Raw genomic sequence first — 72,089 nt, 5'->3', positions numbered from 1 at the left:
TTTAGAATCCATGTGTATCCCTTCTACACTAATGATGTGACCCAAATACAACAACTTTGTCATACCCAAATCATATTTTGGCTCCTTTACATACAAGAAATCTCTACCAAATATATCCAACACCATGTCAAGGTGAACCAAGTGCTCCTCCCAAGATCTACTATACACCAAGATATTATTGAAGAAGACAAGTACAAATTTCCTCAACTGAGGATGGAAAACCCTATTCATTGTTGTCTAAAAAGTAGCAGGTGCATTAGTTAGCCCAAATGGCATAACTACAAATTCAAAATGACCATAATGACATCTAAAGGTTTTCTTCTTGATGTCCTACTCTCTAACTTTGATCTAGTGATAACCTAATCTCAATTCTATTTTTGAGAAGAACAAAGCTCCATAAAGCTAATCTATCAACTCCTCGATCCTGGGAATGGGGTACCCATTTATAATTGTCTTCCTATTAAGCATCTTGTAATCAATGCACATCCTCAATGTCCCATCCTTCTTCTTCACCAACACCACTAAAGAAGTGAAAGGTGACTTATTTGGTCTAATGTGACCCATACCAAGTAACTCCTTTATGGTTTTTTCAATTTCATCCTTCAACCTCTTCGGATGCCTCTAAGGTGTAATCATGATGGGCTTAGCCTCCTCCTCTAACTCAATGATGTGATCAATACCCCTATTTAGTGGTCTACCTGGTGGAATGTCACCGAACACCTTAGAGTGTTTAACTCTAAGCTCCTGAATATCAATCTTCTGTTGTCCCTCCTGTGATGGCATTAAAATGCACTCTATTGCCCACTCTACCTCACTATCCCTAGTTGCCTTAAGAATTTGTGTCTTCCCATTCACTTTAAACCTCATCTCTATCTCCTTGAGATTAAGAGTGAACTCGCCAATATCATCCAACCAACTCATCCCAAGGAATATAATTGTATCTCCCATAGGCACAACATAGAAATCTACCTTAAAGATATAATATTTAACTTCCAATGGGATTCTAGTGATCTTACAATCACAATTGAGGACATAGCCATCAGCTACCCTCACTCTAATTCCCCCAAACTCCTCTATTTGTATGCCACGCTTCTCCACCAACCTACCATCAATGAAATTATGAGTGGCACCGATATCAACCAAATTTATAACTCACTATCCAGCAAGTACTCCTCTCATTTGAAATGATCTTTCCTACTTAATACTAGTGAAATGAGATTCCCTAAGTTGCCCATCACCTTCCTCATTCTTGGACTCCATTTTAGACAAGTTTTCAGCCTTGTCTTCCTTTTTTTCACCATCTATTTCCTCTATATTAGACTGTTGGTTTGAATTATCTAATTTTGATAACTCATAGTATGCCCACATAACTCTATTAGCTTTGCCCTTTGGTCTAAGAAAATAGTCATGGTTTGCATCATAGGGTTCCTTACAGTAGAAACATAATTTTTCTTCCTTAAATCATTTAATGTTTCCTTGTCAAAAGGTGGTGGAATTTTATCTTTAGAATCATTTTTAAAATTAGTCCTCTCTAGTTTTTTATAAAATGGTTTTTTATCCTTACTAGAAGATGCTCCTTTGGACTGAAATTCATTTGTTGAGACTGCATGTTCCATACTTCTTGCCTTTTTCATAGCTTCCTATAAAGAAATGGGATCAAATGCTTTTATCCAACCTCTTAGTGGTTCAGATAGGCCCTCAATGAAAAGAACTATCAATCTACACTTTGACATGTTTGGCACCATGATTGCCAACCTCTAAAATTTACCAGTGAAATACTCCAAGTTACCTATTTGTTTTAGTTGTGCTAATTCTTGGAAGTAAATCTCTAGATATTTTTTGTCAAATCTTTCAACAAACCTATCCATGAAGTCTTGGTACTCTCTCACCTAATTATGTTGAAGTGTTACCATACCATGGTACCACCAATCATGTACTACTCCCTCCAAATGCAAAGTGGTGTATTTGATAGCTCCAATCTTTGTCATTGGGCTCAATGCCAAGAATGTGTCAAGCTTATGAATCCAAGCTTGAGCTGTCATCTTACCACTTCCATCAAATGTAGGCATAGTAAGCTTTCTTGTAGCCCTCTTCAGCTCACTATTTTGACCCCTAGACCTCTTATCTTGTCTGAGTGACCTATAATGTTCTCTCCTCTAATTTACAAAGTGTTCAAAGGTCATCATCTCCCCTATGGTGCCAATAATTCCCATTCATCATTTGCAGCCATAATGATATCTACAAATGTTTCGTCCTCAACTTCCTCTATTGGTTCCTATACTACTTCCTCTCTAACAAAGGTAGGGCATGTGGGCCAATCTACTATTCTAGAAAGAGTTCTATGAGATTTAGGTGATCCCACTGCACTCTTTTTATCCCTTTCTTCTTGATTATGTCTATCTTGTGGGTTCATGTACTCAATCATGGTGGTGAGTGTCTACAAAGCCTAAGCCATCTGCTCTTGTCCTATAACCATTACTTTGTAAAATTCCCTTATTTTTTTATCCTCATTCCTATTGTCTCTTGGTGGGCTATGCTCTTGCTTGTCACCCATGGTGTCTGGTTGTCTATCAAAATCTTGTTCCATATCAAACAAAGCTCACCTAATAGTGAAAAATCTATGAGAGCCAACCCCAGGTGGCTTGTGATTGCTAAACCCTCAAGATGGAAGGATTTAGCTCTAATGCCAATGTAATATCCCTTGCCCAAATTGACTGATTTTAGCTCAAGGAATATTGTCAAACAGTTGTATGTTTCCTTTTAATGCTAAGAAACTTAGAATGTTCACAAATGATATTACAATAGCTCTTACAATGAACTAATATGCAAGTGTAGTTCTTTTGGTATTTTCAATGTATATACATGGAAACTAGATATGGAATGCATACCTACAACGAACTAACATTTTGACAAGCAATTGATATACAACTATTATGTTGATCATATATGCTATTAGATGGACATTTTTTCAAACAAATGGTATACAACATGTGTCTCTTTTATTGAATTATGTTGCTATGAGTTCACCAAGACAAATTGGCTTACAATAATGACTACAATAATGTCAAAATCTAATTCTGAATTATCACAACAAAATCATATGCCTAAAAATTACAATGCTAACTACTAACAATTGCAAGAGGAACCTAATAATAGTGATGTCCAAGAATGGAGATGAAACAAACATAAATACTGTAGCGCAGCATCGTGCATGTGTACTATAGCAGCCAAAATGTATTCTCCAATTTAAGCACAAATAGAACTCTAGAATGAAGCTCTCCTGAATACCAAATTTAGTGAATATTTCACCACCTCAAATGGTTGCAACATTGAAGAGTTGACATTCTCCAGTGGCTGACTGAAATTAGAAACCTTAGTTTCTTCTCCCAAGTTCTTGTCAAATACAATTCACAATAATCGGATGATTAATAATGAAGATCTCACCTCTATTTATTCTTCTCCTTCACCCTTCTAGAAGGAAATAAAATATTATTAAATTATATTCTCTAGAAGCTTCCCCCCTTCCAATACAATAATTAGTTTTATTTCTAGAAAATAGACTCTCTAGAAGCTTCTCCAATACAATTATTAATTGTGCTTCTAGAAAATTAAATTAATTAAATATAAAGTCACCTTTTAATTTTAATTTATTTAATAATTTTATAAGAAATTAATTTAATCAATTTCTCCTTATTTCTCCACTTAGCCTTTTGAGAATGTAAAGGCTAAGAACTCCACTAAAATACTAAAAAGATGGGGGCATTACACCCACACATACCTTATGATTACTTAGTTGGGGGTGATGCGATCACCTGATCCATTGGATGAAGTGACCTCATATTAACTTGGTATGTTGTAATCTTCCTTCTTCTTCCATGATTTTTTCATCTGCACTTTGACCTTTTCAACATTGACCTTCTCTTTGCCTTTATTGTTACCATTACTTAGTGCTGGTGATCTAACTGGACAATTTCTATTGATATGACCAGTTTTCAAACAACTATAGCATGTAGTATCTGATAAGACCAAATATTACCCTTATTTCATAATAGTTTTAAGATTCTTTGTTGATACTCTATTTTATCTTTGTCAAAACATTTGTGGATCAATGTTTACTGAACCTATGATAAACCTATGTGTAGAAACTATGCCACCTTTTGCTAGTATTATATATAGTATGTAGTATTTCATATAATTATCAAAATGTGTATTCTTATATTTGAATTTAATTTGATAAATGTTTATTTGCAAACATGTCTCTATGTTGTAACTAACCTATTAATGAAGATTGAAAGATGACTGGAGGAATTCAAAAGTTAAGTGCCAACAACATTCAAGGAGAAGAGAATGCTAAGGAGCAACCACGGTGGAGGAAAGTTGTAATGGTTCCAGAAGATGCGGCAATGAGTAAGGAGGAGCTATGAAGACTTATTACCTTCTCTACATTTATTCCATGGCGAGTGGATGTTCAGACTCTTATTGTTCCCACCTTGAGCTATTATTTTCTTATTCCCACCTTTGAGTTGTTATTTCCTTCTTTCTCTCCTGCAGATTTAAAGCTAGGGCATTAACTTTTCTATTATGGAATAAATGTTGATCTCCTATATATATATATATATATATATATATATATATATATATATATGAATTGACCTAAGTGTATTAGTTTTTAGCCAGTTAGAAGAAATGGTTTATGAGAACAGACTAGTGACTTTTACAATTGTGTTTTTACAGTTTTGTGTTATGTAATGAATTTATGAGATCTAATGAAATAGTTTTTGGCTTCTATTTTGTGTTAGTAGTTTAGTGAAGCTGACCAAGGGGGCCCACTTAGAAGGTGGATTAGATTAGGATAGAATAGATTTATTTCCAAGCATTCTTAGTATTGTAAGTAGAAGTTGTAAGTTCCTTCCTATAGAATCGCACTTCATGAATGTTCTTGCAGCATATGTGAGAACAGTTATAGTGGATGAACCAAGTTGGAATATTTTTTATCCTTTCATTGTATTTCTAGTGTTCATAGAGTTAAGTGTGTTAGTTTCCTGTAGCAATAGTGTAAGTTCTTTTCCTTGCATTTTACTTTCCTGCAGCATAAGCTTAGTGACTCATTAAGAGACCTAGTGCACATACCATGCCGACCATTTCAAGTATATGGACCTGGGTTGACAAGATTAAATGCATCTCATAGTGGGAAAAATAGTCCTTAGTTTGAATACATTATTCCTAACCATAGCCTAGAGCATGACTATGATACACCTATTGTGAGGCAGACTAGTATCACTCAACCATCTATTTTAATTTCCTTTGAAATGTGTTCTAATGTAATTCTTAGGAACATATCCATACACTTGACAATGTAATCCTAATTGTAGGACTTTCCATTGTGTTGTACCTTTGTCTACTTGTTTGATGTCCACTTAGCATTAGATCTTCATTCATATGATTTATTTCCATACTTCTGACAATTGGGGCAATATCCTTCAAATCTTTCTATTCCTAAGGCCTTGGTCCTACATTCATATCGCTAATGTCTTTTCTTGTTGTGGTTATGATAGTAACCCTTGAATTTTTGCTTAGGGTTTTGATTTGCATTATTGCTCCTACAAACATTTCTTGTATGACCTAACTTTCCACAATTATGACAAGTGGGTTTGTAGTTCTTACCTTTGTTATTTCTTTGTTCACCACTTTTAGATGATTCTCCTTCCTTAGTGTTGATGTATCCTAATCTAGTAGTATCATTGTTGGATCTAGGAGATCTCATCAATCTCTTAAATTATTTGATGGATTCACTGGGTTTGTTGAAACTTTCAGCAAATTCCTTTTCTTTTCATAGTTAATTCCTCAATTATTTATTCTATAACTTTAGGTTTGTAATCTCAATATCCTTCATTCAATTCATGATTGGGAATCGTCACTTGATTCATTATTTCACATTGCACATGAGCAATCCTATTTACCTATGATATCTTCTCTTCCAATTTGTTGGTCAGTGTTCTTTTGTCATCTTCAATCATGACTTTGTCTTCCTCAGATTTCTTTTTCTACTTGGTCACCTCACATAGCAATACTGATTGGACTTCTTGTTTTATCTTAAGATATTTGACCTCTTCAGTTAGGGCACCATCTTTTTCCATTAGATCTACAACTACTGCATCAAACTTACTTGAGTTTACATTCTCAAACAATCTAGTAGTGTCTTCCTCTTAGTAATGAGTGTCATTTTTCTCAATAGCTATATCTTTTCTTCTCTTCAATGAACATTGTAGTTCATCTCTTTCTTCCATGAGTTGGTATAGGGAAAGCTGAATTTCAATCTTCTAGTTCTCAATAGTCTTTCCCAACTTGTAGAGTTCCATCTTCAATATCTTTCCTCAAAGTTGTAAAGCTTTCCTTTCTAGAGAACAAGGCTCTGATACCAATTATTAGAATTAATAATGGGAGAGAAAACTTTGAGGGGGGGTGAATCAGTACTTCAAAGCTTTATCCATAAAATATTCACCACACATTCATCTCACAATTTAGCATGTAAACTAAAATAGTTAACTACACATGTTCATCCATAGCATGAAACAAATAACACATAACACAATAAGTTTGTTACCCAGAAACCCTCCAACAAGAAAGTAAAATTGGGGTGGGGACGACACCCACAAATCTTCACTGCTACACTTGTAAGGTGTATCCAATTAAGGTTACAATTGTTTGATCATAAACTATGATCTACCCTATGAAATGTCTACCCTATTAAAGGCTTACAAAACTATTAAATCTTACCATGTTAAAGGATTTCAAAACCCTGCTAAAAGTGTGCCTTATTAGAGGACTTAAACTTGCAATAACATAAGCATTCATTTAAGAGATTTACAAAAATATGTTAGAACTTGAAACCTATTAAGGCTAGTATATTAACAAATGTTTCACTGATTTACCTGTTAGAATGTTTTAGCATTGATCCTTTAGTTAGCACATCTCTACTTGATATCAAATCTCCTCTTTCCTAATGTGTACTTGATTCTCCTGATCAGATGTGTCTCTTTTGTCCTCTTTGATCTATTATGTTCTCCTTTAACCAATTCTACAATTCATTTCTCTCTCACAACCTCCTTAGTCACCATGAATTTTCTCTTTCAACACTTAGAATTCATTCTTCACCTCTCATCCGCACATACAAACTCTTTAGGGCTTTCCCTCCTTGGGAAGACTTAGGTGAGCTAGGGTTAGGTAGGAATCAATGATTGTGATTCATCCATTTTGTTTCTTAATACATCCCTTATTCTGATTGGTTGCAGGTACTACATAGGGATTCTCAGTATACCTATGTATATATCTTCTAGAATCATAAAAAAATCCTTAAGTCAGCCCAAAAAATGGCTTACATAGGAGTTTGTGCCATTACAAACAACAATGCCAAAAAATATTTACTTGACACTTGAAAGCTCTGATGCTTGGCATTCACTATATCCTTAATGTTGTAACTCATCTCTTGAATGACTCAACATCCACTATTTTACTCAGCATCTGAATCACTCGACATGTGTGACTTGCTCAACACTTGAGTGACTCAGCACATACCATCTGCTTGGCACATACTAGTGCTCAACACTGACTATGTATATTGCTCGACATACACTAGTTACTTGGCACATACTAAGTTATGTTAAGTAATGAGTTAAGTGTTTTGTCACTGCCTTGTCAAAACCAAAATGAGATCAACAGAACCTAGATTGTCATGGGTAATACATCTTGGATATGAAGTGTCTATTAATGAACTTAAATCAATAATTGAGCAATTGTTGGTTGTTTAGAACATGTGAGGAGAACTACATGAAAATCATCATGGAAGAGAAGAAATCCAAAGGAGAAGGAAGTAGTAGAAAGAATTCTACTAATGTATCGTCTACATACTCAAAGATAAAGAACTAGAAAGAGGTTATTGGACACAAGAAAAGAAGATAGACAAGATTTGTAACAACCAAAGCATCAAGGAGAATGGGAAGTCAAACATTAGGGATGACACAACCAATTGTATAAAGGAAGAAGGAAGAGAGAAGAATCACAACTAGTCATGCAACAATAGAGAAAGAAAGTTGAAAGAACTATAGAAGAAATGGAAAAGGAAATCAACGAATATGGAAGTACTGGAACCATATTAGACTATAAATTTGGAAAATGAAGTGAAAAAGAGAAATCAATTATAGAGAAAGAAGTGATATATATACAATGCATAAGTTTTTGTATTTCCCAAGCAAGGTAAATGATAGAATTCCTACACAAATGTATGACAAAATCTTAGTCAAGTGCAACAATGTAGATCAGCTTGAGAAAGAAAGTAGAGAAAGAAACTTACATATGGTACAACCAGACATAACACTTACCAAGATAGATAGACTGCTAGAGGAGCATGAAAATAAATTCTCTATCAATTATAGGAAAGCTAAGATTATTGCTTGAATGATTGAAGATGTCAAAAAAGATTGCCTAAGAATGTGGAACATAATCTTTCATATTAAGGACACCACAATAGATGAATCATTATAGATAAGAGTGATCTATTATCTAAATGAATAATTAGGAAGAAGTGAGCATATTGATCTAACATGTGATGAAAGCCCCAAGGAAATAGGGAGTGAATATGACATTATAAAAGACACAATACATAATTTGAAGAAGAAACTAGAAGTTAAGAGACAAGAAAGAGAAGTGAAGAACAAGAGAATGACACATTAGAAGAGAAGAATGAGGAACAAATAAATGAATCAGATAGGAAGTAATCTAAGACTAGTAACTATTGTTGATAAGCCTATTGTTATTGGATAATTAAGGAGTACAAGTGTTGAGAAGAAGCAAGAAGCCATAATGAAGATTGTGGAAGACAGAAGAAAATCTTTGGAAGTGTAGGTTGTGAGAACATTGCAATAAATGACACAGGTAGGAGAAACCATAGAAAAGAGGAAAAGAGAAGATGATAGTGAAGAAGAGGAGATTAATAATAGAGTTGAATTTGAAATATTAAAAAGGCCTTATGTGAAATGGAATCATGAAGATAGGAAGTTATATGCAAAAATATTGCAAGAAAAAACAAGCTTATTGAGTAAGTTGGAAGATAATCAAGAACAAGGACTGTGAAAAGAATATTGAAAATATTATTTAGTTTTCTACTCGAAGTATAGATTGATGAAGAAGAACATAGTGGAATACAGTTACAAATATTTCTAGATTCAATAAATAATGATCAAAATATTCAGTAAGAATTAAGTGCAAAGTTGCAACACAGAACCGACAAAGATAGGTTAGTTAAAGTTATAATAGCTCTATCAAAGAAAAGAAACAATTTGAAGAGCACATTAAAAGAAGGGTTGAAAGATATGCAGACAATTCTACTAATGATAGATGCTATAGATGTCGATCCTTACCAATTATCAATATACATGAATCTCATGCAACATCAAATGGAAATGAAAAATATTTTCTTAGGAACACTATTTAAAGGAATGAATGAAAATACGATTAGAAAAATTATATAGGTAAAAGGCCACATTTCAAGTATTTCAAGTGTGCAAGAACATTGCAGTAACATTATGATGGGCATAGCAAGCAAGATGAAATATTTATAGATACAACTAAGTAAAATTTGGGACAAATTTTTTGCCTTTGGCATTGTTGTCGAAGGGGGAAAGATTGAGATTATTTAAATTAGAGAGAGGTTGAGATTTTGTATAAATACAAGAAGATGAAGATTAGCAAAGTGATTAACATAACAATGCAATATCAAAGGGGGGGTTTAATATTGAGCCAACATAATTTTGCATAGAGTTTTTTTATCAATGCCAAAGGAGGAGATTGTCACCTTGACAAAATCCTATACCATGTCAGCATGATATGTATAATTTTGTTATTGCTAGCAAAAGATATGTTATAAAGACTAAAGGAAAATTTATATGTTATAATATTGGGTTGCTATGTTTAAGTATAGACTACTGTCAGAGGTCAACAAGTTATAAGAACCCTATTGGGCTTAGCTTATAAAAGATGTTAAGGTCTATCAATCTCATAAGGAAGAAAAGGTCAAAGAAAGTTTATGGAAGAATCTAGAATCCCTAATTAGGTCAATCAATGAAACAAGTACATAAGAAAATGAAAAAGAGAAATAAGACAATGAAAGTGTAGCTATCAAAAGGAATAGTGAAATAAGCAACTGAAGCAAGAACAAGCTATCAGTGTAGAGACAATAACAAGCTATTGAAAGAAGGTCAAATAGTAAAAAGATCCACAGATCTATCAAGAAGAGAAAGGAAAAGTACATCTCAATTTCTTGTTGATTTTACCTAACAATTTCATTAATGAGATTGTAAAATCCTTTTAAAAGGTGATCTTTAATTGGACTTAAAAGTTCTTATTTTGAACTTATTTGTAAATCCCTTAATCAGGTAAACAATGTAATAGTGGGGGTAAATCTCTAGATACAGTAGTCTTTAATAGGATTGTTGATACTCTTAATTAGTAGGGTTTTAGACACTTGTTAACAAAACGTAGTCATTCATGAGATGACCCTATTATAATATTTTAACCAAGAACCTTATTATTATAGTGAAGAATTGTGGGTATGATCCCCATCATAGTTTTACCCTCTAACCGAGGGTTTTTGCAATACCAAAATTAGTATGTTATGTGTTATAAGTTTATGGTTTAGATGTTTACTTTTATTTTTTAGGTTGAGATAAATTAACTTTCAGTATCATTAGAGGTTACAAGAGAAACTATCAATTAAGTGTTTTATGCTAACTATCAGTTAGTGTAAAGGAAGTATTTAAAAAGGTGAATTATCAAGATATTGATTCACTCCGCCCCCCCAGTATCATATCCTACTTGTAGCTACCAATGTACACACACACACATTTGTGTTTGTGTGTGTGTACATATGTATATATGTATAGATAATAAAATTCTTAACATACAATTTTATTAGAGATTGAAGGCACAATTCAAAAGTTCTATTTAGAATAATTATTTATATAAGAATGAGGTGCAAATTAATTTTTCAAAAAGAATATTTCAACCACTTTCCTTGTTTTCTTAACAGAACCAAGTCAATACATAATAAATTTTATAAATTTGTACTTCTTAGAATTACGACAAAAGTAAAAATTCTACATGTACTTTTTACTAGAACAATTTTACCCCATAAAAGATTTCCTATAAAATAATATCCTATCCCTCCAAGCCCCTCTATGAAATGACTCTTTTGATACACTAAGTTTAAGAAAAATATAGTAACTGATAATATTTATAACATTAATACAAATTAACATAATACATTTAATTTTGTGATTTTGTTTGAGCGCATCTATACATTTCATATGTGCTAATGACTTTAAAATTGTAGCTAGTACAAGGTAGTGTTAACTCTCTGAGAAATTATTAGGTTGAGTTAGTAGAGATGATCAAGTATGAAAAAGGGGGTAAATTAGTATTGCAATTCATATTTGAGTCCAAACAATGTAAATCTAGAGTCTCAATAATGTAAACTTAGAGATAGTAAGGTGTTATAAAAAAAATGTTTTCAATAACAATCAAAACCTTGGGGAAAATTTAGTCTTTAAGTTTAAGGTATTAATAAGAAGGATTTCTAATAAGGTACTATAAGAAAGAAAAAGAAGACTAAAAATGGAAGAAATCATAAAGCCTAATGCATATTCAAAATGGATACTATAACACAATTATACTAAGGTAAATTAGAAAGATCAAAAAGGAACTTGAATCTAATAGGGAAAAAATAAAAACTTAGATGGAGAACTTGAAGAACTAGGGATTTTAAGAAAGCACACTTTAGAAGGAAAGATAAAAGATGGTTTATAATATAATATAAAACATAGAGTGTAATTAAATCTAGTTATTTATTAGAAATTTGAGATAAAGAATATAGTAGGAAGTGAAACATGTAATTTTCAAGTTTAAAAAGGGATTAAATTAAAGTTGATGACACCCCTTGTAGTTGTATTTTGTCTTCATATAATATATAGGTCAACATATGTCTTTATTAGCAAATTTTAATATGTGTACAATATAATATGGTGAGAAATAGGAGGATGTAAGTCACACAGCAACTTTAAAAATACAAATCCATCCATAAACAAATCTGATTAGTACAACCCAAAAAATGGATAAAGGGGTGCTAATGCAAGAGGTATGTAAAAGGGGGCCTGGTTAATCCTTAATGATAAAGTGTGATTATGGGATGTGATTAATATGTAAATAATGAAAGCAATGTATATATGGTGTATAAAATTAAGTGTAAGGGAGAAAATAGTGAAAAGACTCATCTTGGAGAAAGAAAAGGTAAGTAGACCTTCTGATATGATTATCACTATTGTGGAGATGTCATTATTGGGTAAAACTCTATATTTAGGATTTTGATGCCTATAACTATCTTTTGTGAAAATTTTAGCCTCGAACAAGAAGTTTGGTATGGACAACCTAGTCCAAGATGATGTTCCAAAAAAATTCTCTAGTTCTTTGGCCTCCAAATTTGACAAACATTCAGAGGGCCTATGATTGTTCCTGAGATTTCTAAATTTAGACTTGCAAATTCTATAACTATTCCAACACACATAAAATAAGGGGAACATTTTGTGGAAACAGGTTTTCCTTGAGTAAACCCTTGTTTAGGAATCAACCTTGAAATTGAATTTAAATTGTATAAGGTAAGATGAAATAAAATATAGATCTAAAACATAAATCACCTTATACCTCAATGATGTAATTCCTCTTAGGAGATTATCACAAATTTTGATTCAATAGCTTGATCTCCACAAAAGCCCAATAGTAAATCATGGAACCAAATGATTGAATGATGAATGTTCTAGTTTTCTACAATTTTGGATTGAGTGAGAAAGAGAAGAAGAAGACTTGATAGATGAATGCAAATATCCTTCCTTGATTGAGAACTATTTTGTTTGAACTTCAATCGTGGAAAGAATCTAGATATATGGAAGTAAATTTCTTCAATGCATGATTAAATGAATATTTGGAATTCTTAATATATTTTTTGTTGGATTCCTTTCACTTTAATTCTTAGTGATCTTGAATGCTTGCTTATGAATGCCTTCGCTAATGGAATTTTTCCTGTACTTCATTCTCTTGAATGCACATTGAATAAATGATAGATTTTATGTAGGTTTCTCTTGATCATAAATTTTAGGTGTGAAAATGAGAGGATTTGATTCCTTTTTATAGTTATTATTGGATCCAATATTTCCAAGGCCAACTTCAATTAAAGATATAGGAGAAACACCCCCGCATTGGGTCCAAAGCCCAATTAAGCCAAATGTAGTGTATTCATGATTAGAGAGACCTCAAAGAGATTGATCTAATCATGCAATAGAAAGATTAAAATAATAGAAACAATAAGGAGTAATCGAGAGATATGCAAGATCAACCTCCTTATTTTTAGAACTTCAATTACAATAGGTTTGCATCATGTTCATACATAACAGACAATCAAACATTCTTACAAAGATAATTCTTAATGCTAACCTTCGCTCTGAGACCTTACTTCATTCTAATACTACATTAATAGATTTATTACAAGCCTTATAAAGACTTCATGACATGTAGGTTTACCTACAAGAAATTGCATTCTACAAGAATCAAGAAAACATGTTACAATATAACATACGACCTAAATTACATAGATCTCATCACATAATCTATGAAATTCATCATGATCTAAGATACAAGTCCACACATAATTTAAGAACATTTAGATATGTACCAACACATTTTACTAATCAGAATTACCCTCACAAGATTGAAAAATGTGAATTGGTTCATAAACTTGCAAGAACATTAGTAACCTAAGAAGAGTCCGACTTAACTCAAACAAGATATGACCAAATGAGATGTGATTCTAGGAAATTATCCACAACAATATCTAAAACATGATCTCAATATCACAATAGCTAACTTGAAGAACTAAAGGATCATTGCAGCTGTATAGAGAGGAAATTAAAGAACAAATATTTTTTGGTTGATGCAATATTTACAAGAAACTAATATGCTCTTTCATCAGACACTTGGGGTTATTGAAATTTAAGTTTCTCACTTTTGTGCTAGAGAAAAATTAAAATTATCTCACTTTTGTGCTAGAGAAAAATCAAAATTATTCACCTCGTCCTAAGAAGTCCATGGAGAATCTTTAATTGGTCTATCTTTCCACTTTACCAAATACCATTGATTTTGTTTACCTCTTGTAATCCTACCAAGAATTATATATAAAATCTCTTCTATCCCATCCAATTTATTCTTAATAAGGATGTTTCTATACAACATTTGATTCATCCTCTAAACCCAAATCGGCTTCTTGATAATCACATAAATATAGAACATCAAATATGGGTGATCTATCCATATCATCTAGTAACTCAATTTCATAAGTATTCCTTGAATCAAACTTTCTCAAGATCTTACAAGGTCCAAACTTCCTTATCCTAAATTTTTTATAAGTGCCAACAAGAAATATTCCCTTCTTCAAATAAACTATTACTCCATCCCCCACTTGATATTCATTATTTTCCAATTCTGATATGTCATCTCCTTATACTTCTAATTCAACCTCTCCAAATGATGTCTTACTTCTTCATGTAATGACTTCATAAGTTTTGCAAAATCTTTTTCTTATGTACTTTTTTTAACCTTGTGAATAAGATCCCTTAATTTTTCTACTCACCCAAGATTCACCCATGTGACTATAACAAATGGTGTCTTCCATGTACTTATAGTCGTTGAATTATTATATGCAAGTTCTACTTGATCTAGAACCAAATCCCAATTACCATGCTTGTGTTATAATTCTTTAGAATAACTGAGAAGGGGGGTGGGGGGAGGGTGAATCAGTTATTCAAGGTCCAAATGCCATAATAAAACTTTTTCCTTTTCTCTAGAAATCCTTAATGGTGCATAACTAAACTTTTCATGTATGCAATTTAAATATTGAGACAACTAAGAAAATTAAACATGCATCACACCATAACACTAAGAATTTGATAACCCAAAAACCCTCCAGGAATAAGAAGGTAAAACTGGGGTGGGGATGATACCCACAAAATAACTGCGCAATTGATTTTAACCACTTCTGATGGTCTGCCCTGTGAGAAGCTTGCCCTGTTAAAGGCTACAACACATTGTTAAATGTGACCTTGTTAGAGGATTTCATCAAACTGTTAGGAATGGGCCTGGTTAAAGGACTTTGTAACATTCACTTGGAATGTCACCCTGTTAAAAGAATTACAATATGGATATTAAACCAACCTAAGTCCATAGGATTTATGTTAACTGTTACAATTGCTAGAAAGTAACAACAATGACTTTGATCTGATACAAATTACAACATAACTTGCAAATTACATATCACACTTCAGTTCAATCCTTTGCTTGGCTTTTAATCACTTCAGTTCTGTTAGCTTGTCTTCCTCTCAAGCTTTGTTTCCTTGAGTCTTCTTTACTCATCATACCAATGCAATCATATATGTGGTCATCCAACGAAACAGAGTATTCTTTTGCTCTCTTTCTCCTTAGCACTTTCCTTTAGCAGCTCATGCTTCCATACTTTCTCACCACCACCACACTGCTACTTTGTGACCTTATGACTTCTTAAATAGAAATTTGAAATATCTTTCACACTCAATTCTCCCTTTCTAATTTTAGGGTTTCAATGGATTAGGTAGGATACAATGTATCTACCCCATATTTCTTCTTTATCTATAAACCTTGTCTAGCATCCAATTGTATTCGCTAAAAAACCTTTTTACATGGTGTTCTGTGCCACCAGCTCATCACTCTTATCTTATATCTAGTTTACAAACTTCTAGGTAACAACCTTGTCGGCTCAGATGTAGCAAATCTTCAATTTCAAAATAATGTAGCAACTCGGCATTATTGGTTTATTGATACTCGGCTTGTTCTGTGTTACTCAGCACTTGTTTCTTGCTCGGCATCTATATCTTTACTCAGCACCTGTTTCTTACTCGACACTTGATATTTACTTGGCACTTGTTTTCTGCTCGGCACTTGATATTTACTCGGCACACTCTAAAAGTGAACTTGCTCGGCTTCAACTAAGAATCTGTTCGGCACTAACTAGCTTGCTCGGCATTCTCTAATGAACTTAGTTAGGCTGTCACAAATAACATAGCTAAACCCTTACATCTTTGATATGTTTTAATGTGTCTATTATATGTGTCTTAGAATATGTCAACAATACATTATTTCATCAATGGCTTAGCTGATCCTTGTACTTCATTACAACATCATAACTTCAACCTTTCTCTAGGTATTCTAGTTACATCTTATTGATTGCCGCCTCCTTGTCAATCAACCAATTGATAGTATTTGGATCACTAAAACAATTGTCATTCCTGCAAGTAGCAAGTTTGACATCAATGACAAAACAATGATTGAAAACATTCTTTGCCAATTCCATCATTCTTATTCAATCATTTTCGACAGCTTGTCTCCAACCAAACACTTCAATAAGATCCCTAAACTCTTAGTCACAACCTCAGTTTTTTCATCACTTTATGGATGACATGTAGACCTAAACTTCATATTTGTCGACATCTTTCTCCAAAATGCCCTCCTAAAGTAGTTGAGAAATTTACTATCTATGTCTAGAATAATGCTCCTTGGTAAACCATGCAATCTCAAAACCTCTCTAAAAAATAAATCTTCTATATGTATTGCATTTGTAACCTTCTTACAAGGTATGAAATGTGACATCTTGGAATACCTATCCACTACCACAAGTATAGAATCATTACATCTTTGTGTTCAAGGAGACCCCGAGATGAAATCCATGCTAATGTCGTCCCATGGTCTACTAGGTACATGTAAAACTGTATGCAATCCCAAATTCTAACTCCTTCCCTTAGCAATTTAGAAAAATCTAAAACTATAAATAAACTTCATGACATCCTTATAAATTTGAGGCCAATAATACATTTCACTTACCTGACTCATTATCTTGTCAATACCAAAGTGTCAAGGTAATCCTCTACAATGATTTTTTTTAATCAAATTATCCCTCATTTTACTTCTTAGTATGCATTATGAAACTCCATTGAATAACATATCATCTTGAATGAGATACTATAGCAATCTACCTCAGTGAGCTACAAAACGCTCTTTGCAAGCTTTCCATGGTTCTAGAAAATCAATGTCACTCTCATACAAAGTCTTCAATTCATCAAATCTAAGAACCTACACTCTCATGTATGTGTTCACATAAATGTGTAATTTTACAAGAATTCAACCCATCTTATATGTTGCTAATTCAAATTTCCTTGACTATTCAAATATTGTAATTCAATTCTTCAGAGCTTGAACTTTGGCATAAAACTCCTAATCATAAATTGAATTTCTTTTATTTGCATCATTCAAATTCTCACTTAAAAAAGAAACATATCTACCTTCTTGACTCAATACTTCTCCAATAACATTTGCACTTGCATCACTGTTCACTTGAAATACTTTCTAAAATTAGGTAGGGTTGTTTAATTTATTTGAAATTTAAGTTAATTAAACTTTAAATTAATACACACACACACACACACACACACACACACATATCAATTTAGTTTGTAGTTTTGTTTAAAGTTAAAAATAAAGGGTTTTCAATTAAATATTATAATCTATTAATATTAATATTGATCCATTAAGATTATTAATAATAATATTTGACATTTAATTTTATTTAATCATTAATATAGTGTTACTGAAGCATATTTTCTAGCAAATTACTTTCTCTTCTTCTTTTTTTGCTTCAACACTTCAAAACTCCTTTGTGCTCCATTTTTCCACTTGAATTCTTTCTTATCATCCCTCATGGTTTATGTCATAGAATAAAAAATATAAGTTTATAATAAACTTCCTATAGAAACTATCCAATCCATGAAATAACCTTACCTATCCAACATTATCTAGTGTAGGCCACTCAAAAATTACTTTTATCTTCTCTAGATCCATCTTCAACTGAAATCATAAATCCTAAGTACATCATCTCCTCATTCATAAAAGAGTAGTTCTTGATATTGCTCAACAAATTCTCTTCCCACAATATTTGTAACACTTAACTCTACTACAAAAAATGATCCTCTCTTACCTCTAAAAATCAAAATGTCATATAGGTTCACAATCACAAGCTTGCTTAAGAACTTATTTAATACCTCATTCATTAACATTATGAAAGTACTAGGTGCATTGGTCAAACTAAAAGTCATTACTAACCACTCATACAAACCTTTATTTTTCATGAATGCATTTTTTCATTTATCACCTTCTCTAATTATGATATGATTATAAATATTCTTTAAATGAATCTTGGTAAAATAATTAGCTCCACTCAAATAGTCCATAATATCATCAATCCTAGGTAAAGATGATCTTGTTGATTCCTCTAGAATCAATACACATTCTCCATTCTGACCTCTTTTTAGGATCTAAGACTATATGACTACACAAGGACTCAAACTTTCTCTAATTAGACCCTTCTCTAACAAATTTTGCACTTGTCTATTCAATTCTTCATTCTTTGTAGGTGTCATATGGTGTGCTACTTTTTTTGGTAAACTTTTTGTACGAATTAAATCCATCCAATGACTAATAATAAGTACAAGTGGTAATACATTATGCACATTATTAAAAATTGTGTCTTTGTGCTCTTTCACTAATACCCTTACTTAGTTAGGTTCTTCTTCTTCTACTAATCCTTATTTAGGCTTTCTAGAAATCAAAGCATGACATATACTTTCTCTTTTCAAACCATCCAAGAATTTCCTATCTTCAACCAAGAATCCTCTAATAGTAGTACAATTCACATTCTTAGTACTTTCTACCAAACGTAACAATACTTATCTCATCTCATTCAAATCAATTTGATAGACCTATTCCATTATGCCATCATGTGATGTTTTCCTATCATATTGTCATGGTCTTCCCAACAAGATATGGCATACATCCATTGGCATAATATCACAAAGAGATTAATCATGATAAATTATAATCTTTAAATCTATAATACATTATTCACTTTGTTAGCATGAGTGTTGATGATATTTCTATGGGGGAGTATATTAGCATTATTCGAGACATGATTTAGATCTTATTTGTTGCATTCATGAGAGATTTTGTCATTGATGTCAACATACTAGTTATTCTATGAAGATTGGCATAATAGCAAAGAGATTGGATTCACACGGCTCAAGGATTGAAGATAAGACTATGCACACTTGGGATTATGTTCTAGATGCTACAGTTAAGAACGTGCACATAAATATGAAGACTGGATAGAGTTATGTAGATTTTAGTGAAGACAACTTTTAGACATTATTTCTAGAAAGAAGGTATTGTTGTTTGGATTTTATCTCCTAACAGAGATGAAATCTAGTTGAGAGAGCTAAGACACAGGTTAAAGACATAATGAAGATGGCTTCGTTAAACACACATGATCAAATGTTCATCACATCGAAAGTTATGAAGACTAAGCTAATAGATTACTTGTAATTGTGAAAATATGTAATATTATTACAAGACATGTATTCTAATATCTTAAGTTGGTCCTATATTATTATTGTAAATTGGGAAAGCTTCAAGGCCAACTGAATAATTTGTTTTAGGACTTGGATTAAAGGAAAGATGTTTTCCTAAGTTGTAATCATCAGTGAGATCATTTTTATATGGTTTGTGGTCATATCTTTTCAATATCTATTGTGTAAATTTGTCATGCAAAGTTGTGAAGATCATAGCAACATTTGGTGCAGGAGAGGCATGGTGAGATTAAAAGAAATTGTATTTGGAAAGAAAAGTTTTTGGTTGGATAGTTGTTGTTCTACATTGTATTATTCAGTGAGGATAATACAGAAGTTGTTTGGATAGTGGGTTAGTTGACTTCCTTTCAACTCCTAACATGGTTGGCACAACTCCTAACAGGGTTGGAATTTCCTAATAGGGACTCATATGCACTAATTGTATTTTATTGACTCCTAAAAGGGTCCATCCTCTTACAAGGAAATTTTATATTAGTATATCATTTTGTGGGTACCATCCCCACTGGGGTTTTCCCTTTGATCAAGGGTTTTTCTAGTTAACAAATCTAGTGTTATTGTGCATGTGCATGGTTATCTTTCTATGGTTGTTGCATCTACTAGTTACATTTTTTTAGAATTAATAAGGATATTGAGAGTTGTTTTAATTGCATAACTGATTCAAACACCCCCCCACCCTCTCAATTATCTTGGTGGGCATTAATTTCTAATAATTGGTATTAGAGCATTAGATCCTTGAAAGAAAAGATTAACCGCTTAAGGAGATCTATGGCGCATTTCAAGAAAGATAGTCTAAAGTTTGATGGAGTTAACTATGACAGCTGGAAAGAATATATGAAGACACACTTGCTATGCACAGGTCCATTAAAAATATCAACTAGAATGCAATTTTAAAATAAAAATAGGTGTGCCTAAAGTAAAATCTAGAAAAATAACCAACATATAGAAAGATCACAAAATGACCTTTCCAACGATATAAATAATTCCCAAATCAGAGATTGGATGCTCAAGATGTCTCCTAAAGTGCAAAATAAAACTCATGACTTTGTCAACTAAAAAATAAATCAAAAAAAATTGAAACTAAAAATACCTATACCATCACAATGAGCTCAAAACTAGTTGTCTGACAATATCTTATTTGTGGAAAATAGAGATTGTATGCTCAAGATATGAGAAAAAAATAGAAGGTAGGTCCAAATAGAACCAAGAGAGCTAACACATGTGATGATGTAGGCACTGACGTCAACAAATGACGAGCCCAAATTTGATGATCTAATAGTCATCAAAGAAAAAAATAGATGAAAAAGTCTTCTTCACTAGAAAAAAATCAATATGCTAGAAATTCTTTGTCACTAAGAAAAAAATCTAACCACCAAAAAAAAACTAATCGCACCAGAAAAAGTGGGAGCCGGTACCCAAAAAAAATTCATGTGGCTAAAAATTAGCATGTGGGAAAAAATATTTTTCCAAAAAATATGACTTGAATGCCAAATAAATATGTGGTCAGGAGAAAAACCATCCATGATCCCAAAAAACCACCAAAGGTGAGCAAAAACCATCGATCAATTTGCCAAATCACCAATGTACCCTAAAAACTGCTCGTGCACCCAAAAACTTCCAGAGAAAGTAGTGGCTAGTAGGATCCTATGGGGACAAAAAGTGTAAACCACTAGAGGCTTTTGTGGGTAGGTCTTTATACCTACGTGGGAGGCAAGGGCCCATGTGACATCAGCCTGGGTGGCCCATTAGATAAGGTACGAGTAAAGGTATTAAATTCTTTCTTCTTCGTCCCATAAAAAATCATGAAAAAAAATGCTTTTCTCCCAAAATTATGACATCCAAACAAACATGGGAAATCATCAAAGATGAGGGTTGCAATCTATGGGAAAAGGCCCTATCAAAGGTGAATAGTGGGCCTGATGAGATGGGCAGGCAACTCCAAAAAGTACTTTGCTTCCCAAATATTAGGTGTGCATGTGGACCTCCAAAGAAAAACAAGCCTCGCATAAATAAATAAATGTGTTGATCTTCATGCACAAGTACTACTGACCTTGTGTACTCACATGATGTAGGCATTGAGAGGAGGCCATGTGGAGGTGGGTGGCAAGCCCACAACAAACAAGGGCTATAACTCTATGTGGAGGTTGAGGTGGGCACCGTCTACGGTGCAGCTTATATGCACATGTTTTCAATGAAAATATAAGTCCTTAAGACTATTTAACACTTGATACGGGTGCATATAAGTTGCCCCATATCCACTGGCTACTGATAACAATAAGCAAATCATTCCCCATCTTAGTAGCCAGTGGATACAAGGCAACTTATATGTACTCGTATCAAGTGTTAAATAGTCTTAAGGACTTATATTTTCATTGAAAATGGGTGCATATAAGTTGCACCATAGATAGTGCTGAGGAGGTGAGGTCGACGACATATTCAGGGACTTGCAGTTTCATAAATTGCCAAAATTTGTACTTGGTGAACAAAGGCCCGCATGCTTTCAAAGACATTGACCCACCAAAAATGGCACGTGGGCAAGGCTGAGATGGCAACTCACTTGGCCACAAAAATAGTGGCATAGATTCCACAAAATAGAGGCACGACTTCCAAGAAAGGGCTCATTCCTGAAACACATGTCCTCTTCAATTAAAAAAGCTTCTTGCTTGTGTAAAAAAAACACATAAATATTTTGTTGCCCAAGCACTTTTTAATAAAGCATTGAATTTTTATTTTTTTTAAATAAAAAATTTAAATAAGCATTGCCTTGTGATGCATGCCCAAGCCATACACCCTAGATGCAAAAAAATTGCCTCTGAAGTTAACGTTATCCAAAATGGATGAATTATATATGGAAATGCAGATTTCTTAACGTTATACGCTCAACAATGATGTCCATTTGGGCTCAAAGTGTCCAAGAATAAAAGTCCCCCTTGATCTAATAAAAAAATCTCTATAGAATTAAAATAAAAAACTAATGCAAAAATTCTCATGAAGAGAAAATGGGCATGAAAGTCTGAAGCTCTGATATCATGTTGAAGTTGAGGAAAGCTCAACCTACAACTCCCAAGAATCCCTTGCACGCAAACACCTATTGCAAAAAGAGAGAAGCAAAGCTATGGAGGCTTGAATTCATAGATCCAAAATAAAGGAGACATTCTTGATGTGAAAAAGATAAATTGTCATTCAATCAAAAAGTGTTAACTACAAAGAGAGATCCACCTTATAAAGATCAACACCCTAACAATAAACTAACCTAGATTGCATGATAACAAATAATAAAAGAATTAATTATTATATGCCTAAAGTTTAGCTTAAGCAAACTAGAGATAATAAGACTATATATATTCCAAAAATGATACTTTATTCTACTACAATTCAATGCCAATGTATTGAATTGGGGTTTTTTTCGAACATAAAGGCCATGGCTAATCTACACCAAGACAACATTAACAACCAAGTAATTCCATATACACATCAACCAACTCTACACCCAACATCCCTTAAAGATTAATTTCAATTTTTAATTTGATGGGCTTAATCATTTTGCTTTCTCTAGTTGTCATATAGGGTGTCTTTTCCCTATGGATTGGGTTATCAATGTCTTTATTTATTGACATTAGGTGGTGTGAGTTAAAATGGAGGGTATTTACTTTGGATCAAATGCTTCAAACTATAGCTAAAAGTAGAATTTTTTAATACATGTTGTTAGCAAACCTTACATGCCCTTTCTCAATGATTGGCTGGTCAACATTAGCAAGCAAAAAACTCAAAATGAAGTTCTCATAATTGCTCAGGATTATGAGAGAACAAAAATCACATTTCATTGTGGTTTATATATATATATATATATATAGTCAATGGGCCCTTGGTCTAGTGGTGAAATTGAATGGCTCATAAAGAGCCCCACCATGGATCAAGTCGTGTTGAGTGCAAGGCTCCAACATCATAAGGGATGAGGTCAAGATCCTGCCTCGGATGATTTTGACAGCGTGGATGTCCCTCAATCCTTGGCTCTAAAAGTCGAAGTGGTTTCAGGGACGAGTGGCCCTGTATCAGGGCACTAAAAAGTCTATGTTGTGGCCTTCGCTGGTTGGTGACTTGCAGACTTCGTGCCTCACTAGGTTGCCTCGCAGGTCTGAACCCTCCATCAAATATTTATATATAATTTTATTTTTTTTTAAAACTTATTCAATTAATATTCCAATTCTAAATTATGAAACCATACAATGTATCCTCTTAACCATTTTCTAGATTTAAAAGAATTCTACCAAACAAGGGACAGCTCAAGAATAAGAAATTGAAAAGTCTTAAAGCTTTTCAAAAGAAACTTGTTGCAGAAATTTTAGAGGCATGCAGTGTAGGAAAAAAATTGTGTTTGATAGGGCAGAGAAGAAGAAAATAATGGTATTTGTGTCCCATTAAATGAATTCATTACTATAGGGAAAAGCCTACAACACAATGGTCACTTGCAAGCCTCTCCTGTGGGAGGTTTTGGGTTTGAATCTACCTCCACTTAACATAATAATAATTAATTCTAACAAATAATAATAATTAATCTAGACGTCGCCGACCAAAAAAAAAAAATTGAACTTATTGCTATTGTTACCTTACTGTAAATGTTGGTATTGCATGGGAATAGTTATGTGGATTTGCCGTTTTGCTCTTCTTTCTAGTGTAACTTCACCATATGTTACATGTTATGTTGGTAATTTGCTTCCTGGATTGTCTATCATTATTATTTCCAGTAGGTTATTAAATTCAGCATCTCCTTCTAATTCCTATTGTTGGTTTTTCTTCTAGCATACTACACACAAAGGCAGAGAACCACGATTGCAGGTTTCTATATACCTTTTCGTCCCGTCTGTGTCAATGATTAAAATTCTAACAATGCAGGTACTTGCAAAGTTGTGATTCTGATGAATCTTTTTCTAGGGTTAGTTTTTCTACGCCATAATAATCTCTGATAAATTTACCATTTTTCTCCAATAAATTTAACCTGGAGCATAAGTATGATGCAAATAGATAACTATAAATTGGGGCAAAGAAAGCCATTCCTTACAATGACTCGAAGCTCACAAGTCAGTATTTAGTGAGGGGACTCACAATTTAAACGATCTAATGTCCTCCTCCAAAGATCCTCTCTCGATTCATTTTATTGATATGATGAATGCAGAGTAATCATAGTCACATTTTGATATCAGGATAATGGTGTCTTCCGAAGTTTTCCCTTCCATTTGTAAATTGGGCGTATCAGCCATCGACTGCCCTTATACCTACAGTTCATAACACAACTTGAGAACCTAACCATGCAATCATTTACCTTTCTTCGTATAGTAAAGCTGCATAAGCATCAACCACAAACCGAATTTAAAATAGGCATACTTCTTCAACAGTAAAATGGATTATAAGGCGAAACTTACATACACAAATGTGGTGATGGGTAAAGCCAGTAGCAAAATTTTACAGTTTTCAAAAATTATAATCGATTCAGAATGTCTAAATCTAATATTTTTTTCTAATTTGACTACAAAATTATAAATCAGTATAAGAAATCCTAAGGTTTATACTTTAACTGCTCTGTTTCTGACTACAACTATATTAGTTAATTAATTACACGAACCTTTGTCTCATGGGAGATACTTCTTCTAGGGTTCTAGTTTGGAAAGATAGAAATTGCACACGTGTTTTATATAGATTTTCAGTAGCTTCCTTTAGGTAATAGAATTATCAACTGCAATGTTAGAAACAAAATCAGAGCGCACAGAGAGATAATTAGAAGTGATAAATCTACAGTACTTGACTCCTGGGTACATGTTCATGGTAATGAGCATGACCAAACTCCAGTTACCCAACATGTGATCTTTGGATTAGGACTTAGCATTATTCCACTGGGAGAATGAGAAGCAAGACAAAAAAGGATACAGTAAGTTCCTTATTTTAATCCTTTAAGGCCATGCCAGTGGATGTAAAAAGGAGATAAAGCCTCAACCGTGTGAACAACTAAGAGCTAGTGTGGTCTAGAACTGTTTGTTCTTCTTTCTCTTTCTTCCCTGCTCAAGATCCTCTTGTTTGTGGGCTAAATTTAATAATTACAAGTGTGGGAGTAAAGAAAGTGTAAATCCAATCTTCATATAGTGTTAAACTCTACAAATATTGCCTAGGGCTAAATGAATTAAGAACAAAAGATAAGGAGCTTAATTTTGACACTGTCTAGAATTGGGAAATATAAATTGTTGAAAACATATTATAATGTAATTTGAAGAGTGCAAAATATCCAAATAGGGATGATCCTGCACTGTGGTCATTTTCTTAAAAAGTATAATTACAACTGTAAATTGGAAATAAATATGTGATTTATCTACATAGCCAGTCTTAAAATGCAGCATTACCAAAAGCAATAATTTTTAAGCGGACCTGAAGATGTTGCTGGCTATATATGAATTGACAAAAGCCATCTCAACGAGGAAGAAGCTTAGTGAAGTTGTTCTTAATCAATTGGGATTTCAATAACCTCATAGATTCGGGTTCCATATTCTTTATGTCTATTGCAAACCCAAGCAATCTGACCATCATCTGTGTACCGGACTCTCCATAATCCAAACTTCTCTGCAATAGCTTTTCCACTGATGCATTTTTGGGTTTTCAAAAAGTCAACCAACCACTGTTGGGCTGTTCTGAATTGATTGAGATCTAAAGGCCTATAATTGATATCTCGAGATCTATCATTGATGCCTCTACTCCTGGTTTGTTCAATTTGATGAGCTACACCCATTCCTCTTCCAAACATAAATGAGGAGTCTGCCAATTTGGCCACTTCCCTGCTTAGGTCGGGGACCATTTCCCCCATCCCTGCCACAACATGAGCACCTACCTTGAGGGCAAAGGTGAGCATTTTCATTAACCCATTCACATATGGGACAAGGCTTTGTACGGTTCTATTATCAACTTTCATTAGGTTGATCCCAGGTTGGCCATCCACTACATGCATTTCACGTCGGTATTCACATAACATATGCAGTTGAAGTGCAGTCATGCCTGAAACAATGTCTGTGACCAACCTTTTGGTGACATTCCCATCATCTCTCACAAAATAGAACATGTGCGGCACTTTTCTCTCTTCAAGCTGAACTGAAAAATTAACCAAATTGTTCATCTTTCTATGAAGCTCCATTAGAAGGCTGTGCTCATAGTATCTCAATCCTTGAATTTCTTGCTTGATATCTTTGAGGTCTTGCTCAATGATTTTAAGTCTTTGCAATACCTTTTCAACTCCTTTTGCAATTCCAGAAACTGTTGGTGACACAGAACCATCTTCTTCTTCATCTTCTAAGCTCTGTTGTGAACTAGAAATTTCATTTGTAGAAGGCACATCCAGCTCAACAGCAAGCCTGTAAAGATCATGATATCGCCTCTGCAATACATCCCTGAAATCATCCTCTGAAAGAAGATCCCTAGCATAATCAAATCCAGATCCTAGGATTACTGACCTTCCATCTACAATTGCATTCCATGTATGTTGGTAGTTATACATACTTTCAGCTGGAACTGAAAGTAGCTCTTGCTTTAGATACTCAACGAAAATAAATTGGTTCCTCCGATATCTTGGTGGTATGAGCTGTTCTGCACATTGTGGTCTTAAAATACCCTCAATGAGTATTACTCCTTGACAGCCTGCAGATGAAGCACAGAGTCTTTGAATGCTCTGAATAACAAGATGGTGCATAACTTTTAGTGTTTCATTATAGTCTTGTGACGAACAAGCAAGGACATCTATATAGTAGCCCATTTTCCCCCCAAGCTCAACTCGGATTTCAATACCATTGATAATTATTGAGATAAGGTGTTTTTCAAGCTTGTACGTGGCACTCTGTCTGTTGCCTGCTCCCAAAATTCTGTTGTGAAGATGCACCTGTGACAAAGATAAAAACTGATGTTAGAGCCAAGAATGCAAAACCTGCTAGAAAATGTTGAAATAAAAATGTATCTATTGCCTGCATTCTCCAATTTAGAAGATAATGATCATTGAAATGTCATCATTTGGATAATCTTTATGCATTTTGTGACACCATATTACATTTTTAGTTACAGTTATTATCTAGTTGCTTAGTCCATGTTCTTCTCAGCAAAGGTGCTTCAGCAGCAGCATATTGCAGCTAGCCTACTTAAAATGACTTTTCTGATTTGCAACTCTCAACACCTAGTAATGTGAGATAGGGAACATGCATGCACATCTAAGTTTAGCTTTTTATTTTTCACTAGCCTTTTATTTTAGATTTAGAAGTCTCAGCCTGCATCCATACCCTCAGCACACAAGCTTTTTCAGATTTACAAGTCTACACTTAGATTTTGTTTTTCACTTCTATACTTCATCTATAAAAGAAAAGCAGGGGTTAATTTATTAGTATTGAGCTGGTGCAGCGTTATTTTTGAGATTTAATGAGAAGACAGTTAAAGGTTTCAGAGTTGAATACTAGGTATTCGCTGTTTTCTTTTCAGTGAGATGTACTTTCAGATTCTTGTATTCAGAATCAGAATTTTTCATTTTTTAGGAGTTATCATGTTCAACATTCCTGGTGTTATAGGTTTTAACATTTTTAGTGTAGAATCTGCTTACCATGGTCGGGAAATTTAACATGGTATCCAAGTATGTAAAGGGATGCTGTTTGTGAGAGGGAGTTGTTGGAATGTTTCAGCAGTTGCGATGCCCAAGATTTAGTTATTGAAGACAATATATGCTTGTAAGAGACATTAGGTCCCATGATACGTTATTGAGCATGATGCTTAAGAACTAGTTATTGGAGGATTGATTTTTACCTAGATAGGTGGCTGATTCTTTTCAGGGTGTGTTATGCTCAAGATTCTTCAGTATTTGAAGATTTCCATACGGGTGAGAAGTTATAGGGCTGGATGCCCAAAGTACTTTAGTTATTGGAGTGTTTCTGCACTTGTAATAGGTTGCTAATCTGTGTTATAGCTGACCAATCTGTTTGGTTTTAGCATGTTCTAAGAATTGCAGGTGTGACTACTCTTAGACTCAGAGAGCATGCTTGTGTAGAGGGTGCTTCCAACTTTACTCCTTGGAAATGCAATCTGCAGATGCTATTGGGGGAGGGCTGGAGGTTAATTTTTGAGTTTTGTGGAGACAAGGTGGCGACTCAAGTCTCATACTGACCTTCTTTAATTGGCTGTACAATAACAAAGGTCAACCAAAGCTGAAGAGAATCACCTCAGATTTGGTGAATAATCATTTGATACCGCACATTTTAGAGATGAAGACAACAAAGAAGATATATGATGCCTTGATCACTCTATATTAGGATGTGAAAGTTTCTTGCAAGATGCTACTAAAGTGCAAGCTCAATGCCATACACCAGCAATATATGCACAGTGGCCAGTTATCTTATGAATATCAATGATCTTTGAAATCAACTTGCTGCTATTAAGATGAAGGTGGAAAATGATAAGTTGGTGCTTATAGCTATAAATGGGTTCTCTCCATCTTGAGACCCATAGGTTCAGGGTATTTGCACTTGTGAGAAGATCTGAAATGATTTCATCTGGGATTGGAGATTGTTTCTTTTAAAGTGAAGAGTCAAAACCAAGCTCTCATTCATAGAATGAGTAAAGGTGTGAGTTAGCATCCAAACTTGAAGCAACTTTCTCCAAGGTGTCATGCCTTTCCACTTATAGTGTTCTAGTGTAGGGTGGTGTGATGTCTCATCTTTCAAATATGAAACTATCAATCAAATTATGAAACTGCACGGTAGATGTAAGATGAAAATAAAATATAAAATGGGGAGGATAGCATGGGGCAGAGTGCAAGAAATATGTTTAGAAGGGATCAATTCTCGGCCCATACACATGCTAGGTAGATTGAGATACAATGCATTCCATTGGTACAACGTGGAGCCCGGATCCATCAACAGGCAAACAGATATTAAAACATATAAAAAAAGGTGACACTTGATTGGTCAACCCAATTAAACAATGACAGTTTCATTCATAGTGGACATACAGAATTGGTTGGCAAATAAATCACATTGGGTATGGAATGTCATCAACCCAATGACTTGACCCATGCACAAGCGAAAGACAATTAAACACATATTATTAAGTGTTATAATCACATAAGGTCATCAAAGATGGAAGAGAATAGTGACATCAATCAAGACAAAAGGAATATAAAAAGCACAGTCAAGGAACAGCCAATTCCATTCTATGCTCAGGCAGAATCCACAACATTCAAAGGGAATCTGTTGTGGTGCATATCGGCAAGTCTGCAGTTAGCAGGCTTAAGCAAATGTCCAAACCAAAAAGTATCTTCATCTAGTATAACCAGATGAACATAAGAGCACAAATATACATAACATATGCTCCATTCACAATTTTGACATGGATATTTTAAGGTAAGTGCCCCACACACACCCTCTAACATCAATCATAATTTGATGGATAACTTCATACTCATATAGATTCTGAATTCGAAGAATTAGGATATAGTGTAGGACTGTTTAATCCAACTGAAAGGACATTCCGAGATGGATAAGGATCAGCGTCCCTGTAAGATGTGTTGAGGATTAACCAAGATGGGATCAAGTTGCCTTAAGGTTACTCCAAGACGGGATTAAGGGCTTGGATCTTCATAAACCTTGAGGAAGGCTGTTAATGTTGATTTCACACAATCCACTATATCTTGCCATTCCTCTTAATTCAGTAACATAATTGAAATAGCTTAAGTTCTCTCATTTTCCAATAGATAATTCTAGATTATCTCTCATTAAGTTATTTACTCATAGACGATTCAGTAAGGGACATTACAGGTGGTATGTAGATAGTGAAGCATCCAAACACATGACCTTCAATAAGAAGGCATTTAAACTTAAAGAATGTGAAGATGGCATTCAAGTGGAGTTGGGCAATGACGCCACTTATCCATTACAGGATTGGGCTCTATCTCTTTCTTCTTTCCTTTTGTTCACGTAATTAGGTAATTGTCTTAGTAATTAATTAATCGATCAATCATTGCTTAGGTCCCCCTTTACTTTATTCACTTCAACTAAACTTAGGAATGTTTTTCTATGTTTAGATTAAGCTAATTATAGGTTATGTTGTCCTGTAGCATAGGATAAGCATGATCTAACTTAATAATCCTCACCTAGGATATCATGTAAGCTTTTGTCTTTTTTCTCTTTTAAGCATTCATTGTAATCTCTGCAGTTGAGTCCCCATTTATTCCATCAGACAATAGAAGCATATCAATCATGCTTTTTGGATCATATTCTCTCCACACAGATGTAACATGCATTTTGGTTGCAGGTGATTTCTAGGAGCTATGGGGTTCACTATCAATTCCAACACCTTCGACTAATATTTTTGAACTAGATGGTATCTATTCTTGGTATGACGAAGAGACTTATTTTAATTTCTTGCCTAACAAATATACAATTTATTGTTGGTTTGATGCTTAAATAGCAATTATTAGAAAACATAGCCTTCAAGAACTTGGTCGAGTTTTTGCTAGAGTTCACAATAGTGGCTTATTTGGGATTAGTGACCTATGTAGGCTACTTGCTAATCCAGTCAAGCATGGAAGGATATCATGGAGTGTCCTTTTACCTTTGTAGAGAGAATTTCTAAACATATTGTGGAATTAGCAATTGATTCAATGTCTACATTTGACAAGAGTACTGAAGAGGACGAGGAAAAATTTATTGCTTAAGAATTTTCCTAGAAGATGGAGTTGACCTTGATGAGATGATTATCTAGTTGCTTCAGCATTCTCTCAAAAAGAGGGAATTGATCTTGTTGAGGCTTTTTCGTGTTACTTGAGGTTTTTAGGTGCATGCACAACACACCCATGAATTCAGATTGAAGAAGGATCTGCATGGGCTGATTCATGCCCACAAGTTCGAAATTACTCTATAAAGATCAGTGAGCTTTTTCTCAAGTTGGGTTTTCCCTAGTCCAGTACAAATTCTATTTCTTCATTTGGTAGATCTGATCCACTTATCTAGGCCATTTATAATAATGAGCTTATTATTGTAGGAAGTCCTAAATAATTTGATGTGAGAAGAATTTGAAAAGAAGTTGACATGAAGGATGAAGGAGGTGGCCAAGTTACTGATGAAGTTTTTCTTGTACTAGATATTTACATCTCAAAATTTTTGAAGAGATTTGAGAATACATAAGGGAAGAAGTGACCCAAGGTTATAGTTTTTAAATTCACAGGCAGTCAACATGACGATGATGGTCCTAGCAGAGGGGAGGTTCAAGTTGCTATAATATTATCTTGGCTTGGTGGCACCTTCCTAACTAAGATGAAATGTTGAAGGTTTTATGTAGTTGCTCCATCCATGTTCTTCTCAGCAGAGCTGCAGTTGTGGAGTGGGATACCGTAGGGGGTGGCTGTTGTGGCACCCTCGTGCTCATTATTTCTCTCTTCATGTATATATTCCTTATTGTATTGTCATTGTATACACACAAAAAATGTTGTTTCCATTTCTAACATATCAAAAAATTCTCATCATAGTCTTAACTATCTTTGGTTTCACCAAACATTATTCTTATACCAATTGAACCTATGTTTTTTTTGCAGCAAAGAAATCTTATATCAATATTATGATGTTCTGACCTTTTCAGCATAAGTTTATCAACCATTTTTTGGACACTACATACTGCCCTTATCAATGACAGCCTTACAACATTTACTTCTAGACTTGTATATTGTTTTGGATAAAGTTTTCCTATGTATTGGCTCTTCTTCCTCATCATGTTTTTGAAAGATTATTCTCACAATGTATGAGTCACCTTTCGTTGGTTCATCTTCATAACATGTTCCCTTAATGTCAATAATATATGCAACTCTCACTCTCTTCATGTCATTTGTTATTACTTTCTTGGTCTTGCAAATATTAAGATGATTGATGTCCTTCATCTCCATGCTCAAAACATGTTCTTTTGAAAGGTCTTCTACCACTTCCATTGGATATCTTCGTCTACCCCTTTTTCTATTAGTTTTTCATTCTAGTATGAATTATTGTTATATCTTTCTTTATACTAAAAACCATTTCACTCTTAGGTTCTTCCGCATATGGCATTCTCCTGCTGCATTGAGATCTCTCTTTAGAACCTTCCTCCTCTTCCTCTTTGTTAGTTTTATCTAATCCTCCAAGATTTGTGTAAGTTTCTTTATAGTATTAGGGCCAATTTATATGTTTGATCTATTGCTTGGACATTCAACAATTTGTTTTTTTTAACTGGTACTCTTAAAACACCAATATGCCTTACTACATTTTCTTGGCCTTCATTATGTTAATCACTATAACCTTTAGTTTAAAGTGTCCTACAATATTATCATTCATTCATTCATAGAGAGATAATAATTATAAATGATAACTCATTTGAATTTAGAGTTTAAATCTTTCACCATATCATCCCACTTTTTAATGCTAGTTTTTCTATTTCTTAAGTGCCTACAAGAAGTTGAGTCCACATTTTTTTCAAAAAGTGGAAGTGTTTTCCCTTTTTTTTTGTAAGTTCATTACAATTGACCTAAAAAATTAGAGTACTTAAAAGATTGAAATATAGAAAAATTTGGCACTACAAAATATAATAAATGAAGTCTACTTTTTAAATATGTAATTTATTTCTATGTCATATGATACAAATTGATTTTCAATAGGCATATTTGAAAACCTTGTTTAAAAGTTGCTTTCTCGGGACTATACCATGCTAGTGTATAGCAAGCATAATTTGACCTAAATGAAAGTGTTTTTATGAATCCTTTAGGGAAACAATTTGTAACACATTCAAGATTGATGATGATATTCCTTTGTATCGGAAAAAGAGGGGTAAAAATTTATTAAGACAAAAAGGATTACAACAAGGAGCTCTATCCTAGGCAACAAGTTCATCAAATTCTTGCACCATCTCAAAGGGAAGTTGCCTCCTATCAATAATATTCCACAGCATATAAAATGGCCTAAGCCTCCATCAGATTGTTAGTGTAATCACCTTATGCACTAAGAAAAAGAATTTAACATCACCAAAACTGCAACGAGCCACTCCCCCAATACCAACAGGACCTGGATTCCCCCGGGAAGAACCATCAATGTTAATTTTCAGAACTCCATGGGGAGGAGGAGTCCAATGTCCATCCTGATTCACCGGACCTTTCCTCTGTTGTTGAGGCTGCCTAGTCACTCTTTGATACCTTTGAGCTGCAAGCTCATCCTAAAGATGAAAATGGAGGCGATTGCATATAGCAAGATCAACCGGATCCATACCCCCATCTAGAGCACACTTAACTTGAATAGTTTCTTGAAGATAATGTGAGATCTTCCACCAAAGATGCATAACACCAATCCAAACATCTTGGAAGATTCAATGATTCCTCTCCAGCCAGATTTGCCAGAGAATGAATAATGGGCCAGCAATCCAAGCAGCATGGAGAGGACAAGACTTGATATTCCTTTGTAAAAAATATTGATTTTTTTTTTTTTTAAATTATTGGGTGTAATTGTTATTTTTAAAACCTCTCATGTACAACAAGCATAATTGACCTAAGCTTATCATTTTGTCAAAATAATTCAAAGTGATTTTGTTTTTGCAATTTTTTGTCATATAATTTTTTTTAATATTAAAACAATAAGAAAACCTATCATTTCAAGTGTATGAACTTGTTTCATTAAAAGTTATTTGAAAAAAAAGGTGAAAAACATATTCAATTTATAAAATAAATTATATAATGAGTTTTAATTTTGCTAAACTTTCTTACCAAAAAACATTGTCTAATATATGTCTAAATTCACAATTAATCCCTATTTGTATAAACGTTGATATGACCTTCAATTTGTAAGTCAAAGCAAGTACAAAGCTATAGTTCCACTACCTAAGCCTCTTTTCAAACCATAACCCAACTCCAAATGTATGCTTTAAATTTAAATTTTTGATAACAAGATCTTGTTTGCCTTATATATATATAATGACTCATTGAAAGGTTTTCAAAAATTAATTATTTTTTTCAAAACAGGATCCCATTTCATTCTAAACGTGATGTAGTTCCATTCTAAATGTGATATTGCTTCTAAATTTTAGGCTTGGGGTCCTGAAGAAAAATGGGACCCTCTTCATTCTAAGCAGGATTATGTTTCAGTGAGCACAACATTGCAAATTTGACTGAGTATGACACTTCCACCAAAAGTGGACTTTGTTAGCCCCTCTGAGTTGCTCCATTTTCAATGTTTAAATTTTTTAAAATCTTGTCAGCAACGACCTTATTGTCATATTTTATAGGGTGGGAAATTATGTTAGAGACCCTAGGAAATAAATGAACAGGTTATACCCTATTATATTTTTTTTGAACCTTTTTGGGCTTTTCTTTGATAAAGGATAATCTTTTAAAAATGGATTATATCTTAATTTTTTCATGTTTTATTGTCCCCATGGTCATGAGTTATTTTTGCCAAGCTTTTCATTTTAATTCCTCATTATTTCTTACCTTTGGTGGGCCTTGGAATGAGTTGTTTTACAACCATTAGATCTATTTTGGATCTACGACTCTCGCTTTGTTGTTATTCAAAGTAGTGAGGTTTTTAATTTTGTGACAAAGAGAGCAAGTGACGCATGTCTAATGCAACCATATAATACAAGTAGTTGAACGACTCATGGGAGCCCTTAGATGCCAAACAAATCAATGACCATCATATTAGTGCTATAGGAAGATGTGTTGAGTTTAACCAGTGTGATATAGCGAGAAGAGGACATGTGGATAGAGTGAGGTCAAAAGGCTTGTGAGTTTCAAAAGGAATGACATCATCAGGTTAACAGGTGTCACATTGTGATTTGTTTATAGCTTAGGTTAAGCAGGCTTTGAGTTTCATCCCCACCATTGATCAAGTTGAAAATCAACGGACATGGCATAGTTGCTATGTAGAGATGCTCAATCTATAAGAAACACGACAAAGCAATATTAGGACACGTGTCCTTGTGGGCCTTAGCTCAAAGTAAAGGTAATATTTTACATTTTGTTGATCTTGCCAAGATTGACGATTGTCGCATTGTCACAATGAAAAGGTGCTTGTGGTTTAACAAATGTGAGGAAGCGACTGATTGCCACGGGTCTTTGTGGGCCATACAAAGAAAGGAAAGTGGATTCTTCATAGTCGTCAAATCATAAGCTAATCCATGGTTATCGTATTGTCACTATCACAAGTTGCAAATACTTTAGCCAATGTAACAACGCAACTAAGTAACACATGTCCCCTTTGGGCCCAACTACATGGAATACTAACAAAAGATCTCATCCATGTGATGCTTAATAGATCGATAGATGTTGCAATCTTGCAAAGGAAACAAGGTTTTTAACCAAAGCGACAAAGCTAGAGTGTGGCACATGTCCAAGGTGTAATAATCAGTACAACAAGGACACAGAAAGGTGATGTGTCTTTTAGATGGAAAAACACAATTGATTTAGCAACCACATCAGCAGATTGAATAATGACTCAACAATGAAGTTCAATTGATGTTGTCAAATATGCTACTAATCAACGATCTATTTCCAATTTTGTCTATAATGCATGCATACCTACTCGTTGCAGGACAATAATGGCAGAGTGAATTCTCATGTGGATGAAGCTAGAAATATAAAGTACAATTTCTCTCATGTTCAGTAAATGCATGATTGATTAGCAGAGAGGAAAGAGCGCAGAATTCAGTGCAAGGAGATTGTGAATTCTTATGATTAGAGTGAATTTGTTGCGACTAGGAATTTGCAGAGATATATTAGTAAGTCTTTAACCTATTTTTGGTGAAAAGCTTTCTATGTTGAAATTGTCAGAATTTGTAAAAATGCCTCCTCGAAGCTGACTATTTCGGGAAAATGGATTACCAGCTTAGGAATGTCCACAATGATTTCTTGGAATAGTTGAGTGCCTCAACCAATGAAACAACAAGAGGCAGAGAGTTGATTCCTAAGATCCCTAAATTAAAGGTCGATGGGGGTCTCTATGACAAGGGAAATTTGCCGAGAGATGCGCAAACATCCATGAGTGGCCTTGAGTTATTCAAAAGGTGGTTCTCTCAAAGAAACTAGGACACACCTCATAATAATGTTTGTGAATTCGATGTAGGGAAGCTTGTTGTATGTGGGGTGTTCATGGATGCAAACTTCCTGACCATGATGGCAAGAAGATATGACCCCGTGTTGCAGTTGATACAAAATCATTATGAGGATGGCCTGTTCAAGGTGACAATGGAGGTAATCATGGAGCTTTTCATGCTAAACCCTAACACTATCATGCATGAAGAGATAAATTTTGGAAAGTTGCAGGCCAATTATGATGCACAAGGTGTGTATCTCAGAAGTGGGCCCCTGCAAGAGCATTTTGGTTTGGGAATTTGACACTGGTCACATCATCTACCCCAAGGCCTCTCTTAAAGAAGTACTTCAATCCTAGAGCATAGGTGTTGTATGTCTCTCTTTGTAAAAAATCTGGTATAGATGAATTGTAATACATCTCAGTGCCTCTAGTGTATATGATAGCTTAGATTCTTCAATATGGAATGAGTTCTATTTTTCATTTTGCTTCCTTTTGGCTAAAGAGATTCATAATGGATTAATTGGCATAAGCAAGGTGAAAGTGGATAAGCCTTTTGGCTAGTACTCTATGCTAATGTATATATGTTTGTTTAAAGGTGTTTTTGTGTTTGAAAAGGAATTTTTTTTGGAAAAGGAAAGAGAGGGTGAGAAGTTGCTTGTGCAATTATGGAGTATTGATATGACCTGAGAGGTCATAGATGCTAGTTTTGTCAAATTTGACAGATATTTTGCTTCAAAAATGAGGGAACTTTTAGTTGAAGACAACCCTCAAATTCCTAAACCTTTGTTGGAACTAATCAGGCCAAAAGAGCTTACCACAGGGTTGAAGGTGAGCCACAATTGGGGAGATATTATCCCTTACTCTATCTCTGTTGTTTTTAGAGTTTATGGCTTTCAGGGAAAACCTCATGTTTTACCCTACCAAGTCCCTCTCAAGGCAGGTGTTGCTAAGTTCTTATGGCAAGTTGGAGGGCTTGAGGAAAGAGAATTGATGGGAAGATCAAGAGGAACCTTTTTCCCTAGCTTTACAGTAGCCCACCAATTTGTAATAACAAAAGGTGGTTGGAAGCACCTTGGCAAATTTTGGACAAGCATCAAATGGCACTTTCCCACCCTAGGTTTGCAGATCCCAAGAGATTTTATGAGATGTTTAAAGAAAGAACCAAGGCTAGGAGTTATAATCATGTTTTCTATTATCCTAAAGATATCATAAGGAATTAATTCTCTTTGCAAGAACAAGAAGTTAAAAAAGAGAAATGGTGAGTCTTTAGCAAAGTTCTTGAATTCATTAATTCTCTAGATAACAGGTATGATCTATTGAAGGATATAAAGTTTTGTTGTGACAAGATAAATAGATTGATGTTACATTTTGTGGCAATCATGCAAACCTTGAATGAGAAAAAGGAGATTTTAATAAAAACATATCTAGATCAAGCAAAGGAGGTGGAGAAGAAACTAGCACGCAAATCTATCATAAATCCAGGACAGTACACCCTCCAATGAAGAGTTGGATATACTGTGGCCATAAATAGAGATGCACACCATGTGCCAGTATACCAGAGGCAATATTCTAAAAGCCCTCCTTCAGATCCATCTACAAAGAGACATAAGTTAGAGGCAGGGACATCATCAAGGGTTGAAGAGTGTTCACCTTCCTAGACTCCTATGCATTTTGATAGTGAAATGCACTAATGGAGCAGCTAAGACGAATGAGAGGTCAAGATGATGTTTTAATAACAACATCAAATTTAGAACAAGGAATGCCCCAAGAGCCCCCAATTCCAGTTTTGGACCTCGCAGTTGAGGATTTCAAGGGGAGGGAAATATATCATGTTATTGAATGGGCTTCTAAAAAATTCATTTATGATGATGATTTTGTTAAGTCTAGGACATTCATTCAATTTTTGTGGAGAACAAATATTTCAAATTTTGAGGCCAAATGCAAGAAACTGAAAGCAAAGCAACCTAATAGAGAGGACTCTTCCATTGAAGAGGAAGTCAACAATGAGTTGATGAAAAAAAATTATCAAGTAACTCTAGAGGTTGGAAAGCAATTGTTAAAAGATGTCGGTGTTATGGTACTCCCTGAGTGGGACATTGCTAATGCCATGGTTTTTTATGTCATCGAGAAGGCAAAGGAAACCAAGGTCAAAACAAAGGAGGAAGTTAAAGAAGCCCATAAAGGAGTGAAATATAGTGGAGACCACCAATCATTTGTGATGTGGTCAATTCAAAAGAGGAGTGAGTCCAGACTCCAGGAAATTTTAGATTCAAAGGATATAGGGAACCTGATCGTATATAGAGTGTCAGAAACTAATAGTGAACAATCAACCCTGATGAGTAAGGAAGTGGTTGATTTCAGTGTGGATGTAGCTAGAAAAGACAAGCAAAAATTCATTGATTTAAATAATAGGTTTGAAAAGGTTTTGGAGGTCTGTGGTGAAAGAGGAAGGAAAATCAATGAAATGGAAAGAATTATTGCCAATTTGGGAAAGCAACAAGGGAAGAGGAAGGTGGTGGAAGAACCATCCTAGGCAATGATTGTAGCCTCCCCTGCTCCACCTCCTCCTACTGGACCTATCATTGATATCCCAGACACTCCTCACCATCAAGACTATTATACCAAAGAAGAGTTAGAAGAAGAAAAGGCCAAATTTAGGGCTACTCAAGTGGAAGCATCACAGAATTATAAAGATAAAATCAGGGATGCTATTATGTTTTTAGTTGACCATGTTAACTAGCCCATGTTCCACTTTGAAATGTCTAAACTAGTAGACATGTGGGTTGAGTTTAAAAAGAATGAAATAGTTTTGAGATTGATTCTGGATAGGTGGGTCAATAGGGAACAAGATATGATTGATTAGTGTGTCAATATCATTGATAAAACTAACAAAGATACTTTGATTGAAAAAAAATATGATCATACCACTGACCTACTGAATTTTGATACAAAAAAGGATATTTTTCAAAGAAAGCTAAAGGTATGTTTTTCCAGGTATGTGAGTAAGAGTTTTGATCTCTTTCCCCATGTTTTAAGTAGTCCAATTAATTTCAAATCGAAAGAAGCATGGGGAAATTAATTGAAAGAAATTATGAGTTCAAGAATGAATGATATTATAAATAAGGATGATAATATCCAGTTTGCTAAAATAGCGGAGGAGATAGTAAATGTCCAAATATTCTTTGATTATTTTTGGATTGAATTTGAAGAACTAAAGAAGATAGGCAAGAGTGTCTTGGCCAAAGAGAAAGAAATACTCAATTTTGATTGACCTAATGACTCATTTTATAATGAATAGGTGACAAGATATACCTCAATAGCATAATCTTCACAAGTGGCATCAGAAGATGAATTACAGGACAAGCAAACAACCAATGAGGAACAAAGATTAGTTGACAAAGGCATTCAAGTAATAGTTGAGGAAATAGGAGTGACCCCACAATCTGCACAAGAAGCTAAAGATAAAGTACCAGAGGTTGTTGCATTGCATAAAGAAGACAAAACTAAAGAAGCCCTTGCCCCACCCTACAGCACAAACACCTAGGGTGCATAACAAATGATCATTGTCAAAAAAGGAAAAGTAGTTATCATAACAAGATACCTTACTTTTGTGGTTAATTTTCTATGGGTATACTTGCTTAACAAATCATGAAACTACTTTCGTAATCAAATGAAAGGTACCACATATGTCTAATTTTGTTATCTCGTGGTTTGAAGATAGTGACATTTTGTCCTTCTTGTAACTATGTTTTGTTGAAGGATAGTTGTCTTTTTCCCTCGATACCTAGAGCTTATTGCAACTCATCCTATATAAATGAGTTCCCAAGGCTAGAGGATGGCCCAAATTTTCATTAGTGAATGAACATAAACTTTCATATTTGAGTTAGTCCAGAGCTGTGTAAATTTTTTTCTAGAAATGTGATTAATGCAAATACAAAGTTAGATGGTTGAGTCTATTTTTGTGTTTTTCTCATTGTAATTGACAGTAAGTTTTATACTTTCAAAGAAGATAGTACAAAAGTATTTACAGTCTGGTTACCCAATCTAGATCTTATCTCCTTGTGTTGCTTTTGATTTTCTAGAATTTGATGATAAAGTCTATTGAATTTCAGTTATAATTTACTTAAAATTGTATCTCAGATCATGTTTTGCTAATAATCTAATGGATTATGTAAATGCTTGATATGAATTAGAGAGAATTGAAAGTTGTCTGAAGAAAATCATTATAAGAATGAGAGTTTAGATTGAGTGATGTTTTGCTTTTCACAAAGTGATAGGATAGATCTGGGTCTATGTGTCAAAATTATGTGAGTGTCATCCCAATGGACAAGGAACTGATCATATGTTGAAATTGGTAAAGTCTGGATAAATTATATAGCATAAAATTGATCAATCAAAATCTTTTTGAATTTGTCATTGTTAGCCTGAAAATATAGCCTGCACTTTTTTAAGGAGCATTGGGGGTTTTAGGAGTTAGCCATCTTGCATCCCTTTTTTCATCCCTTAAAATAGAAGAATTACAAGAATTCATCTGTTATTTCAAAATTCATTGTAGAAAATGATAAATATGTTGAAGGTTCATGAATTTCTAGGTATACATGCCTAAGTCTTGTAGAGTTCAAAGGGAAGAAGACTAAAGCAGTCTTAATAATTGGCCCTATTGATTTTCTTTAGGAATACCCATTATGGTTTTTGGTTTTCTCCTAGGTATCCTTTGCATATAAAATAGGTAGCTAAAATCTTGTCAAATCAAGAGCCCACAGACTCAACTACTTGTACTTACCCTCTTGTAACTACATTTGTTTCTACCAATTGACATTATGAACTATCAACTTTTTCTTTGCAAATGTTGACTTGTTTAGATCATTGATCTTCATACTCAAAAAATTCTTCTAAATTAGTTGTCTAATATATATCAATACTTTATGGAAGGAAAGAAATGGACAAATATTTCAAAATTTAGAGCTTAGTAAGACAACCTTTTTCAATAAAGTCAAGGCAACCATCATAGAAGTCATGAATTGCCATCGCAGGAACACACCCAAAGTGGAAGGTACATTCTCAGAATGGGATGAGAATATGAGGAAAAATTGGTTACATTTGATTAATCCTCTGTTAGTTTATGAAGGATTTGATCAAAACAAATCCACAAAGCCTTCGAATCCCTGCATGCAAAAACCTGTCATAGAAGAAAAAGACGAGAGGAGGCAAGGGTTTTGCTCTAAAAAATATGCTAATGTATTTTCAAAAATGGAAGAGATAAAAAATATTACAAAAGATCAATCCTTATAAAAGGAGATCAAAACCCAAAAGGGTAACCTAAAAAGAAAAGCTAGGTTGCACATTATAATTAATATAAAATATTAATTATATGCACCTAAGAGATAGCTTAAGAAAACTAGAGTAATAGGCAACTTATTTAATTAAATCAAAGTGATTTAATTAATAAGTGTAAACAAATAATTACTCTAACACCCCCCCTTAAGTGAAGCTCAAGAGGTAAGCTAACCTAGCACAACTATGAAAGTAGGAAAATGGGTCCAAGTAACAAGGCCTCATCAAGTACCCAAGACAAGGAAATCTCTATAAATCGGAGACAAAGGAGAAAATCCAATGGGAAAAACTCCTCTCCAAAAAGAGATGAAAAAACAAAACAAAAATGGCTCAAGAGACTCTCTCTCAAAACCATAAGTACAACTAACCCCCCCATGAGAGAGGAAAGAGACACCAAAGTCCCCCCAGAATGACTAAGCCCCTATAAAAAAACATTGAACCAATGGAACTCCAATGAGGAAGAAACAAGGGCACAGAACATGGAAACTCCTGAATGACTAGAAGGCCTAGATGATGCTCAAAGGAGAAAACATGAGGATCAAGAAAGGGAATCCCCAATGCAGGTGTGCTGACACTGTCATGAAGGAGGAGATGAATGTCTTCTGTAGAATCCTCAACAAGTGCACCTGGAGGCTCGATGAAAGGAATTGGAGGTTCAGGAAGAGCTGAAGAAGAATCATGATGAAGAGAAAAGACCTCAACTAGATGTAGTGTGGTAGTCAGAATAGGAATTTCGAGAATAATACACTTGTCTTGGGTACCTAATCAAGCCTGGTTGTTGGGACCCATTTTCCTGCTTTCATAGTTGTGTTAGGTTAGCTTACCTCCTGAGCTTCACTTAAGGGGGAGTGTTAGATAATTATTTGTTTACACTTATTAATTACTCTAACAATTTATTCTAAAAAGGATAATATAGCTAGAAAAGAATGTAAATGGGTTGCACCTCCGATAGGATGGAAGAAATTAAATTTTGATGGAGCATCTAGAGAGAATCTTGGGAAAGTAGGATTGGGTTGTATACTTAGATTAGAAAATGGAGATTGGATATTAAAATGAGCTAAACCATTAGGTAATGTAACTAATAATATAGCTAAATTGGAAGCATTAAAAGAAGGCTTAAAATTAAGCATAAAGAAGAATATTACAAAGTAAATTATCGACGATGATTCACAAATAATCCTAAATGCAATTAGAAACAAACAAACATCGAATTGGATCTTAAATGCTAAACTAGAAAGCGTACTTAACCTTATAGATCAAATTGAGGAGATTAGAATTCAACATATTTATCGTGAAGGTAATTCAAAAGCTGATAAATTGGCAAATGAAGGAGTGGAGGGAGAAAACTTTATTTTAAGGCATGGCATTCTAAATGTTTTTACAGCTCTTCTTTCTTAACAACCCCTATAGTTTTTTTGTTAGCATGGAGTCTTCAATTTCCCTCTTTCATGCTCTAGAAGTGAGGACAATAGTGTTTAGAGGCTTTGTCAAACAAGAGATGTGGAATAGGATCCTTAATCCAGTAGATGATGTTTCTAGGTTTGCAATCTCCTGGGCAATTGGGGAGAGGTTTTTTAATTATGATTATACCTAGTGTACCAATAGTTCTGTAATAGGTTCTTTTATAGGATGTCTAGCTAGGGCTAGAGTCAAGAAAGGAGAAATTGTCAAGCTTTGCTATAACATCTTTGACATCATCTGGCTTTTGGGTTTGGAAAGTGTTGTCATGAGCATGGATGAGAAACTACAAATTTCGCTCCTTGAGGTTTATATGGCATATGAACCAAAGGAGCTTTAGCTTGTCAATGTTGTTAGGAGGTCGTCTATGTTTATTAGAGATAACATAAAATTCTTCAATGCATGGCCGAAGATGGAGGCCAATATTAATTTCCTATTGAGGTGGAGAGGAGTTCGTGAAGACCCTAACAAGGATTGGCTAATCAACTTTCTTCAAGTGTTTATAGCCTATGTCGAACTAGATATCAATTTTGATGATCTGGGCAGATTGGAATTTATATTGTTGAATTATATTAAGTCCAACAAAGAGCTTACAATGTATGTGTTTCCACCAAGATCAACAGCTAATGATGAGGACAAAGCCAAGGACATTGTAATGGTGTGTTGGAAGAAAGAGGAGGAGGCTCGGCATTAAAAGTCATATGGTGGCTCTAGGTTAATGACTGCTCATTTAGGCTTAGGGTTAAATTTCTCAGATTAATAGTATAGAATGGCCCTAGGAGTGGCCCTTTTTGGTTTTTCCTCTATCTTCTCGCATGGGAACTACCTCTATTGTATCTAGGCTCCTTATAGAATAGTTGTTATAGTATAAAGATTAATGGTTAGTATATAGGTATTGTGAATCTGGGTTGGAAGTTTTTATATATTCTAGCATTTTGAGAATGAGCTAGGGTTCTGTTAGTATGAAGAATACAAATGGTATATTAATAGACAAATGGTTTTATTAATATATAAATGGTTTAGTTATTATGGAAGAACTTTGATCTGTGTTCTATGGTTTTATCTTGCAAATAAACATAAAGGAGGCCAAGATATAGTAACATAAAGTTAGGTTCCTTAATGTATAGCTGAAATCTTATATGGATTTTATGATTACTTTAGATGTTACCTTACCCTGGCTTGGGTGGAATCCTCTTATGTTCCTTTTTTATTTCTTATCTCTAGCCTTTTGGGACTGAGCTAGATCTTTGTTATTGTAGATGATACTCATTAATGAGCAAATGCTATTGGTTTTTAGCTACTATTGATGATTTATGATCTACTATTTGTTTGGTTTTATTTTCCTAGCAATAATTAATGGAGGCTTAGCTAAAGTATCAAGTCGCTTTGTATTTGTGAGGAATTTAAATAAACTTTTGGGTATGTTTGCCTGGTTTTGTATGCAGCCCGATGACCAGTGTTCTACTCCTTTCCCTTCAACTTACTGGTTTAAGTTTGCACTTCATTATGCATTAAGTAGAGCAAGTTGCTTATAAATCCCCCTATTACAAATTATTTTATAACCTTAGATAGGCAATATGAATGACTTCAAGTTGGCTATTGGTTCTTTTGGCAATTTGGGACTTCTCCTCTCAAATTCATGATCATATGATAATAATTAGATGGATTAATGAATATCTTAAATTATTGAATTTATTTAATAAAATCATGATTGTTTTATATATTCGAGCTAGCTAGGGTCTCCAAATATCTAATCCACTCTAAGTATAAACTGTAAATTGAAAATGTTGCAGGATGAGATTCTAGATAAGGATACATTTAAAGCATAATATAAAACTCTTCTAATAAACTCCATCGGTACAGTTTAGGATACTTATTGTTTTTCAATGTCTAGTATACTTCTGATAAATGCCTAACATTAGATAGGTTGAATTTATGTATTCTAACAGATAATAATAACTTGTTTAAACTTTGAATTTGGAGTTTTGAGGTGTGGTAAACTCAAACTAGGAATGAAATGGAATCACTTCTTAAGAGCTTTGTTATGAATAGCGTCTCAGTCTGTTGATTGGTTTTTTTACTCCTCCCATCTTTTTTCTTATCACATTGATTTTGGTACTAATCCCCAATTGGAAGATAGTTGTATTTTGTCATGCAAATGGTTGGTAGATCACTACTTCATGGCAGGATCCTTGATGCATTAAGTTTGAAACCTTGTCTCTCTATAGCTCTCTATTCCCTTTTTTCAAAGGAAGTATATTTGTAATTAATTGTTTCATCAAATTATGTATAAACCTGTGTGAAGCTTCATATATACTAGGGTATGCCCCTTTTAAATCTGTATAATATAGGACTTCAATCCTAGGCAAGACTAGAGGTTTTCTTTCTCTGTTCTTTCCTACCAGTGCCCATTTGAATAGAGAACTCTGTAATTTCTTATTTATTCATCTAAAATAAAACAAGGCTTCGGTTGTTTACCAATAAAAAAAACCATATATATATATATATATATATATGTATGTATATATATATATATATATATATGTATGTATATATATATATATATATGTATGTATGTATATATATATATATATATGTATGTATGTATATATATATATATATATATGTATGTATGTATGTATATATATATATATATATGTATGTATGTATATATATATATATATATGTATGTATGTATATATATATATATATATGTATGTATGTATATATATATATATATATGTATGTATGTATATATATATATATATATATGTATGTATATATATATATATATATATGTATGTATATATATATATATATATATGTATGTATATATATATATATATATATGTATGTATATATATATATATATATGTATATATATATATATATATATATATATATATATATATGTATATATATATATATATATATATATATATATATATATATATATATATCAATTCTTCAAAATTTAACTATTAGAATAATGAGAAATATCTACTCAAGTATTCTGACCTATACTTGATATAGTTATGACCAACCTTTCTTCTTTATCATCTTCCCCACTTTGAACTTGCCTAGTATGTCCATCCTCTTGTTCTTCATCACCCTCATCATATATAAGGTTAGATTTTTTTATGTAGTCTTCTTTAAAGGCATCCACTCTAATTTTTTATTACTTTCATCATTCAAATATCTATTCCATCTTTCTAGCAATGTTAATAATACCCTATCTTTTTGGTGGATGTGTTATCTTTTTTGGTTTTATGCAAATTGCCTCAAATTATTTATGGTTTAAACTATGAGAATATTGAAGAAGATCGACTTTACTATTCTCACCAATACTTGATATAGATATCAATATCCTTTCTTGTTTATTATATTCTTTACTTTTAGTTTTCTAAGTGGGAACAACCTCTTGTTGTTCATCACTCTCAACTCATGTCTAGATTTAGGATCCTTTCTACAATTTTCTTTAGGGGCATACATTCATCTCTTCATTGCATTCATCATTTCAAACATTTATTTTATCTTTATATTTCTAGCAACATTGATTAGCTTGTCAAATTTTCCAAGACATTTCATCCTTACATTTGATGCAAATCACCTCATGTCATCATTATGTTTATAGCATCTCACAATCAATTCTCTACATATAATGTGTTTCTATAATATCTCAATCTAGAGATATGTTTACAAGATAAACTTGTCAAATCCCATATCTTTCACTCCAATACCAATTGATTTAATCATGGATGAAGGATCTAATGAAGGTTTATCCAACCATGCAACATAAGCTCATAACTGTGTGGATCATAGAATTCAAATGATATTGCATTGCATTGCATTACTTTCTTAATCATCCATGAACTTGGAGCTAGAACCAATGTCACGCTAAGAAATTGACATCGAATAATCATGAATTGTTTTATATAGCAATTTTTAGCATTAGGAAAGATCTTTATTAGCTATAAAGAAATGCAAAACCCAACATGGTTGTAATTTACTATTGACTTGATGTATAGAAGGAATCTTTTGAAATGAATGTTGACAGTTGGTCAATGCATCTTGATGGGTTACACAAAGTAATAACTCAACCAAAATAACCCGACCATAATAACCCAAGGACAAAATAACCTAGGATCATAATAACCCAATCCAAAATAACCCATGGATATAATATTCTTGTTTCATCTAAAATGTTATGGTTGTCATAACCATCAAGTAGTGCTTTTTAGTTTTTGTGTGAGTTCATGATATTTTTTCCTGCTTGGTTGCCTAGTATATCTAACCATATATTTATCTATTTTATTCTCTTGATCACCTTGTTCTCTTTTTAATGTTTTGATAAATTTCCAAGCTGAGCATGCGATGATTGAAGAAGTTCACTAAATCCTCTATGTCATCCCTCAATAGTATTATTGGTGTTTTGAAGATCATCTTGAATAGTTGAATAACAATTCCACATTATGATTGGAAACTTGGGTGATCATCTGTTGCCCCTTCTAGTAAGTTTGTGAATCCCTGTGTCTTCAAATAATCAATAATGGGTTGTAGTTCTATATGCCTCTTCACTTATATTTTGTCCCACGAAATTGCATTTATTTTTAGAGTTATTTACCATTTTATCGGTAATTTAAGCATATTAAAGGTGTTTTAGGGATATTTTAAGGATATATAATGGATATATGGTCTAAAACTAACCTAAATAGCCTTTGTGGTGCCTCACACTCCCTTCTTTTTTTTTACTAGCCTCTTTATTTTATTCTGTTTCTTTCTTGCTTGATCTAAAATGACCATGGGTTATATTTTGTTTCTTGCTTGCTTGATCTAAAATGGCCATGGGTTATTATGTCCATGGGTTGTTTTTTCCATAGGTTGTTATGACCCTAGGTTATTTTGTCCAATATAGGTTATTATGACCCTAGTTTATTTTGTCCTTGTGTTATTAAGGCAGGGTGATTGTGTCCATGGTTATTTTGGCTAGGTTTTTATGTTTGCATACCATCTTGACGTCGTTCATACCATAAGCTTGCATATGTCTACTGAATTTAGAAGCATTTCCCTTTGTTGTTGCACGCTTCAAAAAGATTTCGCAAATTTTGAATGAGGAAATTGAATGTTATTCCATTATACCCAATAACGAGTTTGGAATTAAAATGTGCCTTTGTTGTGATTGACTTTTTAATTAAAATTCAATGTGAATTGTCAGCTCAACCTATAATACATGTTCTCATTGTTGTCAAATGTGCATATGTGATAAAATGCAAAAGAATTTGTATTGTTAGTTAATGATTTGAATGTTGTCAAAAATTGTAATCAAGTGAAAGACAATACTTTTTTGGGTGATACAAGATTGCCCTTACACCTTGAAATGCTTATGTATCATTAAGAGGTTTATCTTCATTTATTTATTTTTTATTCAACCAAGACTAATTTTTACACTAGTGCTATCAAAATTTTCCCCCAACTCTTTTTTCACATTCTTCCAACTTTTCAATCAAATGCTCAAAAGTGGGAGACTCCAATTGATTACTTGAATGTATATACTCCAAACAAGTTGATAGAGTTGGAATAAGTTAAGACAATAAGATATACATCAAAATTTGACCATTACCATTCTTCATTCTAAAATTAAAACTTTTAATTGTAATTGAATGCCCGGAATTTATAAATCATATTTACCAAATTTCCCTTTCTTTAACCACAATTGATGTTCTATATTGGGTGTCCTATCACTAATATAATACCACAAATCACTTAATAAGATTGTTTCTTATTTTTGTGTATCATTCTAGACATGGATCTTTTCAGATTTTGGCATCAATTTTCGTATAAAACTCTTTTTCTAAAGGTTTAGAGAACTTCTTCAGTTAAGAGGTAAGGTCTGAAGGTACCATTGAACCAAATTCAACTAAAATAATAATAATAATAATAATTAAAAATAAGCAAAAGTTTAAATATTTATGAGTTCACTAGCTTTACAAATTGTTCCTACTATAATATTGAACACACCTACCAGCCAAAATAAGCTAGGCAATAACATGGGAACCTACCCTAAAAACTGTAAAAATCAATAACCCTGCCATTGCTTTATAAGATTCTTATTGATTTGTTTTGCCCGTTTTGTGTACCTTTCTCTCAGATTTCTGTGCTTTAGGCAGATGTAAGCGTTTAGATATGGCTATCAAATGCTACTTTGCTTTAGCGCCTAGAAGTCATTCCTATAGTAATATTTCCTTGTGGTGGCAAGTTTGAAAGATTATAGTTCCTGTACTCTGATACCCATGCCAGGATTTTGATGAAGGATAGAATTGTATATGCTCGTTGAAAATGAAGATTTACAGTATATAAAATTGCAACAATATTCAGGAGGCAGCAAATGCTTGTCAAAATGTAATTGTTAAAGAGGAGTTTTGCAGGAGCTGTTTCCGAATTAAATTGTGGATTAGTTTTCACATCACCATTTCAAATCATGTTGCACGGTCAATCATCAGGATGATTGAATGCTTGATGTGAACAAAATGACGAGGTTACCAAATCGATGCTGAGCCAATTTAGGCTTCATTGAGCTTGAAACAGGCAGCCTTCAGGTGGTGTGAGACATCCAGAGGATGCCAATAATTCAGTCCACACCAAGGACATTGAAAAATTGGACATGAAAATGGTCAGCTTCTCTATAATAATCCTGTACTTTGTTTTACAAATGCACCTAAAATTGTAGGAAAAAGGATCTGTAATAATAGCATGGGAATTCATTGATTAAACTTATAGTCTTCACTAGGGCCTTGTTAAACAGGAGTTTTGTACTATAAATCTGAGATATAGAATGAGGTTTGCAGATGCTGCATCTTTCAGGTCAGACTCGCTCGTAAAGTATTTCAGAGAAGAAACGATGCTCAAAACCTCAATCAGAGATATAGTTGCAAACCCTAGTGTGTATTTCCTTTTGTGCCTTGCGAGAAAGAAAGTGAGGGCATCTTTAAACTTAACCAATGTTAATGCTTTTTAAGAGTTACCGTGAGATTCTGATGTCAAGAACAAATTACTCTATAATCATTTTCATTCTAGGAAGATCTAAGAAATTTAGTTTAATTTTAGGTTTCTTTTTTCTTAAATCAATGATGAAACACAAAAAAACATACCTGCAACCTGGGGAAGAACCCAGGGGATAGGAATGTATGATTTGAATCATCGCACTCCAAATGGCGGCCTGCAAAGATGCATTCTGATACATCTAGTTGCCATCTTTGCGGTTTATTTCGACCTTCCTCGAGTATTGCAGGAATGAAGAGCTTTGAATCAGATCTACCAGGATCTTGCTCATAGCAGAGTTCCAACTTCAACATCATGCTTACAAGGTCACTTGGGTGAACATTATCGAAAATTCTCGGCCCAAATCCAGGCACCGAACTCTGTAATGAATCCCTCAAAATGACCTCTAATTCTTTCCTAGTTGTGAAACCACTCTGCTGCGAATCTGAGGTAGATTGGTTTTTGCTGCTCAATCTGACCAGGCGTCCAAGCACTTCCTCACAAAACCACTCACAATTGACAATGATGAAGTCGAGCTCCTGAAAATAGATTACTTCTCCAGCTTTATGCAAAGAGCTTGCCACTGCTCTCCGCCTTTCTTCAACCTTTTTGGGGTCATCATATCGCTGTATTCTCAGTGATGGCACCTGAATTTGACAAAGTTGTCCAAATTCTTCCCATCTCATCACTGGTTTGTTGTTTTCAGATTTCCATCTAGATAAAAGAATTCTTAAATCATCACATACTTGGTAAATTTTTGGAACCCTTTCTAGTATTGTTCTAGTAGTTTGTTGCACATGACGAGCAACTTTACTCACTGATCCAGATGATCTTGCATCGACTGTATAAATTGACGGACATAATTCAACAAAACCTGTGAAACGGTCCTTGAGCCTGTAAACACATTGGACGGCTGACAAGTACAATTCTGAGCTCTCGGAACTTTTATCAATATGAGTGAAAACCACCGTCACGTGAGGCAGAAGCGATTCTGCTCTTCTGGAGTTTGATACGACAAATCTTAGCCAGTATACCAGATCTTCTTCAATCTCTTGATTATTTTTGGGTTCTCTGTTTTCTGGCTTTCTGAACAAGCTGCATATTATCAGGAAAAACGATGGACTTCCTTGGCCAGGAAACATGAGATCATGAAAAGCATGAAACTCATGCTGACCTGCAAGATCCCAAATTGAGATTCTAGTATCATCATCTTCAACGACTTTGATTTTGATTCCCTGAGTTCTTCCAATGGGTTCTATAGGGTTTACAAATGTTTTAATTTGGTCTACTGTTGGAAGTTTGGCTCGAGCATACGTCTGTAATAGCGAATTGCATAGGGTTGTCTTACCTGCAAGCAGTACCAGGTTTTTTGGTCATTGTGTTGTCCTAAATTATACTTTATAATAAATCTTGCTACCTGATTTTCTTATCTTTGATTGCTGTGTTCTTCGCAGTTTAGAAAATATAATTCTTTAAACACACACTGAGGTTAATGATAATAGATTTTTACAATTCATGATATTATATTCAAGTTTCTGAGTAAGATTGTGTGTAAGTTTATGAGCATCAACGTGTCAGATCATACTCAATGATCTATCATCAGGATGAAAAAGTTTCGAAGCTCTCTCATCCCGATGATGGATCATTGAGTATGACCTAAGCTCTTTCATCCTGATGATGGATCATTGAGTATAATCCAAGCTCTCTCATACTGATGATAGATCATTGAATATGTTCCAAAACGTTAATGCTAATAAAATCACACACAATCTTACCCAGAAACGTGAATCTAACACACTGAGGTTATTTTGAACCCCAAGGATTCTGTGTTTTTTGTCTCAAAGATAAATATTCATACAAGACATGATAAATATGCTTACAAGGAGGCACTGCATGAGAGTATATCTACATTGGAAAGTCAATATTAATTAAGATGCATAATAAACTAATTGTTCTGCCATTTTCAAAATGCATAATTGTAACAAACAGAAGACAATGAAATACTTGCCTGCAAATTCCTGTCCACAGAGAAAAACTCTCACAGATTTGGGCACTGTCTTTGGCATATCTCTTAGCAAATTGGATTGGGGTTCAGCACTGGCATTCTGTCGAAGTCGTTGGTGAACATGATCAGCTTTTCCAGATGCTTGAAGAGGAGTTCCACTCAGATCTATCTCTTCAAGCCATATATTCACTTGCAATGCATCCATTATGGCTTCAAGCACTGCATCTCCTGCAATACCTTTACATCCCTTAAGAATCAAAGCTTTCAAAGCCGTGTTTCTCTGAAGTGCTTTGAGAATTTTGATGAAATCTGCGGAACCCATGCTCTCATCATCAATCACAGAAAATTTAAGCAAACTCTGGTTTGAAGAGATCATCTGCACTAAAGCATTTACTCCATAACTACCCATTTTGTTCTGAGGCCCGCCAATGGACAAAGATTTCAAAGAAGTATTTGCTTGCATTTGGCCTGGTTTGAACCTACTCAGAGGGCAGAGTAAATGCTCAATTCCCTCTCCCCCAATTGAGTTCCTATCAAGCTGCAAGGACTGTAGGCTTTTGTTGGTAAACAAAGCAGCTGCAATGTAATAAACACCCTTAGTACTCATGCTTGTATTTGACATATTCAGGTGCTTCAGAGTCTTATTTTCCTCGAGAACTCGCCGGAGCTCTTGAGCGCATTTAGAGTTCACATGATTTCCACTTATATCTAGATTTTCTACAGTAGTATTCCGCGCAAGGGCACAAACTATCCTGTAGCACCCAGAAGTGTCAATCCTATAGATCCTCAAAACCTTATTCAATGGGATCAATTCAACCACCTTGGCATGCTTTGCTTTACTCTCTTTGTTCCATACATGAAGCTCCAAGTTCCTATTCCTTCCCAAAGAGGCAGAAACCAGTGGATAAGCTGTAATTGATTGCATATCCAATATGGTCAGAAACCTCAGGCTTGAATTCACTTCAATCATCTTCGCCATCTCTTCGGCCCCTCTTGACCCAATTGAGTCTTCCCAAATTTGCACTTCCTCCAAGCTCTCATTGAACCTTAGAGCAGAAGCAATGGCGGAAGACCCAGAAGGGCCTATACCGCAGTCAGAGAAGTTCAACTCCTTCACAACCTCATTTTTCTTCAACATCTCTGCAAGGAGTTTAACTCCATCTGACCCAAGATGACATTGCTGAAAAAACACCCTTTTCAATGTTGGGCTTATCATGATTGCACTGCAGAGCTCGTTTACTTCAGGTAGACTCCACCTCAATCTATTGAAATCCAAGGATTTCAATGACTCACATTCATTCAGAACTTGGAGTAGCTCAAAAAATGAATCATCTTTCTTGCGGAGCTCTGGAATGTTGATGTTCAGCGACCTATCAGTGTCATAGAAGCCCGAAATCTCTGAAATTTCAGACACCTTGTAAAATGACAATGTTTCGACAGGAGGCTTGTGATATTTTATTGCATAGATTGCTGCATCTAAGCCTTCAATAGTAGTTGGGCTTTCCATCTGATCACTTCTTCACACCAGTACTAAAATTACACCATTAAAAAATCAAAATGTGTTCTATACATACCAAGGCTAAGCTTGATATATGGCAGCAATAAAAAACAATTTTGAAACTGTTTGTTTATATGTTCATAACATTGTTGCCGCAGTATTTTCATTGAATGAATTATTGCAATACAGATTGGAAGCGAAGAATGACACAGACCGCGTCCATAGGGGTACAAGAGGTGTGGAAAATCCACCATTCTTTTCCGTGATTTTGAAGAAACCATGTGAAAGCAGTACAGCTGATCTAGAATTAAGCATCCAAGGCTGTTCTTTTCCCCTTGTTCAAAAAGATGAGGTGGGGTCCTATCTAAACTGTAACGCAACAAAATACCAAATGTCAAAATGAAATTATAGTTCTTTCCCAAAGCTGCTTTCGGCGGTAATAGACAATTGAAGGGACTGGTGGATATTTTCCAATCTTTCATCTTTACAAATTTTCCTGGTCTGAAAAATTTTCTCTGTTTTCTTTCACTTGCACTATTAATACTTAAGTTCATATATATACTATCTTAAAAGTAATGCTCCCCATACATTTGCACCAGTCAGATTCGAAATATGAATTGGGGATTGGTTGTCGATGGTGTCAAGGTATGACTTTTTTCTTCAAAATAAAGTTATAGTAATTAAAAATTATATGAATTTATAATGGTAAAAAGAACATATCTAATTTATTGTTACTATTTAGTCAATTTGATAAAATAATTTATTTTATTTTTTTAACTTTTCATATATATATAACTTTTCATAATCATTAATTAAAAGCTGAACTTGATCTGTGATGCAGATTTATGGTGTAATTTTATTGTAGATTCATATTGTATTATAATGTAGATTCTAATTTTTAGAATCATAGTGTAAATATGATTGTTTAACTTATAAATCTAAATTTTAATATAAGGTTCAAGTGATTAAGATTAGATAGCTTTAACGAAATTTATATAAAAGTCAAAAAGAAAAATGAGCAAATAGTAGGTCCATGTTAATGGTTACAAAAAATAAAATTGTATAACTATCTTCCTCAATTTTGTAGCGGCTCACACCACCCTATAAATAACCATTACCACCAATCCACTAATAAAATGAACAACCTAAATTAGGAAATGATATCAAAGAAAAGGGAAAAAAAGGCAAGGACAATTAGAAGCGAAAAAAGGGGAGCAACAAAAAAAGAGTACTATCTTTGTCACCTTTGGGATGAGCCCGTGCGGCACTAGTTGTTCCGCATGGAATAGCCAGTGCCACATGGGCTCATCCCAAAGGTCCGTGACAATCTTCCTATAGGAGCTTACTCAAAATGGTCAACTTTGAGAACCTTTAGTTGCATTATCATCCCCGCCATTGAAATTTTTTGACCCTCCAATTTTAGAAGACTCTAATCTTGAGAATTTCAAGAGATCTACTTCAATTACCCAAGTGTTGTTGGTTAAACTAACCCACTTAACCCAAAACATTTTTATAATTTCACAAACTTGTAGCAACAACCTTAGTGTCCACTATCTTCTCAATTTGTTCCATCTATTTTCAAGATAAATGATTGACCCAACCTCTCTACCCATTGTCGTCAATAAAAACATCACTATCAAAACGACAGGTTTAAAGTCCATTACATTGAATACGAAACATATCAAGACCTTCAGACAAATCAATCACACAAATATTTTAATTGATCTTCTTAAGTATTGTGCACGGACCTCCTTCCTTCAGTTTAACTTGTTATACATATCTTGGCAAAATCATTCCATACATAGGTGTATACCCTAATTTGATACCTTCCTCGTACACTTTACTTTTTTAATGCAAATCAACATTTTTTTATATTGTTCATTGGACATTTAGACTTATGTCACAACTTCTCTTGCACTTCTTAGAAGATTGATAAGGTCAATAACTCCTTTCCATAGCAATCTAGAAGGGGAACTTTCCATTTGATGTACTAATGCTAGAACTAAAAAAAAATTCAACTTGCCCCAAAACTAGATCTCATTGCCTCGGATTCTCTCTAAGAACCAAAGCAAATTATCCAAACTTTTATTTGCCAACCTTATTTGTTCATCGATTTAGGGGTGGTATGATGAACAATATGATGAACAATATGGATTCAATATGATGAACTATAGTAGTAGTGGATGATGAACTTTTATTTGCCACCCTTAATTTTTTTTGCTTGCAATGAAGAGGACATTTTCAATGGGAATAGCAACAAGAAGAATAGAGTTGGGGATAGGTCTAGCAAAAAATAAAATTGTTTATAAGTAGGTAGAAGGTGGGGTTATCAATGTCTTGACCATTCTAGGGGCTAACAAGGTCTCTCAATATTAGGTCATCTTTTGGGCCATAGGGGAGGTATAAGCAATTCTATTTTTATCATAAATAGTAACCCTTATAGGGAAGATAGATGAACCATCTAGCTACCTAGTCAAACTCCAACCCTAGAAGCATATTCTTGATATTATATTTAGAGGTATCCATAAAGCCCCCATGGGAGGCAATTGTTGTTGAAGTAGAATAAATGAGAGGGTGGTCAATCAGTTCTTATACACACTCTTAACTTTTCCAACTATTGGTAATAGAAAAACATACATCCACTACTACTAAAGATATTTTGAAAAATGCATAACAATACACCATCAAATGATAAGCATTAAGAACACAATAAACTAATACAATGAACACTAGTTATGATGTGGGAACCCAAACTAGGAAAAACTACGAAGAAACTAAGGTGAAACCAATTAGATAATTTGTAAAACAAGGCTAATTACCAGAAAGAAGAAGGGGTATTGTTTGTAGGCTAACTGCCTAAGTAACTACGCCCCAAAATACATAAAGAATCACTATTAAAATGAAGGCTCACTTCTTGAATGAAAATGGGATCGAACCATCAACATTTCAAACCACACTACATATGTATGTGTGTATGTATGTGTGTGTTGATCACAGATTGGTTTTGACAATTGAGTGACAACACACTTAAGAAATTTACTAAGTTCATGTCGAGTTGCAATGAGTGTTGAGTCACTCATGTGTCGAGTAAATCAAGTGTCAAGAAAATAGTAAGTGTCGAGTGAACAGTTAGTGCCGATCAAGTTCAAGTGTCGTGCCAAATAAAATTATAGTATGTGTCGAGCACCAGTATTAACAAGTGCCGACTAATGCAGAAATGACCTAGTTGTTTGTGATGGCACAAACAACTATGTAAACCATTTTTAATCCAACATATGGATAGATCTCAAAGCTTTGAAGTTAATATTGAATATATTTGGATTCCCTATGTGATCAACATGCAACCAATTAGAAATATGGAAGGATTTGTGCTGGAAAGTTGGATGAATCTCAATCATAGATTCATACCTAACCCTAAGCCACCAAAGTTTTTTTAAAGAGAGACAAAGCCCCATAAGCCCCATAATTCAATGAGAGGAGAGAGAGAGAGAGAGAGAGAGAGAGAGAGAGAGAGAGAGAGAGAGAGAGAGAGAGAGAGCTTTAGGGAGTGCATGCGAGAAGGTAATGATAGCAGTGAAAGGGGTAAATTGATCAGTATACATTCAAGGTGACTTAGAAGAAGGACAGAATAGCAGAATTAGTTATTAGAATAGAAGATCGAGGATACAACAATACCATATCAGATCAGAAAGGATTAAGAAGGATTGAATTGAGATCTAAAATCAGTAATATCAAATTGTAAGTGTATCAAATCAAACATCATACTGTACTTTCTAACAACTACATCAGCAAGATGAAATCCTTTGTATTAAGGTTGATTTAACAGTCATTGAGAAATCCTTTAACAAGGTGACATTCCAAGTGAGTGTTCTAAAGTCCTTTAACCAGGCACACTTTTGACAGGGTATTAAAATCCTTTAACATGGTAGGATCTAACAATTCTTTGTAAGCCTTTAATAGGGCAGGCCTTTCATAGGGAAAATCATGAGAATGGTCAAATCATGTAACCTTAATAGGTGAACTTTATTGCTACAGTAGTGAAGAATTGTGGGTGTCATCCCCGCCCCAGTTTTACCTTCTCATTGGAGGGTCATATCTAGTGTTAATTTTTTATGTGGATGCATTTATGTTACATGTTATTTCAATATGTTTGTGCATGTATTGTTTTGAAGTTAAAAGTTTTATTGGTTAAAGATTAGTACTTCTGATTCACACCCTCCCCCCCCCCCCCACCTCAAAAGTATACATTTCCCATTTTTATTTCCAACAATTGGTATCAGAGGTAAGTTCTCATCAGGGGAAGCCTTACAACTTGGAGAAAATATCTTGAGATGGAAGTTTGCAAGTTGGGAAAGACCATTGAGAATCAAGAGATTGAGATACATCTCTTACTTCAACAACTGAATGAAGCCAAAGAAGCCTTGAGAAGTTCATTAAAGAGAAGGAAAGAGATTGCTATAACTGAAAATGACACTCAATACAAAGAGATTGACACCACAAAACTATTTGCAGATGGTAACTCTTATGAATTTGGTACAACAATTATAGATCTCATGGACAAGAACAAAGCACAAGATGAGGAAATCAAAAATCTCAAGTTGGAGCAAGAATCACAAGCAATATTGTTATGTGAGGTGACTGAACAAAAGAAGAAAGCTATAGAAGACAAGGTCATGACTAAAGAAGACAAAAGAATTTTGGCAAACAGATTGGAAGAAAAATCAGCAGAGTCGTCTAGAATCTCAAACATGCAGTTGGACACCCTAAGCCAAATGATGAATGCCCATCATGAGTTGAATGTCAAGGACATTGAGATAACCACATTAAAGCTGCAGAATGAACAATTGTAGAGTGACCTAAAAAGAGAAAAAGAGTTTGCTGAAAGTTTCAGCAAACCAAATGAAGCCATCAAGTACTTTGAGCAATTACTGAAATCCCCTAGATCTAGTAAAGATACATCAGGATTGGGCTACACAAGCACTAAAGAAGGAGAATCATCCAAAGCTATTGAGGAAAGAAATAATAAAGGTAAGAATTCTAAATCTACTTGTCATCATTGTGGAAAGAAAGTTCACACAACTAATGTTTGCAGGAGCAAGAATGGTAGTTAGAATGCCAAGTCAAAGAATATGATTCATTATCACAAGTGCAACAAACAAGGTCATCTAGCACATAAATGCAGAACAAAGACCATGCATGCACCAAGATTTGAAGGACATTGCTACAATTGTCAGAAGTTCGGACACAAAGCCTTTGAATGCAAATCCAAGTCCACATGGTCATCAAACAAGGGAAGAAGCCATGAAAATTCCTATAATTGGGATTATAATACAAGACACAGTCATCATTATTGTCAAGAGTATGGACACATCCCTAAGAATTGCATAAGAACACATTTCAGAGGTAGCTACAACAGATGGTTGAGTGAAACTACATGCTTTAGTTGTTTGAAGACTGGTCATATCAGCAAGCTCTGCCCAACAAAGACAAAGGCACCTAACTCAGAATTCAATAAGGGAAAAGGCAAGGTAGATGTTGAGCACATCAAAGGAGAGATGAACAAGACATGGAAAAAGAAAGATGGATGCAACACATCAACTGAAGGGATCACTTCACCCGAAGGGTTAAATGGTCACACTTCATCAAACTAAGCAAAAGGAGGTATGTGGGACTGATTTTTAAATGCCTCATCATACCTCAGTTCCAAGGTAAGTTAGTGCTAAAAGAGGTAAATTAGCATGAATAAAGATGCAAGTTAACAAGGGAAAACCAAAGTCAAACCTTTAAGTTTTCATCTTATTGTTGAGTGTGAAAAGTTCTCTTCAATTGCCAAGTAAATTCTAGTGTGTGCCAAGTTGTCAGTCAAAGCTAGTTGAAGCCGAGTCAATAGTATCTACCGAGTGAAAGTAATTCCTATTGAAGTTGAGTAAGGGTAATCCTAACAGCTGTCGAGTGATGGAAAATCAATGGATGCCAAGTAAAGCAGAAATTGCATAGAAGTCAAGTTTACAGTTGTACATGCACCATGCATTAAATGCTACATTTTGAAAGGGTATAAGGCATATTTTCACCCATTTTTCGTCATTACATACACATAGCAAGAGTGAGTAGAGCAAAGAAGCAATTGGCAAGCAGAGATTGAAGCTTTTACATGGATTCCAACAAAGATCAAGCATCGTTTCATCAATTTTAAAGGTATTCTTCATGTGCCAAGTTATGTAGTTACGCAGTTTAAATATCTATTGAAACCCTAGCTTGCAAAATGGCCTCTAGCTCTAGAAATCCTAAGGATAAGTAACCTTTTGAAGGTTAATTGGTTAGTAATGAGGTTAAGAAACCAGACTTTAGGGCTATTCCTAAAGTTGCATATAAGAACAACCCAGTAGGTGCATTATCAATTATTCCACCCAAGGTCGTAATGGTTCAAGATGTAAGGAAATGCTATAATTACAAGGTTGGAGGGATAGGAGACACGGAAATTCGACAAGCATATGATAAACTATGTGAGAATGGAGTGTTGAAAGAAGAATTTCAAATCATTGAGAGGAAGGGCTTAACTCATGCCCTAGATTTCTCCATTGTCTTTAAGACTGAATGGATAAGAATTGTCTTGAGTAGAATCCATGATGGATGCTTATGGTTGGAAGGAGGACCCATCAAATTGTCAAAAAGGATTGTGCACAAGGTTATAGGATATCCAACCCTAGAATGGCCCAAAACCCTAAGGAGCAATTCTAAAGAAGAAATTGAGAAGAATACATGGGCAAAGTGGAATAAGAGGGGAATGACTATTGATAAGATCAAGGATCCACTTCTAGAATTTTCAATGAGGGTCATATCTCACAAATTCTATAAGTCAAGCCGACTGAATAGTGCATCATGCATAACAGTTGATGTAGGATACAAGATTGTGAAGAAAGATCATACTTATGATTCGATAGAGCTACAATTGCAGCAAATCATGAAGAGTTTAGGAGCAATAAGGAGATCAAAAAGTGCTCAATGCAAATTTGGTTCGATTTTGATATGTATATTTTTCTATGTTTAGAATGAGTTTCCTTCTTTTGGTAAGGTAGGATGGAAGAGCAATAGGTATATAGTTGCACAAATAAATGAATACATTGAACAAATGGGAGATAATTTTGACTCTGTAATCACTAGCTACTTTGAGGATTTCAAGCAATCCATGAAATAGAGATTAAGGATCCCAGTTTCCCTGGTGGAAAAATACTTCAATGACATTTTCTTTTTGGTAGATATTGACTAACTTTTATCCAGGCTGCAATACCCAAAGTAAGATGGCTAAGGCCTTTGGGGTATGAAATCAATATAGATGAAGCATCAACAGCCATCACTGCATTACTTGTAGAGGAAGTTGACAAATCAACAAAAATCTTTGGAAATTATGATGTCAAATCCAAGGTTGAAATGGAGTTGAAAACTACCTCAACTCTCAAAAAGAAGGATAAAATGGTTAAGAAGCTAAAAGAAAAATTTGGTGAAGGAGCTGAAGGTGATAATGAAGATGATGGTGATGAAGAAGAACAAGGTCAAGAACCTCTTGCCCTAACACAAGGTATGGGTGAAGATGATGAAGAAGGTGTTGAGGAGGAACAAGTTGAGGAAGCACCAGAAAAATAGGAAGCAAAGAAGAGAAAGGCTAAGATACAACCTACAACTCAGCCCAAGGGTAAAAAGATTACAAAACCAAGCCCTGCCAAGCCTACTACTCCAACCACAAGAGCAACCACAAGGGAAACCACTCAAAAGACCAAAGAGTAGACAAAAGAGAAGAAGAAGGCTACTAAGAAACCAAGTCTAGTATAGGAGAAAATGAGGAAATATGTTGCACAACCAGAATCTGATGAAGAGAGGATCTAGTCAAAAGACACCAGCCAGTTCAAAGTGGTAAGTCATGCACCCAAGTCCAATATTGAAAATATTTGTGATATTATTAGGGATAATGCATACTTAACTAATTTGAAAACCATTAAATTCAATAAATTAAATAAAGAAGATCATAATAAGATTGAGGAATTAGTGTATGCCATAATGGCAAAATTCAAGAATACTCCACTTGAATTTGACACTACAATGCCCAAGGATTTATATTCCATTGTTGAGAATAAATGGAATTATTGCCTAAACATGGAGAAAGAAATAAGAGAATCCACATCGGCACAAGTGATGCCAGAATTATCAAAAGGCCAAATAACAAAGGAAAATAAGAAACATGGTAGCAAATTTGCACCTAAGTACAAGGCCTTCAGCATTCTTCAAAACAAGATTGAAGATGTTGTCAAGAAATCAACTCACATGTGGAAGTTGATACATGGGTTTATTACTATTAAGGAAGGAGAGGAGGATCCCTTTGAGGGAAGAAACAATAGAGAAGATGAAGAGAATCACAAAGAAGGAGAAATAGAGAAAGAAAAAGCAGATAGTATAGTGGAGAAGGCACAACAAAAGGGAGATGAAATGGCAATTACTGAGGAGTAGCAAACAGATCAAAGTGTGCAAGACACACAATTTTCACATTAAGCCCTCCACATGACACAAACACACCTATAGAGACAGTAAAAGTAAAGGATGTTCCTGATAGCTCAACTCAAAACATCAATCCACTGTCTGCAGAGGATCTAAAGAAGATCCTTGAACAATCTACACTATAGGAAAAGTTGTGTGACAATCCAATATTGGTTAGTGTAGATGAGTTGTGGAAAGTAGTAGCTAATCTAACTAGGGATAAGGTGAGAATACAAGAACCACCTTCTGCCATCCCTATAGCTACTAGTGTACAACCTCAAGAGCAAGTATCAAAAGATACATTAGCTAAGGTTGATATCATAGTGAAAGTTGTCATGATTGGACAACAAACTCAAACTGCAAGAGAGCCAACAAAGGAACAAACAGGATAGATGGAGGTATCTGTACCTATTGCACAAACACAAGATGCACTGCAAATAATTGTGATTGATCAAAGAAGAAAAAAGGAAGAGAAGGAAATTCCAAAGGAAAAGGAGCAAGTAGCAATTCAAACATTGGTTAATTTACCAACTATTGGCACTCCTACAAAAGTTCCTCAAAAGTCGAGCACTGATGCAATGCCACTCCAAATTTCAACACCAGGCTCAAGCTCCACAAAGGTTGCAAGGGTACTTCACTATGGAGACCCAATATTAGATGAAGAAATTGCTATACCAAAATATGACTATGCAACCATAAACCTTGAATAGATCACTAAGATGCAAGAGGCATTGGAAAGGAAGAGAAACCAAGAAACACTCATAAAGGAGTATAAGCAAAGGCAAGCATTACATGAAATCAAAGACGTCTTTCTAGATGCATTCAGCTTGCAAACACCTATGAAACCAAGCCAATATTGGAACAATTGCCAAATATTGTTGAACAGGTGACAAATGAAGACCAGGGAACCAATGCAAAACTCATGGAATGATCTGAAAAGAAGTTTCAAGGAAAGGTAAATGAGAAGATATCTAGTGGAATAGCATTGTCACAAGTGGAATTGACTAAAAAAATAGAAAAAGTGAAGAAGGTACTTGAGAACATATTCTCACTATACACTAAATTGTGTGACCCCACACTCTTCACACAAGAAACGAGCCAAAGAATTTTGAGTCTAGAGAGAAACTTGAAGATATCTGGTATGCAATTACCACAAAATCTAGCTCACAATAAGAAGCACTTTCATTCCACGCTTCACACACAGAAGGAACTAGCTATATTGACAGTAGAAGAGGCTAATACAAGAGCCAAGTTAGTTCAAATTCAAGCATCCCCGACCCCACACATGGAAATCTTACAAAAAGAACTAGCCTATGTTGAGATAGTACTAAAGAAAGATCCTAATATTTCAACACTGGATGGCTTAGTTCACCTTGCAGCAGAGACAGACATTCAAATCAAATCACTAGATGTTGCAATAGACAATTGGGATGCTACTCTCAAAATTGTAATGGAAGTAAATAAGAATTTCTTGGATAAATACACACTTAGTGTATAAACCCTTTAACATTAGTGTCAAAAAGGGGGAGAAATATTTAAAGGATGAGAAATATCTATGCAAGGGGAGACATGTGAAAGAGGGAGTTACAAAATAAACAAAGAGAAGAAAGGGGGAGCAAACAGCAAGAAAGTAGAAACAGGGCATATCAGAACACATCAAATAAAGATTCAACACATCAAATAAAGAGTATCAGAATGATTGAAGTCAAAGAGTTACAGCAGAGGCAAATCTACTCAAAGAGATTTTGGATATAGCAAAGACACATTTACTCAGGGGGAGTTATAAAACTTTGAGGTATATAGTTCTTTAAAAAAAATTGAACACATTTTGAAGTTTTTTATATATGCCAAATTGGATGTATATTATACTCAAGGAGATTAGATTCATTATGTATAGTTAAGTATTTTTGCCACTTATGTCAAAGGGGGAGATTGTTGATCTCAGATTGGTTTTGACAATTGAGTGACAACACACTTAAGAAATTTACTAAGTTCATGCCAAGCTAGTAACATATGCCAAGTATAATATGTATAGATATCGTTGCAATGAGTGCAGAGTCACTCATGTGTCGAGTAAATCAAGTGTTGAGCAGTCCAAGTATTGAGTGAATAGTTAGTGTCGAGCAAGTTCAAGTGTCGTGCTAGGCAGAATTATAGTATGTGTCGAGCACCAGTATTAAAAAGTGTCAAGTAATGCAGAAATGACCTAGTTGTTTGTGATGGCACAAACAACTATGTAAATCATTTTTAAGACAACATATGGATAGATCTTGAAGCTTTGAAGATAAGATCGAATCTATTTGAATTTCATATGTGATCAACATGCAACCAATCAAAAAAATGGAAGGATTTGAGCGAAAAAGTTGGATGAATCTTAATCGTAGATTCATACCTAACACTAAGCCACCAAAAAAAAATTTAAGAGAGATGAATCCCCATAATTCAGTGTGAGAGAGAGCATTAGGGAATGCATGCGAGAAGGTAATGATAGTAGTGAAAGGGGTGAACTGATCAGTATACATTCAAGGTGACTTAGAAGAAGGAACAAAATAGCAGAATCAGTTATCAAAATAGAAGATTGAGGATACAGCAATACCATATCAGATTAAAAAGGATTAAGAAGCACTGAATTGAGATCTAAAATCAGCAATACCATATTGTAAGTGTATTAGATCAAACATTCTACTGTAGTTTCTAACAACTGTATTAGCAGGATGAAATCCTTTGTATTAAAGTTGATTTAATAGTCATTGAGAAATCCTTTAATAGGGTGACATTCCAAGTGAGTGTTCTAAAGTCCTTTAACCAGGCACACTTCTATCAAGGTGTTAAAATCCTTTAACAGGGTAGGATCTAACAATCCTTTGTAAGCCTTTAATAGGGCAGGCCTTTCATAGGGAAAATCATGAGAATGGTCAAATCATGTAATCTTAACTGGTGAACTTTATTTTTATAGTAGTGAAGAATTGTGGGTGTCATCCCCACCCCAATTTTACCTTCTCATTGGAGGGTTTCTGGGTAATCATATCTGATGTTAAGTTTTTATGTGGATGCATTTGCTTTACATGTTGTTTCAATATGTTTGTGCATGTATTGTTTTGACGTTAAAAGTTTTATGGGTTAAAGATTAGTACTTCTGATTCACACCCCCCCCCCCCCCCCCCCCCTCTTAGAAGTATACATTTCCCATTTGTATTTCCAACAATATGATTACCTTTGTCAACCACCAATCATAGAACATGTGAAACCTACAATGCATTGATTTTGTTGATACATTTAATTATAAGCATTAGACCTCAATCTTGAATCTCATTGCCACATTATGATATTACAAAAATAGGGCACACATAAGATAATATAGTTGTTGGCATTGGAGGAACGTCACAATCAAGTCCAAAAGATGGAAACCTAAAGATGATTGGATGAATTGATGACCCTAGGTAATACATCTATGAAATCAAGAACTAAGAACACCAATTTGAACATGAGTGCCCAATTAACCAACTAGGAACCAACATGTGTGTAAAAATAAGAACCAAAACAACCAAGTACATGAGCCCACCAACAAGAGGAAATGTAGGTTATTCCTGTCATGTATGCTTTCTTTCATCATGATGATAGATCACGTTGTGTGTGTGTGTGTGTGTGTGTGTGTGTGTGTGTGTGTGTGTGAGATTACCTCTATCAATAACCAATAATAAAACATGTGAAACCTACAATGCATTGATTATGTTGATACATTTAATTATAAGCATTAGATCTCAATCTTGAATCTCATTTTCACTTCATGATATTACAAAAATAGGGCACACATAAGACAACATAGTTGTTGGTGTTGTAGGAACGTCACAACCAAGTCCAAAAGATGGAAACCTAAAGATCATTGGATGAATTGACAACCCTAGGTAATACATCTATGAAATCAAGAACAAAGAATAACTATGGCTAACCAAAAAGAATAAAAATATTGATCAACACCAATCTGAACATGAGTGCCCAATTAACCAATTAGGAACAAACATGTGTGTAAAAATAAGAAGAACCAAAACAACCAAGTACATGAGCCCACCAACAAGAGGAAATTTAGGTTATTCTTATTTATACTCTCCTTCATCCTGACGATGGATCACATTGTATGTGTGTGTGTGTGTGTGTGTGTGTGCGCGTGTGCGTGTGCGTGTGCGTGTGCGTGTGCGTGTGCGTGTGCGTGTGCGTGTGCGTGTGCGTGTGCATGTGTGTGTGCGTGTGCATGTGTGTGTGTGATTACCTATGTCTGTTGGAAGCATGAAAGGTGATGGTATTCCTGTGGGGAAGTATTGTAGAAACATGGTTAGATCATTATCATGATGATATGTTACATTCATGGCTATGTTTATCATTGATGTCAACACAGCAATTTTTTGTGGTATTTGACAGAAGAACAGCGGAAAGATCAAGTTGGTACAGACAAATCATTGAGTAATTTCAATAGCGAGGTTAAAGAGAGATTATACTATGTGTCTAGTATATGTAGCTAACCTTAGAAGCATGTGATATTAAGTCTGGAAGAAGTTATGTATGTTTCGGTGAAGATTGTTCTGAGATAGATTTTGCAGAGGCATGTTCTGGTAAACTTGTTATATCTCTTAGAAGAATTGTTACTCTGAGAAGCTGAAGTTAAAGATGTGAAGAAGACATGTTGGTGATGACGTAGCTAAGCTCGCTCGTCATAACGTTACATGTACGAAAAGATACTCAAGTTACAAGGAAGAAGATTAATGTTATCGCTAAGTGTAACATGTTCTTAATGAGGTCCTATAATAATTAACTGAGAAGGTGTAATAGTCAACTCAGGGAATTGTTTTATGGATTCAATATAAAGGAAGGACATTTTCCTTTATCATGTATGAGAGTCCATCATCAAGAATAGGCCAATAGTTTATATATGAGATGTAAGAATAATTGTAAGCAGAACAAAGAGCGAAATGTGAAGTTAAGCAGAGCAGAGTGAAGGTGAAGGAAACTTCATTGTCGAGATTTTATTGTGTGATCCAAAGTTTAATACTTGGATTTGAGGTTCGTAACCTGGTCTACAAGGTCAGACAGTGATTGGTCTGGTTGATAGGACAAAGGAAAGAAGTTAAAGTATAGTACATACAATCATTCTACAAGGAATAGTTGAGAGATCAGTAGGAAAGTGAGTTCGGTGATCTTGCCCCAGAAGCTATTTGGGCAATGGGTCTTTCTATCTTCTACAACTCCTAAAAAGGATTCAAAGTCTCCTAACAGGGACTCATATGTACTAAATTTCGTAATAGACTGCTAACAAGGTCCATCCTCTAATAAGGAATATTTATATTATTACATCATCTTGTGGGCATCAATTCATACTAGGGTTTTCCCTCTAATCAAGGTTTTCCCTAGTTAACATATATGGTGTAATTGTCTACGTGCATCTTGTTATGGTTGTTGTTTACTTTAGTTGAAAGGTTAAGATTGTTTAAGGTTGATAAATGTTTTAATTATTGGATAACTGATTCAGCACACCCCCCCCCCAGTTATCTTGGTGGACTATTGTTTCTAACAATTAGTATCAAACCTTCAGGTCCTTGGAGATAAAGTTTAACAACTTTGGGAGATCCATGTCAAACATTTTTAGAAAGGATAGTTCGAAGTTCGATGGAATAAATTATGAAAGTTGGAAGGAAAAGATGAAAACAAATCTATTGTATATGGGCCCAAGATATTGGATCTTGACAAAACATCTAACATGATAGGAGAAATGAAATATGCAGGATATTGGGTCCAACATATGCAGCATATAAGAAATTCAAAGTATATCAGATGGATGTCAAGTCATCATTTCTAAATGGAGAACTTAAAGAAGAGGTATACATAGAATAGCCTAAAGGTTGTCGTTTGACAAATGACAAAGACATAGTATGCATATTGAAGAAAGCATTGTATGGCTTGAAGCAAACACCAAGAACCTGGTATGCAAGGTTGGAAAAGCATTTGACAAAGCTTGGATATAACAAAGGTATGGCAAATAGTAATATGTATTGGAAAGACATTGAAATGGATTGATGATCTTGGTACTATTTGTTGATGATATCATATTTGGAGGAAATGATGATGAAAGTGATAAGTTTGCAGAAGAAATGAAGAAGGAATTTGAAATGAGCATGATAGGAGAAATGAAACATTTTCTAGGATTACAAATTGTGCAAGACAAAGAAGGAATCTTTATTTCTCAGACTAAGTATCTAAAAGATTTACTGAAAAGGTTTGGTTTGGAAACATGTAAACCCATTGGAACACCTATGGTAACTAGACACAAGTTGTCTATAAAGGATGAGACACCTACTGTTGAGCAAAAGAAGCACAGATCTATGATCGAAGGATTGCAATATCTAACTCACACAAGGTCAAATATAGCAAATGCAGTTGGAATTGTTGCAAGATTTCAAGTTGATCCCAGAGAAGCACATTATGTAGCAGTCAAAAGGATATTTAGATATCTGAAAGGAACACTAGAGGTCAGATTGTGGTATGATAGATTTAATGATTTCACTCTATATGCTTATATTGATGTTGATTGGGCAGGTAGTATGGATGATAGAAAGAGCACCAGTGGTGGAACCTTCTTTCTTGGAGGAAGATTAGTTTCTTGGCTAAGCAAGAAGAAGGACTGTACCTCTCAAAGTACAATAGAAATAGAATATGTTGCAGCAGCAAACAATTGTAATCAAGTTGAAGCAAATATTAAACGATATAAGGATAGAATTCAGTGAACCTGTTGTCATACATTGTGACAACACAAGCATAGTAAATATGTCTAAGAATGCAGTGTTACATTCTAAGACTAAACACATTTTTATCAAGTATCACATGTTGAGAGAAAAAGTTATAGAAAAGGAAATTAGATTGGAGTATGTAATCATTAAAGAGAAGGTTGCAAATATTTTCACTAAGCCTCTTCCCAAAGAGGCTTTCGAGTATTTGTGAGGCATGCTAGGGGTTACACCCCTTCCTACATCAGAGTAGATGATGCAATAGTGCATCAGCCTAGTATAATAGAGCACTGTTGTTTTTTTGGATTGAATGTTGATGCTTCATGTACGGGGGAGTATCTGTGATGGGCAGAGTCATCTAGGACTCTTGTTAGATGTTGTTTTTGAATAGTGTCTTTGTACACTTGAGCTAGTCAGAAACAGTTGTTGCAGAGATTGTTGGTTGCTGACAATATTGATGTCAATGTGGGAGAAGTTTAACATGAAAAATAGTTTGGAAATAGTAATATAGTTTAGCATGGAAAGCAGTTTGAAAAGTATAGCATGGGAGAATGATTGATGAAGAGGATTTGAAAAAAAAAGGTTAACAATCTTTTATAGTTGGTATTCTTGGAACTAGATGTTTTTCGTCTATGTTGCCATCAATGCCAAAGGGAGAGATTGTTGGAAGCATGAATGTTGATGACATTCCGATGGGGAGTATTGTAGAAACATGATTAGATCATTATCATGATGATATGTTACATTCATGACTGTGTTTGTCATTGATGTCAAACATAATAGTTTTTTGTGGTATCTAACAAAAGAACAATGAAAAGATCAAGTTGGTATAGACAAATCATTGAGTACTTTCAATAGCAAGGTTAAAGAGAGATTATACTATTTGTCTAGTACGCATAGCTAACCTTGGAAGCATAAAATATTTAGTTGGAAGAAGTTATGTAAGTTTCAATGAAGATTGTTCTGAGATAGAGTTTAAAGAGGCATGTTCTGGTAAACTTGTTATATCTCTTAGAAGAATTGTTATTCTGAGAAGCCAAAGTTAAAGATGTGAAGAAAACATGTTGATGATGACACAGCTAAGCTCGTTTGTCATAATGTTATGTGTACGGAAAGATATTCAAGTTACAAGGTGAAAGATTAATGTTATCGCTAAGTGTAACGTGTTATTAATGAGGTCCTATAATAATTAATTGAGAAGGTTTAATAGCCGACTCAGGGAATTATTTTATAGATTTGATATAAAGGAAGGACATTTTCCTTTACCATGTATGATGGATAGATGAGATGTATGAATGATTGTAAGCAGAAAAAAGAGTGGAATGTGAAGTTGAGCAAAGTAGAGTGAAGGTGAAGGAAACTTTGTTGCCGAGGTTTTATTGTGTGATCCGAAGTTGGATACTTGGATTTGAGGTTCATGACCTAGTCTACAAGGTCAAACAGTGATTGTTCTAGTTGACAAGATAGAGGAAAGAACTTAAAGTATAGTACATACAATTATTCTGCAAGGAATAGTTGAGAGATTAGTTGGACAGTGAGTTTAGTGATCTTGCCCTAGAAGTTGTTTGAATAGTGGGTCCTTCTGTCATCTACAACTACTAACAGGGTTGGAATCTTCTAACAAAGATTCAAAGTCTCCTAATAGGGACTCATACATATTAAATGTTGTAATAGCCTCCTAACAAGGTCCATCCTCTAATAAGGAATATCTATATTAGTACATCATCTTGTGGGCATCATTCCCACTAGGGTTTTCCCTCTGATCAAGGGTTTCCCTAGTTAACATATCTGGTGTAATTGTCTATGTGCATCTTGTTATAGTTGTTTACTTTGGTTGAATGGTTAAGATTGATTAAGGTTGATAAATATTTTAATTATTGGATAACTAATTCACATCCCCCCCCCCCCCCCTCTCAGTTATCTTGGTGGACTATTGTTTCTAACACTGTCAACCACCAATAATAGAACATGTTAAAGCTACAATGCATTGATTATGTTGATACATTTAATTACAAGCATTAGACCTCAATCTCATTGCCACATTATTATATTACAAAAATAAGGCACACATAAGATAACATAGTTGTTGGCATCGCAGGAACGTCACAACCAAGTTCAAAAGATGGAAAGTTATTCTTATCATGTGTACTCTCTTTCATCCTGATGATGGATCACATTTTTTCTGTGTGTGTGTGTGTGTGTGTGTGTGTGTGTGTGTGTGTGTGTGTGTATTGGTCAAATACTACATGGTATCGAAACCTGACCTATTGTAGCTTGTTCTTATTTGGAGAAAAAGAAAAAAGAGGTTTTGACATAACAGATTTGGCTTTTTTCTACTATTTTTTTTTTGTGAAAATAGGGGGGTCTCTAATTTTCAAAGCACTTTGAGGCCAAACAGCCCTCACAGTTGGCTTCACAAGGCTTTAAAACCCCTATTTACATATAAAATACATCTGTTTTGGCCAAAATTGCATTTTGAAGCAAAAATGTTTTGCCTAGCAAGGTCGTATGACCCTTGCCACGCAAAATGAGGTCATTTTTTGGTAAAAATTGCAAAAAAAAATTACTCAACTAGTTGATCAAATGTGACTCCACCACTGTGCTACTGCAACCAAAGTTTGCCTCTCATGTGCCACCGTGCCCACCCGCTACTCATGCGCCACCCACTTGCTATCACAACTGGTTGTCTCGCTTGAATGTCACTCCTGCTCCACCAGCCCCCCTACAGTCACGTGGGGGGGCCAAGAACTTAAGTTTAAG

The 72,089-nt window shown here is 34.4% G+C and overlaps 1 protein-coding gene and 1 long non-coding RNA gene across 3 annotated transcripts; one reads left to right on the top strand and one right to left on the bottom strand.

Moving 5' to 3' along the window:
- Positions 1 to 24,608: 24,608 nt before the first annotated feature.
- On the bottom strand, positions 24,609 to 54,326 carry LOC149540087 (tornado 1). 2 transcript variants are annotated; one of them, XR_016356353.1, is made up of 4 exons: positions 52,536 to 54,229; positions 50,638 to 51,875; positions 26,013 to 27,507; positions 24,609 to 24,871 (listed from the first exon to the last, which is right to left on the bottom strand). XR_016356353.1 is itself a non-coding variant. In XM_089801283.1 (3 exons), the coding sequence occupies exons 1-3, from the start codon at positions 54,037 to 54,039 to the stop codon at positions 26,086 to 26,088; spliced, it is 4,164 nt and encodes a 1,387-aa protein (XP_089657409.1). In that variant the 5' UTR covers positions 54,040 to 54,326; the 3' UTR covers positions 25,815 to 26,085. The 2 variants fall into 2 exon arrangements, 1 of the variants encoding a protein (XP_089657409.1); XM_089801283.1 differs by lacking the exon at positions 24,609 to 24,871 and having other exon boundaries at positions 25,815 to 27,507; positions 52,536 to 54,326.
- On the top strand, positions 49,658 to 54,521 carry LOC149540086 (uncharacterized). Its single transcript, XR_016356354.1, has 2 exons — positions 49,658 to 50,159; positions 54,220 to 54,521. It is a non-coding gene; the product is annotated as an uncharacterized LOC149540086 (long non-coding RNA).
- Positions 54,522 to 72,089: the final 17,568 nt, after the last annotated feature.

This window comes from Cupressus sempervirens, chromosome 9 (assembly GCF_028749045.1).
Source record: "Cupressus sempervirens isolate cs-2001-9-10 chromosome 9, ASM2874904v1, whole genome shotgun sequence".
Lineage (NCBI taxonomy): Eukaryota > Viridiplantae > Streptophyta > Pinopsida > Cupressales > Cupressaceae > Cupressus > Cupressus sempervirens.
This window is presented reverse-complemented; position numbering and strand designations above follow the sequence as displayed.

Excerpts from the sequence above, each read along its gene's own strand:
- LOC149540087 (XM_089801283.1), bottom strand. The coding sequence starts at position 54,039 with ATGGAAAGCCCAACTACTATTGAAGGCTTAGATGCAGCAATCTATGCA. Across the intron at positions 51,876-52,535 it reads CTGTGGACAGGAATTTGCAG|GTAAGACAACCCTATGCAAT; the intron begins GCAAGTATTTCA and ends TACTGCTTGCAG. Across the intron at positions 27,508-50,637 it reads GGTTCTTCCCCAGGTTGCAG|GTGCATCTTCACAACAGAAT; the intron begins GTATGTTTTTTT and ends TCTTTGTCACAG.